This window comes from Thamnophis sirtalis, unplaced genomic scaffold (genome assembly GCF_051295495.1).
Source record: "Thamnophis sirtalis isolate CommonGarterSnake01/CBP01778 unplaced genomic scaffold, rThaSir2_p1.2 scaffold_15, whole genome shotgun sequence".
NCBI classification, from domain to species: domain Eukaryota; kingdom Metazoa; phylum Chordata; class Lepidosauria; order Squamata; family Natricidae; genus Thamnophis; species Thamnophis sirtalis.
This window is the reverse complement of record NW_028261395.1, coordinates 1,248,732-1,320,820: the sequence shown is the minus strand read 5'-3', so window position 1 is coordinate 1,320,820 and position 72,089 is coordinate 1,248,732.

Below are 72,089 nucleotides of genomic sequence, written 5' to 3'. Positions count from 1 at the left end.
GAAGATTCTGGTTGGGATTTTCTAGATAATGCCATTTGGATGATACATTGCAACAATCTTCTATCTCGGCCACTGTTCTGATAGCGTATAGTATTAGGATAATAAATCATCACTGTAGCATCCCTTAGAATGGCATATGTGCAAATTAATTGGAGGCTTGATTTTAGATTACAGTGGATCAACTTTACTGAAGGGATGGGAGATTTCAATAGTCTTAAATAATTTGGCACAATCTTCATAAACTTTTACAGAAACTTTTTCCAAAATAAATCTTCAGCATAAAACTGAGAACTGTATGTGACAAGATTTCCTTCTTTCACCTCAAGCAGAAAATATTTTTTAAATATTTTATACCTTTCATTTATTTATATGGACAACGAATATTCTACTTGCTTATTTGAAGCCGCATGCATGGGCTTAATTTCTTGACCCTGGTCACTAAAGGGGTATGTAGAAGACAGAACATCATCAGAGTTGGAAGGGACCTTGGAGGTCTTCTAGTCCAACTGCCTGGACAAGCAGGAGACCTGATGCCATTTCAGACAAGTAACTGTCTTGTGTGCTTGTTCCTTTACTGGTTGATCTTAGAAAGCAGAAGCTAGCTAACACTTCAATATCTTCATTGTCAATTCTAAAGCTGTATGATGTTCTACTGATTATCATTACTTTGGTCTCCTTTATATTTAGTTTTGCTGCCAATTTTTCACAGTAATCTTTGACATTTAGTACTAGAGTTTACAGATCATTTGCATTTTCAGCTATCAGGGGAACTAGAGAAAGTTGCCAAACTTCAGCTGAAATACGGAAAATGACAACAATCAGTCAAAAAGACAATACTGGTTTTTTTTTCCCTTTCATCATTTTCCAGAATGACTTTTTCGTTCAAACTTCAGGCCATCTGTGTCTTACTGCGACATCTTTACTGCACACTTATTGTAAATAACACCATAGATTTGTTTATAGTGAAGTTGAATATTATTATCATTGTTGATTCTTTAAAACATCATAAATGTTCTCAACAATAAAAAATGGATTTATGTCCCAAGTTTACATATGTTCACAATCGGGTTGTAAAAGTTTGCTTTTCATCTCCCATCTTAAAAAAGTTTATGTTAAAAAAAGGTTTAGAATTGCAAGATGTCATGCTCATTGCCTTGCAAACTGGTATATACTGGTATATATATTACCAGCATGAGTGGTGCAGTGGCTTAGAGGTGGAGCTCTCACCTCACCATCAGGAGGCTGTGAATTTGATCCTAGGTAGTGGCAGGTATTTCTGGGCACACTGAGAATATATCAGCTGTGAGGTCATCTGTCCAGTAATCACTCAGTTCCATTCAATTGTCCAACTCCACCCCAATGCAAGGGATTACGGGGTCATTAAAATAAATATATACCCTGCATGTTCATGGCTGAGAATTCTGGGAGTTGTGCTACCAAGGTTGCATCACATTTATCGAAGGAGAAAAATGGATTTGATTTCATAATATTAACAAACTAGATTAGTCTTCATTCTGCTACAAGGAAGTGGAGAATCAAGAACAAAGCAGAGAGTCTGAATTGGAGGAGTTTTACACAATTCTAAATATCACTGTAGGTTTTAATCTCACGGGTTTATATTATAAATCAAGGATGCTATTAAGAGCATTAAAAAAAAACACTGAGCTCCATTTCTGGGATTCAAAGGCGACAGCTAGAATGGGCTTAACCTAAGTAGAGTCACTGTCTCTTCCTGGGAAGAATAGAATTTTGTTCAAATGTGGTGATAATTGAATCAGTGCAAGCTTGAACAAGGATGGCGTCGCTAAGGATTAAAAAGAGTTGTCCTTGTACCTCTGGAGAGCACAATCACATGCATTGGAAATGAGATGTGATAATGAATTTCAAGATCTCTTTTGGGGTAAACAACACACAATGCCCATCAGAGAAGGATGGGTGTTCATCGTTCAGCTACAATCAACCATTTGAACAGGACGAATGTTGCGAATCAGAAACAAATCTAAAGCTTTGGAAAAGGCAATGAAGTTTTACAATCCATTCATTGCCCTGAGGTTTTCTTTTGGGAGACAGCTTTGCCATCATTGAAAGAGACTTTGAAACTTTGGATCTTGTAACCTGCTTGAGCCTTTAAAGTCGCGTTGACATATTCCTCAAGAAAGTTAAGGATGGGGGTCTGTAACCGGCTGTTTGTAATTAATAGTTAATTGAAAAGTGAAGGACTATTCTGATTAACATGAAGGACATCATTCATAAAATCCTAAATTTCTGCAGCTAGATGAGCATAATTGTCATCTTCTACAATAGTTAGTACTGAGACAGAAGAGGAATGGGTTGTCTGTTATTACTATAACAGAGAATACCATGGACTGTACAATTTCAATGTTACAGTTTGGTGTTGAACAAGTCTAGCATGAACAGCAAGAAAACCAGACAACGTATGATGGAACAAGTCAACCTGGAGTTCTCACTCAAGGCACAAATGGCCAGGTTCAAATTATCCTATTTTGGACACATTATGTGAAGGTGCAGCTTTCTAGAAAAATGCTTGGACAGGTGGAAGGAAATAGAAGTGGACAAGGTAGATTTGGTTACAGGAGTGATGTTGGGAGACTTTAAAGGACATGCTAGGGATAGATCACCATGGAGAAAATCTACTTATGTGGTTTCTAGAATCAAAAACAACTTAATGGCACATAATCAATCAGTTGATCAAACTTTTTCTAACCTGCATCCTACAATTTGTGTTGCAACTGCAACCTCTGGAATGCCCATCTAGGATCCAGGGAACCACAAAAATCCCTATATATATTGTCTCTCTGTTGTGGCTCTGAATTTATTTATATTGTAATTTGCCCAGCGAAGTGGTGAATTTAACTCCTCCTAAAACCACGACTCTAGAAGGCAGTGTAAACTTCTTTATCAAAGGAAGCATATTCTTGTCTGTGAATAGTCTTTTTATAATAACTATGGTAGTTTTTAAGGTCTCATTAAATTCTTAATTTTTGGTTATTAGCAGAAGAGCACAAATATTCTTTCTGAAGATGTGGCCTTTTAAAGAATAGATTTGTTAGAAATATCAACTCATTATAAAATGCCATGATTTCTAATATGTCACTTGGTCTGGTTTTATTTCAAATAACGCCTGGCCTTATTTCAAGCAGTGTCAAACATCTTGCTATGGAATGCACCTCGGCTGAAATTATGTGACGTTATTATGCTTTTCAGAACATTTTTTTCTCTCCAGAACCTAGAGTAGGTGGTAACATGGACTCAACTGAAGTGTAGGCACACAACTCATTGGAAACATTTTATTTACAAGCTTATTATAATGAAGCAAATGTCTGTGGTGGTAGGTTTATTTATTTATTTAGCTTACGACATAGAGTACATGGATAACAGTGGTAAAAATGTACAAAAGGAGCATATAATACTATGGTACATGTATGATGGAAATACAGTATGTAATTGGTTTTGTCAGGCATGAGGAATTCAAGAAATTATATATTAGTTGTAGGTTACATTTTGAAATGTTGGTTTATTAGAATGGAATAAGTGTTCTATATATTAATATCTAGAGCTGTGACGGTGCAGTGGTTAGAATGCAGTACTGCAAGTTATTTCTGCTGACTGCTGGCTACCAGAGGTTTGGCAGTTCGAATCTCACCGGCTCAAGGTTGACTCAGCCTTCCATCCTTCTGAGGTCAGTAAAAGGAGGATCCAGATTGTTGGGGGCAATTGGCTGACTCTGTAAACTGCTTAGAGAGGGCTATAAAGCACTGTGAAGCGGTATATAAGTGCTATTGCTATTTTTATCTAGGCCATTTATCCAATTAAGTGGAATATCTGCTTTTCCTCTTGTATAGGCTCTCAAATGGAAGCTAGTCACTACATGATCCAGTATCTGATGTGGAGCACTACCAGGGATGGGTTCCTACCAGTTCTAGCCTCTTCTATAGAAGAGGTTCCACAAATCTACATGGCTGTTTAGAACCGGTTCCAGCTCCCTCCCCCCCACCCAGCCGCACATCATCAAGATGAAGAGCAAGAGGAGGAATTCTGGGAATTGAAGTCCACAAGTCTTAAAGCTGTCAACATCCCTGGGGTTTTTTTTTCTAAAGGGTTAGGGGTGCAAGGGTCTTGTAACTTGACAGCTTTAAGACTTGCGTGCTTCAAATGCCAGAGTTTCTGAGCCAACATTTTGGTTGCTAAGGAAGAGCGTTGTTAAGTGAGTTTCATCACATTTTACAAGTTGGCCATGCCCACCCAGTCACATGGCTTCCAAGCCACTCCCACCCGGTCACATGGCTGGCAAGCCACTCCCACCCAGTCACATGGCTGGCAAGCCACTCCCACTAGGGTCACAAGGCCGGCAAGCCACTCCCACAAAGCAGGCCACACCTACAGAAGAGGTTCTAAAAAATTTTGAAACCCACCACTGAGTACTCTCATGGGAGAGTATTCTATCCTACTTAAGGTGCCCATACAAGGTGCAAATCCTATTCAGAGTTTTCCAGCACTTGACAGGTGGAATCGAAATTTGCTAATTTTTGTGTCGGGTCATTATTTCCTCCTAGAATCTGAATGTTCAATAATCCAGTTTACTTTGCACTGGGATTTTACATCAAAGTTAGTGTTATGCGCAAGCATCATTGTGGGGTTTCTGGAGCTAAGTCTTTCTATTGATAAGTATGGTATAATGGGGTGCATTAGCAGTCTGTGGTTGGTATTCGGCAGTTTATCTTGACCAGGATAAAGATCTACAGTAAATGAAGATATTCTAAAACACCCTACAATTTTGCTTGCAGCTAAATTTCAAAGTGAGAGCAAATCTTTTTTCTCTCTCTCTCTCTACTGAAACCTCCAAGGAATTTCAAGAGAGTAAGCAGCAATAATAATTAGAGCAATAAAACAATTCTCGCATGGTTCATGTGCGTGAATAAATGGCAATCCAGTTTTATGTACACTAATATTACAAATCAAAGTTTGGGAAAGTACGTACAGCAAAAACATCCAGGGAATTTGGAGTACTCCAAAATAGAACAGAAGTTCACAAGGTTAACATGGCGTAAGAATCTCAAATTCCAATTTTTTCAAGAATTGTATTTTCTTTCTTGCAATGTGACTGTCCCACTCACTACGACTGATTCTTGGCCCTGAATTTTAATCTTACTACTGCATGTTATCATCACCTAATTTCTGCTAAATATGTCACGTATCAGTTATTTGCTGAAGTTAACAAATACAACTCTGTTCTGACCCCCCCTCTTCACACACCAAAGCATGCCAAGACAGAGATACATCAAGGATTTATTAATACACAAACCAGGCCTTGGCAGCAATCCAGCACAGACTGACCTTGGTAGCAATCCAGCACAGACTAACCTTGGCAGCAATTCAGCCTGCCAAGCTAGCCACGAGAGTTCTCCAGCTCTAGTAAATATGTTGACTCCTGCAACGAGCGTGTGGACAATCATTCCTTTTATAGTCTTGAGAGGAGCCTAATTACCACCAGCTGAGTGCAATTATCTCCTGTAACTGCGTAACTGTTCTTTACGCCTATTAGCTCTCCATTGCCAGGCATCCAGGAATAACTCCCTTGGCTCCTCCCCACTGCTCCAATGCATGATGTCAGGATCACACTCCCTTGTCTCCTCCCTGTTATCTGCAGTTCAGCGGTTCTAATCTCACCGGCTCAGGGTTGACTCAGCCTTCCATCCTTCCGCGGTGGGTGAAATGAATACCCGGATTGTTGTTGGGGGCGATATGCTGACTCTGTAAACCGCTTAGAGAGGGCTGAAAGCCCTATGAAGCGGTATATAAGTCTAACTGCTATTGCTATTGCTATTGCTAGTCACATAGTACCACAACAAAGATATAGAAGGCAAAGACTTAACAAACTACTGATTTCGACTAGGTATTTGCTCCTTATTGATTATGGTGCTGGATGCAATTACAGTTCAATTAAATCTACTCTAGGATAGAACTGTGAATCTGTATGTCGACCCTGAAGATGGCATAAGTGTAGCCGTATTTTATTGTAGCCTTTGTATGCTTTTTTTTAAAAATTAGCTTTTAAGTTTGTAAATAAGTGAATTTAAGAATGCATCAGGCTCACCACTTTCTAACTGTTGAAAGGGGGGTTGTAAAGATAAAGGAATATTGTGGTGTAGGCAATGTTCCTTTCCCATGAAAACAGAGAAGGTGCCTGCAGCTGGACCGAGTTGGAGTTTGGAGTCACTGGAGTGTTGGCCTGAGGATTGATTGGAGATTGTGATACGGGGGGGGGGGGAAGGGGGAAGTTTCATACTTTTGCTTTTATTGGGTGTAATTATGGATCCTGTCCAGAGTTGGACTTACACTAAGCCCTTGCCAATTTAATGAATACCTAATAAATACACTTTGGACAGAAGATGGATTCCTTGGGCCTTATTTAGAATAGAGTAGAGTAGAGTAGAGTAGAGTAGAGTAGAGTAGAGTAGAGTAGAGTAGAGTAGAGTAGAGTAGAGTAGAGTAGAGTAGAGTAAGGTTTATTATTATTAAACTTGTATGCCACCCTATTCCCGGAGAGACTCAGAGTAGAGTAGAGTAGAGTAGAGTAGAGTAGAGTAGAGTAGAGTAGAGTAGAGTAGAGTAGAGTAGTGTAGAGTAGAGTAAGGTTTATTATTATTAAACTTGTATGCCACCCTATTCCCGGAGAGACTCAGAGTAGAGTAGAGTAGAGTAGAGTAGAGTAGAGTAGAGTAGAGTAGAGTAGAGTAGAGTAGAGTAGAGTAAGGTTTATTATTATTAAACTTGTATGCCACCCTATTCCCGGAGAGACTCAGAGTAGAGTAGAGTAGAGTAGAGTAGAGTAGAGTAGAGTAGAGTAGAGTAGAGTAGAGTAGAGTAGAGTAAGGTTTATTATTATTAAACTTGTATGCCACCCTATTCCTGGAGATACTCAGAGTAGAGTAGAGTAGAGTAGAGTAGAGTAGAGTAGAGTAGAGTAGAGTAGAGTAGAGTAGAATAGAATAACAGAGTTGAAAGGGACCTTAGAGGTCTTCTAGTCCAACCCCCTGCTTAGGCAGAAAACCCTACACCACTACAGACATTCCAGTGTTAGAGCAGTCACAACTTCCACTGATTAATTTATTGGGACATGTTACTTGGAGGATTGACACCATATATTACTGCCATTTTCTCTTGCACTGATCATGTCCTGGACTTTAGATACGCTAGAAGGAGCAGTGACAAACTATCACTCTGTAGGAAAAATAGATGAGCATATCAGTCCATTCCAGGGTTTATGAAATATCATGAATTTGAGAAATTGGCGCTTTCAGTAGTGCTTCCTATGATAGGGGTAAGTACGTATTTGCAAATATATAGAAATAAAAAAAAAAACAAGAAAGCCCAACAAGAAAGATGACCAACTTCTCAACAGCGTGCGTTTTTCTTTCAAATTTATGGGCAACCTAACACACATTCGTTTTTGCACAATAATTCAGCATCTTCACCAGCTTTGCATCTCGCAAACTCAAATCTGTAGAATTGTTTTGCAGGTGCTTCGGCTGCATCTAAAAATATTGCCATGGAAGTGAATGTCAAATTATAATGTTAAAGAGTAGCGTTTGTTATGAAGGGGTGAGGATTTCACTCCAAAGCGAAAATATCATTTGCCTCTTTTTAGCTTGCTATTTAGCTCAAGCTGCAGAAAATGGGTTTTTGTATATTTATCACAGATCAGCATGGTAAGCACTGGAAAATGTAAGCTGCATTAATAAGGTTCCACATATCGGCTGTGTTAACCACTGAAATGAGCCTAGTGCAGTGTTTCTCAACCTTGGCGACTTTAAGTCCTGTGGACTTCAACTCCCAGAATCCCCCAGCCAGCTCTCGCTGGCTGGGGGATTCTGGGAGTTGAAGTCCACAGGACTTAAAGTCGCCAAGGTTGAGAAACACTGGCCTAGTGGGTTGACTACTCTCAGTCCTCACAATGAGTTCATGTTCACTGTATTGTGTGAACCCCACATGATGCACCTATGCAGAAGCCCTTCTAGTTATATCTGATAGGTGCTCTTCAGCATAGTTCTTCCATTAGGACCTGTAAATTTGGAGAACTTCCAAATTGCATTGAATTTCTGAGCAGGGGAGCCCAAACCCATTCAGAACCAGAGATGGGGTTTCCTTAGAATCATTTGGGACACAAACCTGTTCTGTCCCCCCTTCTTCGCTCGTTAACAGACGACAGGCAGACAGACTTAAAAGGAAATAACTTTATCAGCCTCGGCTCACGCTGGCTGCGAGCCCAAAAATAAACATAAATAAAGTCTCTAGCAAGAAGATAACGGAATGCAGAACAAAGTTCTCTTACAAAGGAAATCACTTCTCCAAGTGTCTCCTTGAATCAGGGTTACAGAAAGCAAGTCACTTATCCAAGTGCCTCTCACAAACAAACCACGACCGATGAACGATGAACGTTGACTCCTGCAACCAGGGCGTGGGACCATCAGTCCTTTTATCTCCAGAAGACGACACCAACGAGCCCCAGCTGCATTGTTATTCCTGCATCCCGACTCAACTCACAGCAAACTTCTGCTGAGTCACAACACAAACCCAAAGCCACTCCTTCTTGGAGTGACTCAAGAAGTGTCCCCCGTCCAAACCCCAACAGGGTTTGGATGGGGGACAAGGTGGCGCAGTGGTTAAATGCAGCACTGCAGGCTACTTCAGCTGACTGCAGTTCTGCAGTTCGGCTGTTCAAATCTCACCGGCTCAAGGTTGACTCAGCCTTCCATCCTTCCGAGGTGGGTAAAATGAGGACCCGGATTGTTGTTGGGGGCAATATGCTGACTCTGTAAATCACTTAGAGAGGGCTGAAAGCCCTAGGAAGCGGTATATAAGTCTAACTGCTATTGCTATTGCTATGCTATATAATTGAAACTGAAACCGCTATATTGCATTAATATTGCACTTACATGGTAGAATACAAAATAGTTACTGCCTTGGGATAGAAGCTGTTTTTCAGCCTATTTGTTTTTATTATCCTATACCGTCTGCCAAATGGTAATAGTTCCAAAAAAGGATGCCCAGGATGAGTAGTTTGGAGAACCGGTAAATACCACCTCTGACTGGCACTGCCCCCCCATCTATTCTCTGCTTCCTGAGTCCCAGCTGATCGGGAGAAAATGGGGATTTTGTAGTAACCTTCCCCTGGAGTGGGGAGGGAATGGAGATTATATAGTATCCTTCCCCTGCCACACCCACCAAGCCATGCCACGCCCAACAAGTCACGCCCACAGAACCGGCAATAAAAGAATTTGAATCCCGCCACTGGGCCACACCACAATTTGTGTAAAGAACAATTTGAAAGCATCTATTCTCGATCAACAAAGTATAAAAAAGACCCCTCCCTCCCTTCTAAAATCTGCTAGAAATAAGCGGGTTTTCAAGACTTGCTGAAAAACAAGGATTGACCGAGCCAAAGGTATGTCCCTCAAGGAATGATTTCATTCATCTAATTACCATAGATGAAAATCCATGAATGGCAAGTGGAGTCTTTATGGGCACAATTCCAGGGAACTTGGGGACTTAAGATGTACTGCAAACACATTATTCACGAAGTAAACTCAGACTGTGGGGCATGCTTTCAAGTCGCTATGCATAGATTTGCATTGTGATTTGATTGGTGTTTGTCTGAATTTTATTTTTTAAGTATGCAATTCTTAAAGTTCAAAGAAAACAGCAATTAGACAACGTTTGGCGCCATAGAGAAGCGAGTAACAATTGCATCATTTGTTTTCTTCCCTGCGTTAAATCTTCACCCCAGCATTTCTTTTAAAGGGCAAATGGCTTCCTACATTATACATTTAACATTCTGGGCATGTTATAATTGACTCGACGGAAACAAACACTTTTGTTCTGAAGTATCAGTTGCTCAACAATTTCACTGTAGTTCTCCCCTACTCCTACCCTCTGTCTTCTCCTTCCTACCCTCTCTCCTTCTCTTTTTCTCTCTTCCTCCCTCCTCTCCTTCTCTTTCTCTCACTCCCACCCACCCACCTCTCCTTACCTCTTTCTTCTTCCTCTACCTCTCCTACACATCTCACCTTATTTTCTCTTTCTTTTCTTTTCTCCCTCCCTTCCTTCTCTACTTCCTTCCTTCCTCCTCTCCTTCTCCTTCCTCCTTCCCTTTCTTCTCCTCTACTTCTGCCCTCTTTCTTCTCCTTCCTATCGGGTTTATTTTACTTAATCGTAAGGTATACTCCAAGGAAAACCACGATTCACCCCTCATCAAACACAGGGCTCAATTTACAACCCTCACAACACAAATGTCTTGATCAGGAGCAATTCTCTTGTAGTTAAAAACAGCCCAAACAATGAAGGGTGGGGATCAGGAGACAACCACATTTTAAGCACTTGAACATACTGTGTAGTTTAGCTATCTCTTGTCATTCATTACATTACATCAGTGCTTAACAAGGGAGGGTTTGTTGACAATATTTTCAATAGTTTAAACTTGAAATGGAAAAGCTGGAAGGCAGGAAACCTACAACAAATTTAAACTGCCAAAGCACACATCACTGTTGATGTCAGAGGCCTGCGATGAAATAACTTGGCAGCTTTTATTTTTATCCAATGACCATGATTCCAACTGGGCCAAGGATTTAGTACTGACCAAGGGTGGGGTTCATCCTTTCCTTGACATTTTATTCTGCAATGATCGTCATTCTTATGCAGCTGTTATTATCATGGGTTGAGAATAGTTATTATCAGCAGTGGGGAAAAAGGACGATTTAAGCAAGGAAATGATGTAGAGAAAAAAGTATTAACTTCCCACTAGACTATCCAGTCCAGAGGTGGGTTCCTACCAGTTCGTACCTATTCGGTAGAACCAGTTCGTCAAATCTACCAAACCAGTTAGAAGAGGTTCCACCAGTGGACCCGGAAAGCAGGCCACACCTACAGAAGAGGTTCCAAAAATTTTTGAAACCCACCACTGACAGACACACACAGAGAAAGACTCACACAGAGAGAGAAAGAGAAAGAGAAAGGAAGGAAGAAAGGAAGAAAGAAAGAAAAAGTGAGAGAGAGATGAAAGAAAAAAGGAAAAAGGGACAGAGAGACAAAAGGAAGGAAAGAGAGAGAGAGAGAGAGAGAGAGAGAGAAAGAAAGAAAGAAAGAAAGAAAGAAAGAAAGAAAGAAAGAAAACACATGGCCAGCAAGCCACTCCCACCAGGTCACATGGCCACCAAGCCACTCCCACAAAGGAGTAGGTTTGAAAAGTTTTTGAAACCCACCACTGATCCAGTCCTATTCACCTCCACCACTAGCTGATTTCAATAAAAATCAAGGATGCTCAACCCATGAAAACCTGAGTCTCTCCCATTGATTTAAACCTTGTATCAAGGAGTTACTCTCCTATTATATAAATCATACTATTTTAGTGTTCCGCGGTAGACTAAAGCGCGCTCGACGAAATCGCGTACGTGACGTCATTACAGCGCGACGAAAACGGCACGCTGTGAGCGGTAAATTTAAAATTAACGCGAAAACCTTACCCTAACCCCCCCAAAACCTAACCCTAAACCTAACCCTAAGCCTAACCCTTAACCTAACCCTAAACCTAACCCTAAACCTAACCCTTAACCTAACGCTAAACCTAACGCTAACCCTTAACCTAACCCTAAACCTAACCCTAACGCTTAACGTAACCCTAAACCTAAACCTAACCCTAACCCTTAACCTAACCCTAACCCTAACCCTAACCCTTACCTTTATGTGAATCGGCTTGCTTTAATTTTATTTTAATTTTAATTTAATTTATTTTTAATTTTATTTGTCGCGCTGCTGATGACGTCACGTACGTGCTTTGATCGGGCGCGCTTTAGTGGACCGCGGTTTTGACGGGTCACGGTTAAAAACCTATGCTGGAGAAGGAGAGTGTGTGGTCAAGAATATTCAAGATGAGGTTTGCTATCTATATATTTTTCTTTTGAGCCTATCAGTCTTTCTGTTGATATCAGTAAGAATTTAGCACTGACTCGCATTTTCACATTACTGAAAAGGCCTGTGATTTGGATGCTGGGTGACAGTGTATTTGATGGGATCAGCAGCTCAGAATCTGATCCATGTAATGAACTGAGACCTGCATAAAATGCAGTATATATTACTCACGGCAGAGACTTGTTCTGCCAAGCAAGACAGTTCGGCTATTGGCATAAAGGATTCTTTATGGAACGCTCTTATCAACAGACACATTTACACTTCAGCGGTAAAGCAAAATTGGATAATGCACCTCTGCTTTCAAATACCCTTACTTAGAAGAAGAAGAAGAAAAAGAGGAAAGCTATTTACTCGAAGGCTGCAGTTTCCACTTTATAAATTATCCATTTGAGTTTTTAACATTATTTTTAAAGAGCCGGTTGTCACGTTTCCTAATTTTTTTCCCCCTTTTGTCTTTTATTTTCATTTTGACAGGATTGTATCTCATGCAAAATAAGATTATGGCAAAGATTGGAAGCAACCATCACAGATCTAAAGAGCAGAAAAATGGTAAGGATGGGTTTTGCTGATCAATGGCCTAGCTAATTTTTTTTCCCAACTAAATGAGATATAAATAGTCCCTGACTTACAAGCACAACTGAACCCCAAATTGTTCTTACTGAGACATTGGCTAAGTGAGTTTTGCCCCAATTTATGACGCTTCTTCCCACAGTTGTTAAGTGAATCACTGCAGTTTTTAAGTTAATAACACGGTTTTGTATCTGGCCTTCCCATTGACGTTGCTCATCAGAAGGTCACAAAACGTGATCACATAACCCTGGGACATTGCATCTATCATAAATATGAGTCAGTTCCTAAGTGTTTGAATTTTGATCACGTGACCATGGGGGTGACCGGAGGAAATTTGATTCCTGGGGAAATTTAGGCTTAGAAAAGTAGAACTTCCAAGGTCAGAGCCAGCACCTTGAACCCAACTTAAATATGAATATGTATATAAGATTGATAGATGTACTTTCCATTGAGGAGTTGGCAACATTTTCTGTTAGACCAGAATCCTCAAGGATGATTCCGCACGCACAACGAAATAGCAATAGCAATAGCAGTATGAAGGTGCTGGCCTAGAAAGCAGGAGACTGTGAGTTCTAGTCCCGCCTTAGTTATGAAAGCTAGCTGGATGACTTTTGGCCAATCTCTCTCTCTCTCTCAGCCCTACTCACCTCACAGAGTTGTTGTGGAGAAAATAGAAGATTAAGGAGAATTAAACATATGTTCACTTCGTTGAGTTACTTATCAAGTAAAATATGGCGCTCTCTCTCCCTCTCTCCCTCCCTCCCTCTTTTCTGTGTGCGTGTGTGTGTTCCAGCATAATTCTGGAATGCCTCGAGCAATTTCAACCAAACTTGGTACACAGATGACTTATACTCTGGAAACAAATACTGTGGGGATAAGACATGTTCTGTTAAGATACAGCCTGTTGTGCCTTAAAATGGCTTCTACTGTACAGTAGAGTTGCCATGGCAACAGCTTCACAGTACTCCACAAGAGGAGTAAGGGTGGGGGAAATCCAACAATAGAAATTAGGTTTGATCCGGACATTTCTCCCCCCCCCCCCCGATAAATAAATACCTGGACAACACCAGGTTATCAGCTAGTAAATAAGTGAAAAGTAAAAGAGGAAGGGAGAAGAAAGTGTCCATGAGAAAACTGAAATATCTGTGCTTAAAAAAAACAACACCACAGATTTATCTGTACTATCAAGCTGAACTGTCACAAATACAAATCATCACCAAATCATTCTCGAAAGAGCGGAATGGATGTTGTCGGTTTCTAGTTTCACCTCCAGCTCAGTATAAATGAAATTTGGGCCTCTGTATTCTTGATATCTGTTGAAAGCACGATTGTCTTGCTTTGTGCTAGCTCAATCATTGCTCTGCTGTTTGTCTGCTGGGGAAGATTTTTTTTTGAATCCCCCCCCCCCTCACTATTGGTCTTTCTTTCTTTTTTTGAGATACTTATTTTTCCTCTGCTTTTTCTTCCTCCATAGGTACATTGGGGCACTGTTTCATCAATGAAATGGCGCATTCGTTCGGGGGAATAAAAGCCCGTGGGAAAAGTAGATAGCTTAGGGAAAGAAAAAATTGTATTTTTTAAAAAATATATTTTTTTTCCTTGGGCTGCAAGGGAATTTTTATTTTAAAACTGTTGCTCTATCTGGACATTTTGTTCCTTAAACTACGCATACACGAATTTAATTTAATTGTATGTGTGCGTACGGGTAGATAACAGGGATATATTCTTGGTCACACTATGCTTTTTCTGCCCTAGTCAGACACAAGATAATTCACTAGAATATGTCATTTTCTACAGTTCATACTATATTTATATTCCTGGTATAAAGCACCTGATTATATTAGGGGAGATGCTGTTATTGCAAAAATTGCAAAAATTATAATGCAGTCAGACGCTTTAGGAGACACTTCTCATCAATCCAAGAGACCCTTGTCATTTGCAAACCAAATATGGCAACTCTGACTGTTTTACTCCATATTTTAATTCAGGACTCTAAAGGAAGTTGACATGGTTGTTCTTTCTTTAAAAAAAAAATGAAGCGGCTCCTGTTCTGCTGAATTTCAGAAAGTCCAGCAGATCTTATAGCAAAACGTTCGCAGTACATTTATTTACATGAACTTACAATTAAGTCGTAAGGTCCCGCTCTATGGTGGATGGCGCCGGGACTTTAAAGTCCTGCCGCCGGGGTCCTGCCGCCACTTTAGACCCCTGCCGCTGCGTCCCAGCGCCGTCCGCCATAGAGTGGGTCCCAGTCCTGCTCTATGGCGGACACGGCGCCAGGGCTTCGGCAGGGATTTTGCACTTGCCTCACCGGCCATGAAGCTCACCGTGCATCACTGCATTTAACCCATGCTGTCTGGTGTTATGTGTGCTAATCCAGAATCATTTCTAAGCATGTGCTATTACTGTGAATTCTTCGAGCCTCCGGGAGGGTGAAAATGGCCTCCCCAGGCTCCAGAGGCCTTCCGGAGGCTGGAAATGGGCCTGTTTCTGGCCTTCAAAAACTTTTGGTAGCCCATTTTTCACCCTCCTCGAGCCTCCGCGCCCCAACAAAACGGGCTGCATGGGGACTCCTGGGATGGGTGGGGTGGGCAGGGCCAGCCAGGAGTGGGATTTGGGGGTTCTCTGAACTGCACAGAATCTTAGCTAGAGATTCTCCTGAACCCCTGCGAACCCCCAGCGGCCCATCCCTAGGTCATCATTCCTCTCCTCTCCTGAGGTTAAACTAGTTCCAAGCCTGCTGGTTTTCCGGAATGTTCTTAAGACATGGTTGTATCATCAATGCCCAGAGGTATCTGGTGGTGTTACAGACCCTGCTGATTGGCTGCATTGATAGTAATTTGTTGTATTCTCCTTAAATTAGTTTTAGTGTTTTAATTGCCCGTTTCAAAGGGTTTTTAACGGTTTTTATTTTGGTTTTATGTTAAAGTGATATTGCTTTTTAATTATGTAAGTTGCTTGGAGTCCCTTGTTTGAGATAGGCAGTGATATAAACAAACAAACAAACAAACAAACGAAAAACGAAAAAAAAAACAAGTAACGGCTCTTGAAGCACTTCTGATTTGTTTCTCTTGTAATTTTAGCTGCCCTAATTTCTAATAAGGCGATTACTGTTCAATACATACAGAACTGAATCATTGAATGCCCTTATTAGCAATAGCAGTAGCAATAGCAGTTAGACTTATATACCGATTCATAGGGCTTTCAGCCCTCTCTAAGCGGTTTACAGAGTCAGCATATCGCCCCCAACAACAATCCGGGTCCTCATTTCACCCACCTTTGGAAGGATGGAAGGCTGAGTCAACCCTGAGCCGGTGAGATTAGAACTGCTGAACTGCAGATAGCAGTCAGCTGAAGTGGCCTGCAGTACTGCACCCTAACCACTGCGCCACCTCGGCTCTTTTAAAAAAGATAATTAGTATTTCAATCCACCAGCCAGTTGAGTAGCCAGACATCAAAGACATGCCAAGAAAAAAACATATGTTTGTCTCTTAGTGGAAGGATAATAGAGAGGGAATCATGTGATTCCAGTTTGGTCCAGTGGTTATAAGGCATAAGGCTAGAAAGCAGGAGATGTGAGTTCAAGTCCCTCCTTAGCTATGATCGTGGGACAGTCACCCTCTCTCAGCCCAACCCAGGTGGGAAAAGGATTGGTGTTGGAGAATCGGTAGTGGAAATTTTGAATAGTTCGGAGAATGGGCAAATAGGCTGGCCACGCCCCCACTGCCTCCAAGCCTCCCAGTGGATCTTCTTTTGTTTCCTTGAACAGGAGAAAGCAAGTTATTGGGGTAGGGGATTTTGCAGTAACCTTCCCCTGCCACGACCACAAATCCATGCCCACAGAACTGGCAATTAAAAAAAAAATTGAATTCCACCACTGGTTTGCTTCCTTGAGTTATTTACAAAAACAATAAAGGCAGGATACAAATAAATGAATACAATTTTCCTTGGAGAAAAATTGCAAAGTTTGGGAGCATTTGTCAAAATAGTGTGATCTCATACTCCCACCAAATGTATCTCCAACAGCAGAAGAAGAGAAGGTAAGATAGAATTACTAGTTGTTTTAGTTTGTGCTAGCAAACATGCCCAGAATCTTATAGCTATTTACAGTATCTTATCTCACTAGAAATAAATCCTATATTTATCCTAAGAATCCACGCGGCAGTCCTGTCAAAATTCTCCACTATTCTTTCTGCAACACAGAGGAAAGTAACAACCTAAGGTCTCAGATGACAGAGATTTATTTTGAAAAAATAATAAAAAAGGATGTGTTGTCATCATTATAAAAGGAACGTCTTTAGAATCAATGTTTTTAAAAATACAAAATAACCACCATAATTAATTGCATTTCTCTATGGACCTCAATGCACGAACCAGCTTACAGCACAATTGCAAAAATCTTCATCAATGCATGAAACAATAAAGTAGATCATAAGAAGAAGACAGTTTATTAGTTTTCATAGATAGTGCATTTTTTAAAAGAAATTGGCAAGGTGGAGTGTGATGAACACATTTCACTAGGAATGCGCAAAACATTCCAATCACAACAACTTTTTGTGTGTGTCCTATGCCTAAACTGAAGGCTGTGCTTCAGAATTTTTAGTCATATATAGAATAAAATAAGACTATTTTCTCCTTGGATTTTTTAATCATAGTAATGATTTAAAAAAAGCTTCCCCTTGCACGTATGTGCTAGTCATTCCCAACTCTAGGGGGCGGTGCTCATCTCCGTTTCAAAGCCGAAGAGCCAGCACTGTTTAAAGACGTCTCCGTGGTCATGTGGCTGGCATGACTAAATGCCGAAGGCGCATGGAATGCTGTTCCCTTCTTCCCACCAAAGGTGGTCCCTATTTTTCTACTTGCATTTTTTACATGCTTTTGAACTGCTAGGTTGGCAGAAGCTGGGACAAGTAACAGGAGCTCACTAGATTTGAACCACCGAACTGCTGACCTTTCTGATCGACAGCCTCAGCATCTTAGCCCCCTGAGCCACAAGTAATGATTAGAGAAGACCAAGAAAGTGTACTTTATATCAAAAGCGACTTCTTTCTAACTTTTTTTTTCTTACCATTCTACTTTTAACTTTTTTTCATTTCTTGCAATTTCTGCCCGCTTATCGATTTCTTTCTTCTTACTTTATATTAGTTCGTGCAGGGTTCATTTTTATTTACTTTTTTAAATGTTTCAATAAAATATGTATTTTGAAAAGAGAGATGGAGAAGACTAGGCCAGGGAAAAGCTAAGTCGGGGGGCGGGAGGGGGTTTGCCAGTGGTGCATATGGACATTAGGGTTGGCAGTTATAACTGAGGAAGAAAGGAAAATAAAAGTATTCGAAGACTTCATTGTAGGGGGGAAAAATGGAGATGAGATTCAATAGCAATAGCAGTTAGACTTATATACCGCTTCATAGGGCTTTCAGCCCTCTCTAAGCCCTCTACAGAGTCAGCATATCGCCCCCAACAACAATCCGGGTCCTCATTTCACCCACCTTGGAAGGATGGAAGGCTGAGTCAATCTTGAGCCGGTGAGATTTGAACCGCCAAACTGCAGATAACAGTCAGCTGAAGTGGCCTGCAGTACTGCACCCTAACCACTGCACCACCTCGGCTCTTCAGCCTTTCTCTTTTCACTCAAATATCTTTCTGGGATCCCTCTGAATATTTTTTTCAGCCACGTTTAAAACCACCAAAAATTCTGGGTTTAATGTCTCCTAAATTGTGGCCAAACCAAAATGGTTCAGCATGTTTTGTTCCGAAACAAGACATATTTTCCATTTTCTGCATACCCTCATTTTTAATTAAGATTGAGGATCCATCTTAGTTTGTAATATTTTATTACAGTTATTATTGCATTATTTCTTCCATTGGCAGACACCAATAGAAGAAAATAGGTGTAGCTAAGGATTCCTCGGTGCTTCTATCAGCTTCGTTGCTTCATTGCAGACGTTTCATAACCCAACAAGGTAACATCATCAGTGCTGGGGCATCAGCCACAGAATAACTGATTTCGGATACAGGATTCCATTTCTTTTTGACATGGGTAGTCCTCAACTAACGACCATGATTGAGCCCAACATTTCTGTTGCTAAGCAAAACATTTCTGAAGAGGAATTTTGCCCCATTTTATCACCTTTCTCGCCATGGGGGATCACTGCAGTTGTTGAGTGAGTAACATAGTTGTTAAGTGAATCTGGTTTCCCCCTTTGGTTTAGTTTGTCGTAAGGTGACAAAAGGTGATCACATGACCACAGAACACTGCAACCGTCATAAATATGAGTCAGTTGCCAAGCATTTTGAATTTTGATTGCGGGACCCCATATGGGGGATGCTGCAATGGTCGTAAGGGTGAAAAATGGTCATAAGTCACTTTTTCCCAGTGCCATTGTAACTTTGCACAGTCACTGGATGGACTGTTGTATGTTGAGCACCATCTTTTCAGCCCCTAATAGCAATAGCAATAGCAGTTAGACTTATATACCGCTTCCTAGGGCTTTTAGCCCTCTCTAAGCGGTTTACAGAGTCCGCATATTACCCCATAACAATCCGGGTCCTCATTTCACCCACCTCGGAAGGACGGAAGGCTGAGTCAACCTTGAGCCGGTGAGATTTGAACCACCAAAGTGCAGAACTGCAGTCAGCTGAAGTAGCCTGCAGTGCTGCATTTAACCACTGCGCCACCTCGGCTCTGAGCAATAGCAGTTAGACTTATATACCGCTTCATAGGGCTTTCAGCTCTCTCTAAGCGGTTTACAGAGTCAGCCTATTGCCTCCAAAGTCTGGGTCCTCATTTCACCCACCTCGGAAGGATGGAAGGCTGAGTCAACCCTGAGCCGGTGAGATTAGAACTGCTGAACTGCAGATAACAGTCAGCTGAAGTGGCCTGCAGTACTGCACCCTAACCACTGCGCCAGCCCCTCCAATAGCCAAATCAGAGGAGGAGGAATAGGAGGCCTGGGACTCAGGGTCAGCATCAAGGCTCCGATGTGGGAATGGAGTTGGCAGAGAGAGAGGGGGGGGAGAGGGAGGGAGGGAGAGAGAAAGGGAGAGAGAGAGAGAAGTGGCTGATGAGGAAGAGGAGGAACAGCTGCACGCAGTGCCTGTCATGTGGATGCCCAGAAAGCAGAGGAGAGGAAAGCAGTGGAAATCCAGGGATAATCCTTGGGAAGGAAGAGCCACCACTGATAGCAAAGCCCCATCCTAGCTCTAGGGATGAAAGGCAGGGGCTGGAGATGATCTTGCGGCCAGACAGACTTGTTAGCCTGTGAGAGAAACTTTTTGCTGGCGCTGCCAGCATTCCTAATAAAGGAATCTCTGTAGTTCACAGATGGTTTGTTGTTTTTTGGGGAGCTGGGTCACAGCAATGATGCATAGCTAGGGATCATGACTATCTCCCTGTTGCTTGTCACTTTCTTGCCACTTTCTCCCAGCAATGGACCAATTGTTTCCTTAACCTTTTTCTTGTTTTTAACGTGTTGGAAGAAGCTTTTTTTTTTGTTATTTTTTTACTTTTGTGGCAAGCCCTTCTTCATTGTGAGCCTTAACTTTCCCCACTTCATCTTTATATGCTCAGGCTATTTGCTGATATTCTGCCTTAGTTATGCCCCCCTCTTTCCACTTTTTATATTTATCCTTTTTGTCTTTCAACTTGTCAGAGAGTTCTTTATGCAGCCATGCTGGTTTCTTTTGGGAGCTGTAATTTTTCTTCTTCATTGGCATTGTGCTAGACTGGGCTTTTGTAATCTCATTTTTCAAGATCTCCCAAGCTTCTTGAGTTGTTTTCCCCTTGAGGATCCTCATCCATGGAATTCTTCCCAAGTTTATTGAAATTAACTCTCTTAAAGTCCTAGACTCTAGTTTGACTTTGTTCTACTACTTGTGTTTGCATAATGTTGGATTCCAATATTTCATGGTCACTTGCCCCCAGGGTTCCTGTGGCTTCAACACCTTCTATCATTTCCTCTCTGTTAGTGAGAATTAAGTCCAATATGGCCGATCCCCTTGTTCCCTTCTCTACTTTTTGGGAAACAAAGTTGTCTGCTAGCTTCGTTAGGAACCTGTTGGATCTTCCACTTGGTGCAGAGTTTGTTTCCCCAGTTGATGTCAGGGTAGTTAAAATCCCCCATTACTATTGAGGTGTGCTTCCTACATACCTTAGTTAGCTGACTAGCAAAAAGTTCATCTACTTGGTTGAGTGGCTTGTAGTATAGACCTATAGCAATGTCATTTCCCCCCAACCTTTAATATTGACCCAAATGCATTCAAGCTAGTTCTCATCATTGTTGTGCTATTTCTGTAGAGATGTAGTTATTTCTTATATATAGTGCAACTCCACCTCCTCTTTTATTTGGTCTATTTCTTTTAAATAATTTAAATACTTCTAGCTATATGTTCCATTTGTGGGTTTCATCCCACCACGTTTCTGTAATGGCAACAATATCGCATACTACTTAGTTATGATGTTATTTCTCATCCAGGAGTCTGACATCCCACGGATGAAAGCTTCTAGAGAATTCCGTTGCACAACAGAATTCCAAACCAATAAAGTTTTTACTCCAACTCGGCCAATAAAACATTCGACGAAAATGTGATCATATCCTAGACAAAATAAGTTACAGCCAGCTGAATCTTATTTCCAGTGTAAGTATAAAAGTCAGAGTGTAGCAGATGAATGATTTCTCTGTGCCCAAAGGTGCATTGGATTCCTAACATGATATAAGATGTATAATTAATTTGAAATATGATTAAGATGTTTGTAGGGCCATAAACCTAAGCATTTGCAGTATGTCATAATACCGTTAACTTTTGAAAAATTTATAGCTCAAGGAGCATATTTAAAGCAGGTATTTCTTCAAAAGTGATGTAGGTATTTTTTTTTAAACGGTGCTCTGCCAATATGTTAGAACTTTATGGGGGCAGAAGGAACTTACTCAACTAAAATGTCTTAAATAATAAAACTTGCCATATTTTAGCGGTGACAAAAGTAATTTACAATTATTTGGTTTTCTTTCACAGCCACTCCTAAGGGGTCAACTCCATTATAGTAGCAACCCTATATCCTTAATATGTACTTCTCTGACTTCTCCGACAATATTCAATTTTTCTACCGCCTCAGCAAATTATTCCTTGCGTTCTACTGCTGATGCTGTTAGTTTGGATAAGCACAGAAATAACTCACAAATATTCCATGCTTTTAGCCAAATTAGTCTTTACACTATCAACAAAGCAGGCACCACTTGCGAAAAAAGAAGGAAAGGAAGAAAGAAAGAAAGAAAGAAAGAAAGAAAGAAAGAAAGAAAGAAAGAAAGAAAGAAAGAAAGTTCTTTCTGGGAAAGATTAAACAAATTGGCTATGATGTATGTTGATAGATTCTACGGAAATCTTAATGACCTAAAAGGAAATGAGTAAGAATTCATTTTTTTACCACCCTTCCCTTCCCTTTTCTTTCTTTTTGATTTTGAGGAGTGGATAGGGTGAGTGGGAAGAAGAATTACAGAACACTGCCTGAAATTTCTCAACAGCAAAGCCCTCGTTTTGAGTGCCTTTATAGTCCAGATACATCATAAAGCCCACTGCAATAGCAGAGGAAGTTTCTACGACCATTTCATTGCATTTTATATTTCATTTTATTTTTATTTTCTTCTTTTCTTTTTATTTTATCATTTGGTTTTCATCCCAAGAACAATCCTGCTGCAGTTGCCATCTTTATCTATCTCATGGGGAAGGGGCATAAGGGTGAACCTTTTCCTCCCCCCCACCCCCACCCCGGTTCTGATTAAAATACCCTTTACCTCCGTTGGCAACTTGGCATCAGTGCGGTTGGGGTGAGGAAATTTGTCAGGATCACAAAATTTCACTCCTACTCGGGGAGTCTTGCTTCTGCTACTCATCAACACAACAAAAATGTATTTATAAGAGGTTGGGACTCTACCTCAGTTTTTGGCGCCTGTAAAATCAAATATGCATCTTTAATCTAAAGGAAGACAACTTGGCTGACACCACAATATCTATGGTTGATATATCTATTCTGAAATTAGCATAATGACTTGCATATATATTCCTCCTCCTGTCACTCTGGGGCTGCATGGACATACTGATAATTTAAGAAAGATATCTATCTATCTATCTATCTATCTATCTATCTATCTATCTATCTATCTATTTATCTACCTACCTACCTACCTACCTACCTACCTACCTACCTACCTACCTATAATCTGTCATCTATCATCTGTCTGTCTGTCTGTCTGTCTATCTATCTATCATCTATCATCTATCAATCATCTATCATCCATCATCCATCATCCATCATCCATCATCCATCATCCATCATCTATCTGTCTGTCTGTCTGTCTATCATCCATCATCCATCATCCATCATCCATCATCCATCATCCATCATCCATCATCCATCATCCATCATCCATCATCTATCTGTCTGTCTGTCTATCTATCATCTATCATCTATCATCCATCATCCATCATCCATCATCCATCATCCATCATCTATCTGTCTGTCTGTCTATCTATCATCTATCATCCGTCATCCATCATCCATCATCCATCATCCATCATCCATCATCCATCATCCATCATCCATCATCCATCATCTATCTGTCTGTCTGTCTGTCTGTCTATCTATCATCTATCATCTATCATCTATCATCTATCATCTATCATCTATCATCTATCATCTATCATCTATCAATCATCTATCATGAATTGTCTATCATGAATTGTTTGGAAATTTCTCTTCTATTCCTTAGCTCAGATATAGGTAAATTAATAGATTTAGAAAAACTTGACACTGACTTTAAAAAATATATCCCACCGAGACATAAAAACACTGCAATTGTGATGATGCTTCCTCTCCATCTCCACATGTTCCTCTGTTTTGCTTTTCACAAAATCAAGCTTTATAGGTCTTCTTTAAAAAGACTGTGATGTTGACTTTACAATATCAGAGCCTGTGCTGTATTTATCTTTGCTGGCAGAGAAATCCTGTACCTTATTTATGAATCTGCTGCTGTCTTCTAGGATTAGAAAAAAAAATCCTCTTTATTTCTATAGCATAGATATTTATTTGTTCTCGAGTCGAGCTCAAGGCATCAGATATCCATTAGCTTCTTTGCAATTAATGGTGAATTCACTAAGAGCATTCACTTTGCCTTATTAATAATAAGACTTGAGATTTTTCTCTTTCCCTTTCAGTAATCATTCTGATCCTGCTCGTTTTTGTTTCCATTCCAAATAACAGGATGGGACCAAACAGGCAAACATGGGTCTAGCGCTATGGGGGGAAATCCTACATCAATTATAGAATTAAAAATATAATATCACGCCCTTTGAGTTTGTGTAGTTACGTATCGTTTAGAAATGTATGAATCAAGCGTGTTTGTCTGCAATGACCAAAGTTGTAGACAAGAGTAGGTGAGATTGAGTCTAAGGTTAGACAACATGGTAGCCATGGAAACACAGCCAGATATGCTAATTCTATATTTTTTTGTAAATTTACATTAACAGAATCTTGCAAGCCTGAAAGTACAAATCTCCCGCTGTCTACTGTATAGCCTTAGAAATTAGGGAGGGTCCCTTCAGAGCTTCTTGCCCCACCCAATATCCAACTGCAGGCAATGTTGTCTCTTATCTGACTGTTCCCTAGGCACAATATCTTCCCCCCCCCCCAATCTCTCATGGTCTTTCCCACATATCATTAGATTATTGCCTTTTTTATTGATAATGATAACAACAACAACAATAGAGTTGAAAGGGTCCCTTGAGGTCTTCTAGTCCAACCCCCTGCTTAGGCAGGAAACCTCAGATAAATGGTTGTCCAATCTGTTCTTAAAAATTCCCAGTGTTGGAGTACCAATTTCTGGAAGCAAGTTGTTCAACTGATTGATTGTTTCTAACTGGCAGGAAATTTCTCCTTAGTTCTAGGTTGATTAGTTTCCACCCATTGCTTCTTTTTCAACCTTCAGGTGCTTTGGAGAATAGCTTGACTCCCTCTTTTCAGGTAGGAGCCTGGAAGATGATGATCATTCATTGGCTTAAAATGCACTTCTCTCCAGAGGGGACTGTCCCCACTAGTGTTGACTGACAACTTCCCCTCCCTCTGGAAACAGGCAATTGATCACAAGCTGGGCTCTCACCATTATTCTCAATGTCCCTCGGCTTTGAGCAAGCAAAGCAAGTAGTAATTAATAGAATGAGGGACATGGAGTTCCAAGAAGAACTAAATAGGTTGCCTCTCCACAGTAGGGACGGAACCAAACAGGGTGTGTGGGAATCGGCAAGATCTCTAAATGACCTGATCTTCCCAAAACAAAGAATAGCTTCCTTCAGAGCCAGATTTAACCTTCTTCCTTCAGCACTCCTCCAGGGCAGGTATAAGAGAAGACCTATAGGCAGAACACGTTTGTATATGTGGTAAAGGAGAAGTGGAAGATAATTCACATGTTCTATTACACTGCCAGCTATACAGAGCTTGTAGGTCTCCATATATTCTCCCCTTATTAGAGAGATTGCCAGGGAGGGCAGACAATTTTTATCTAGGCTTCCTCCTCCAGGACACTAACCCGGTTACCACGTCTGCAGTGGCTGCTGCAATGTTCATAAGAAAAAAATTGGCTACAGAAATATAGCTGTCATCTTGTTCCAATTATTTGGACATATCTCTAACAATTTCTGGACCATTGCATTTACTCCTATACTTATCGGCTTTTCACCCATGGACACCAGGGAGCAACCCAAACAATTTGCCAGCGTGTATGTTATGATCCACTTTTAACGTCAATACTTTTTAAATATATTTTAATGTCAGTTCCTTTTAATATATTGTAAAATGTAATGTGTACTGCTGGTCTTTGACTGTAATAAAGACTTATACTATACTTATACTGACTCCCTCTTCTTTGGGGCGGCCCCTGAGATGTTGGAACTCTGCTATCATGTCACCCCTAGTCTTTCTTTTAATTAAACTCAACATACCCATTTCCAGCAACCGTTCTTTTTTATGTTTGAGCCTCCAGTCCCCTGATCGTCTTTGTTGCTCTCCCCTGCACTCTTTCTAGAGTCTCAACATCATTTTTACATCGTGCACTTTCTTGTATTTACCCCTTGTTGAGGTAAAAGAGTCAAAAGGAAGTACGGAACAACAGATTAAATAATAAAAGATAACAAAATACCAGTTGTTTCTACCTGCCCCATCTAGTCTGATAGGAGGGTCATGCTCCAGGAACTGTCCATTAAGGCAGTGGTTCCCAAACTTGGCAACTTTAAGACTTGTGGACTTCAACTCCCAGAATTCTCCAGCTGGAGAATTCTGGGAGTTGAAGTCCACAAGTCTTAAAGTTGCCAAGTTTGGGAACCACTGCGCTAAGGAATGTTGGCTGGTGAGGCCGTCGGGGGCCTTCTCCGCCATGGTTGTGAAACATTATCTTGCTTGAGATTAAGTCATCCCCAATCCTGCTGGCCTTTCACAAGACCCTGAATCTCACTTTTGTCCCTGGGCTAAGAATAATAGAGCCATCATCTCTTGGCTTTGTCAACAGTAATTTATTTGATGTTATGTATTTTATTGTTTTTGTCTACTGTATCGTAATGCCGCTTATATGAAATCTGTGATAATATAAAGAAATAAATAATATTAGCAATAGTAGCAATAGCAGTTAGACTTATATACCGCTTCATAGGGCTTTCAGCCCTCTCTAAGCGGTTTACAGACTCAGCATATCGCCCCCAACAAACAATCCGGGTCCTCATTTTACCCACCTCGGAAGGATGGAAGGCTGAGTCAACCTTGAGCCGGTGAGATTTGAACAGCCGAACTGCAGAACTGCAGTCAGCTGAAGTAGCCTGCAGTGCTGCATTTAACCACTGTGCCACCTCGGCTCAATATTGATGGTTGGACTTGGAGAACATCATTGAAATTTGGAACTTTCAACTGTAGTCTTTGATTCTTATCTGGAGGTGGTATTCAGCAGGTTCTGACCAGTTCCGGAGAACCGATAGCAGAAATTTTGAGTAGTTCGAAAAACCAGTAAATGTTACCTCTGATTGGCCCCACCCCTTTCAATAAGATTTGCCTCCTCTCCTTATTTTCCAAACTCACCCTCACTGCTCACTCCAGGAGTTTGAATTCTGAGTGGCTCAAAGTTGACTCAGCCTTCCATCCTTCCGAGCAGAGGTGGGTATTCAGCAGGTTCTGACCAATTCTGGAGAACCGGTAGTGGAAATTTTGAGTAGTTCAGAGAACCAGTAAATACCACTTCTGGCTGGCCCCGCCCCCATCTATTCTCTGCCTCTGGAGTCCCAGCTGATCGGGAGGGAATGAGGATTTTGCAGTAACCTTCCCCTGGAGTGGAGAGGAGATTTTACAGTATCCTTTGCCTGCCACGCCCACCAAGCCACACCCACAGAACCGGTAGTTTAAAAAAAAATTGAATCTTACCACTGTTCTGATCACTGTTCTTGGCTACCAACTATAGTATTACTAACGGATGTTATTGGAGCCTAAGTTAGCCCTTTGGAAAACCTTTCCAAATTATTTGGCTATTCATAGAGAATATATTTGGATGGAGGTGGAAGGATGTCTTTAAGTTATTGTTGACTTATAGAGGTTGCCAGGGAAAGCAAGATTTCAGAAGTGGCTTGCCACCGCCTGTTTCCAGGACTAAGAGGCCCAAGATCACCCAGCTGGGCGGACTTGAACTCACAATCTCCTGGTTTCTAGCCTGGTGCTTTAACCACTACACCAGGGATTTCCAGCCTTGGCAACTTGTGAGAATGCTCAGGAAGATAAATCTATCTCAGCATCTTCTTCTGTCCTACAATCGCAGCACTATTGAGAGTGTCCTGACATACGACATTCATCCATGGTATGGGAGCAGCTCTGCAGCAGAGAAAAACGCTCTACGGAGAATCATTAAAACTGCCCAGAATATCACCGGAGTCCAGCTATCATCCCCGGACGACATCTTCGCATCTCGCTGTTTGAGGAAGTTGCACAACATTCTCAGAGACTCCTCCCATCCTGCTTACAATCTTTTTTAGATTGTTGCCTTCTGGCAGAAGATACAGAACAATTAAAACTGGGACCACACGTCTTCTGAATAGCTTTTATCCCAGAGATATCATTGCACTCAACAATGAATTAAAGGGCCACCGTCAGTGAGGTGTTGGATAGCATTACTTGGTCTGTTGTGTGGATGCTTCGGTGGTTTAGGGGCAGGGAATTTTTGGGTGGGTGGGAGTGTGTTTGGGTATTGTCGTGTGTGTTGGGCCTGGTCTCTGGGTGTTATGTGAATTTCGTTGTATGTGTAAAGAATGGACATCGAAAGTCACAAACTTAGCCGAGATGGCTAAAATATTGGCATATCTTAAAGATCACTCAAATGAGAGATATAAACGAGACTTGAAAAAATGACTATATACAAAATAATAGCAGTAGCAATAGCAGTTAGACTTATATACCGCTTCATAGGGCTTTCAGCCCTCTCTAAGCGGTTTACAGAGTCAGCATATTGCCCCCAACAACAATCCGGGTCCTCATACGGGACTAATAAATACGGGACTAAGAAATTCCAGTTAGCCTATGCTTAAGATGAGAAATGATTTAAATTGTTTGAAGTTAGCTCGGCAAGAAGAAGCTAAGATCAATGTAGAGATGTCATTAATTTCTTTATTTCTTTTTTCTCAATAGACTTTAGACTGTGTTTGTTAGAAATCCATACCGTGTACGGGTTCTGGGAAGTCGGGGGGGGGAAGGAGGAGGGGGGTTGGGGGGGAGGGTGGAGGGAGGGAGGGGTATACATTAGGCTAGACAAGAATTTGGTGGTAAACTAGAACTATTTTGACACACACAAAAAAATTGTATTCCAATGTCTTACTGATTGAGGAATGATGAAATGTTTGTTTTAAAAGAAAATAAAACTTTTGAACCATAAAAAAAAAAGACAATAAAGTAAAGTTTAAGCAAAGCTGGCTGAGGAATTCTGGGAGTTGAAGCCCACAAGTCTTAAAGTTGCCAAGGTTGGAGGACTACACTCCAATGGCTATCAATAAGCATGTATTACACGCACAAACACACACATGTTATCTCCATGAAATGTCTATAAATTCGACCACTATTTATTTGATTTGTATTCGTCTCTGCCAGATCAATGAGTAAAAAGAAAGCAAATTTGTTCTGAAAAAGTATTGGGGAAAAATATTTTAACATGTGTCATAAATGATTTGACAAATATTACCAGCCAGTGTCAGGCTGTGATTAATATACACATTGCCAGGATATCTCTGTGGAATTATTTCAGAATGTCTCAGTGGCAGAGGTCGATACTGGGGGGAAAATCAATGTTATTTCAGTTGTCGGCACACAAAGCATTGTATTTCCTAAGTACATTGGCATGAACGGAAGGAAAATGTCAGTCACTCCCAAACTGTGAATGTGTTTGGTCATTTATCTTTGTAAGGAAAAGGGGCAGAAGAACTGGATATAGTTGAATACGCTCAGGGCTCCCCCCACCCACCCAAGAAATACAGTATACCCTTTCTCTCCTCTGCTGCAGGATGATCCTAAGGATTTTCCCTTTTAAAGGGATTTCTCGTGTACAGACTTATTTATCCGTGAAAATGCGATTGCTATTTCGTCGACTTTTAATTCAATTTCATGCATCTGCTGAAGTCATATAAAAGCCGGGACTGAAGCAAACAGCCAAAAATAGTATCTTCTCTCTGCTATCACTGCTTCACTTTCCCATTTCTTTCCAATGTCTCTTGTTCTTCTTTTCTCCAAACTGAGTAGAAGGAACAAATATTTCTTAACCAGAGGCTTAAATCTGTGATAAAGGGTTTTTGAGAACATACCGATGGCAGCTACATTGTGAAGAAACTGTCTCTAGCTGAGGGCCTTCAAGTGAAATCAAGAATGTCAGTCAGCAAAATCGAGCAGGTTTAGTTTTCTTAACTCATCACTACAAATATTCTCATTGGCAGTTTTCACTCTCTAGAGAAATCCACAAATCCTTTGGGAGCACACAATTTGGAGAAGTCAAGAAACTTGTACTTTCACTGTGCTTTTCAGAATGAGACCTGGGCAGACAGAGAAGAGAAGTATCCTTCAAAAGGAAAAACTGGTAGCAAGAAAGAAAAAGCCTTCATGTAATTTATGAAATGATTTCTGAAATATATATATATATATATATATATATATATATATATATGTATATGTATATGTATATGTATATGTATATGTATATGTATATGTATATGTATATGTATATGTATATGTATATGTATATGTATATGTATATGTATATGTATATGTATATGTATATGTATATGTATATGTATATGTATATGTATATGTATATGTATATGTATATGTATATGTATATGTATATGTATATGTATATTAGCTAAATAGCTTGAAATAGATCTATACTAGTCTCCCTTTATTTATTTATCAGCATAAATATAACAAATGTAACAAAAAGGCAACAGTAAAAAATATTGGGTTTCTGTCTGGATGGTCTCTTGTGACGAGCCGAAGGACAGAGAATGGAAGTGTGACCTTCCTCCCATACTTGGGCATACCAGGGGTTGTGACTTTAAGTATATATATATATATATATATATATATATATATATGTATGTATGTATGTATGTATGTATGTATGTATGTGTATATATATATATATATATATATATATATATATATATATATATGTATGTATGTATGTATGTATGTATGTATGTATGTATGTATGTATGTGTATATATATATATATATATATATATATATATATATATATATATATATATATATATATATATATATATATATATATATATATATATATATATATATATATATATATATATATATATATATATATACTTAAAGTCACAACCCCTGGTATGCCCAAGTGTGGGAGGAAGGTCACACTTCCACTCTCTGTCATTAGGCTCGTCACAAGAGTCCATCCAGACAGAAACCCAATATTTTTTTACTGTTGCCTTTGTTATATTTGTGTTTTTATTTGTGCTGATAAATAAATAAAGGGAGACTAGTATAGATCTATTTCAAGCTATTTAGCTCTCATCAGCTAGCCATACTCTTACTGGGATTTGAACCTGGACTATATGGCATACTAGGCAAACGTCTTAGCCATTATGCCACAGGTCTCCTCCTTATCAGCTGAAGCCTGGGAATAAAGTTTATATTTAGTGTCACAACCCCTGGTAAGCCCCAACTATGGGAGGAAGCTAACTGCTTCCATCATCTGTCAATCGGCTCGTCACAAGAGTCCATCACGACAGAAATATGTAAGTCTTATGTGTAAGTCTGAGTTTAACTATTTCATTCATGGTTTGTGAGCTACCGTAGCAAACATCATCTAGAACATGGGTGTCAAATTAGTGGCATCATGTTGTTGCCAGGTGATGTATTGCAACATTTTCCCCCTTCCTTCCTTAAAATCGGGTTGGGCGTGGCCAGCCTGTGAAGCATCTGGCCCACGAGCTGTGAGTTTGACAGCTGACTGTGAGCTAACTCAGCCTCTACGTACTCACTATGCTTAGAATCATTTGCTCTCCTTGTTGTCAACCCTTCAAGGCCCATCACAGCCATCCAATGCTGAGATGCATTGTTTACAATTCACACCGGTCAACCAGTGGTGGGTTGCAGGTGGTATGCCCTGGGACGGGCGTACCGGTGCCTGCAGGGAGCACCAGGTACCGTTCCGGTATGGTGCTCCAGAGGACCCACCCACCCGCTGAGCTCCTTATCTGTATTTGAACTCTTTGGTGCTTCTCTGCACACGCACAGAGCATTCGGTGCCTGCGCAACGCTCCACCGAGCAGATGGGGCATTGCGGAGGTGTCATGGAGGTAAGGACGTATGCACACACTATACACGTCTGCGCACGTTATGCACGTGTGATGCACGCTTGCATGTGGGGGACGCCGGGCCCCATTGGACTGTATCGGTGGCAATGGAATCTGGAACCCGCCACTGCGGTCAACTATATAATTATTCAGCCAAGGATGGGACATTTTCAGAGTGTTATGGATCCAAGGCAGAGTTGTTGGCCATTAGCATAATGTATTCCTTCACAGGTAAAACAGCACTAGGATAAGTTTGAATCTGCAGTGTCTTTCGTACTCAATGCCCTGAGGGAGGTTATAGTAACAAACCTGAAATCTGACTTTATTTTCCATTTCCTCCCTCTTTTTCACCCCAGGGAGTCAAGTCAGAATTGCGATGTTTTCTTCATTTCTCAGGCCAAAAACATCTTCTGGTAACTGTCACTGAAATAGTTTCTCCAAGGGCACATCTGTGACTCTCTACACTACTAATAATTAGAAAGGAATTACAACAGCCGTAAGTTCTCGCTCACAATAACGAGAAATTTCCAGAAACTTTTGGCACTAGCTGACCATGGAAACTAGATTTATAACATCATGGCCACATGTTAATCTGAGCCAGTCTTCCAAAAAAACGTTATTAATGTTTTAAGCTAGAATTTCAGGTTTCGGAGGAAGATGAGCAAAAGTTCAGCCAGAAGCCAATGTGGAATGGTTCACAATCAATTCACTTGTTTTGTGCAATCCTTGAGCTGCAAGTAGTCAAACCTGATTATTTTTTCAATTAGATTTTTTTAATCTCATCTCATTGTTTTGGTGAACTCAAGGAGACGCGCATATTTAATGCTTCTACCTCGTATTTTCCCCATAACAACACTTCTCTGGGAGGGGTTAATGAGAATGACTGGCTCAAAGACCCTCCGCTAGCTTTTATGTCTAACCATGGATGGGGGGGGGGGACAGATAGACTAGAACTCACAGTGTCCTGCTTTCTAGTCCAGCACCTTAAATGCCAGACCAAATGCCACAAATCCATGAGTGGGGGGGAAGGCCAGGTTTAAACAGACCTACACAATAAACACCCACAAAACATGCCTACTTGAAGTCCACACATCTTGAGTTTGACAAGGTTGAACAAAACTGATTTAGAAAGCTACCATAAATTCCTGGAAATGAAATAGCTGATAAATAAATGGCTTTATAAGATAGCTTCTAAGTCCCGGAGTAATTCTATTTCTATTTCTCCTGGGAGTTCTGAAAATTTTAACACTGTATTTTATTTTATGGGAGGAAGGAAGGAAGGAAGGAAGGAAGGAAGGAAGGAAGGAAGGAAGGAAGGAAGGAAGGAAGGAAGGAAGGAAGGAAGGAAGGAAGGGTTACCAGATATCTGGACAGGCAAAGGAGGACATGGGAAATTGGAAAGGAGGCCCATTGGGGAGAAGGTAGGCACTAACTGTTTTACTTTCTTGGCATCTGCAACAAAAATTGCAAAATAAGATGCACTCAGGTCCACATGTTTATGAAATTTCTTTTCCAGCATTAGAAAGACTGGTCTTTAAATTATAAGAATGTGCTAAAAGTGGTTAGGAGATTAAAAACTCTCAGTAGGCAACTAAGACACACTGAAATTTACTGGTTCTTGTCAATTTCAGGCAGCAGCACAAGCTGGGGGATGGCTACTAATCAACTAATTAAGAAGCTTGTTAACTTGTGTGTGAGATATTTATTAGGGAAGCACTGCACCATAGAGAGAAGGTGCTCAGGAAGGGAAAGCTTGTTAGATACTCAAAAGGCTGGACAATATTTGATGTGAAAGTTATGCCTGCTAGAGGGAGAACATGAAGACAGAAGGAAGAACATGTCTCCCTTTCCCCCCCCAGAAGTTTGGTAATCCTAAATAGGGTTTGTGTTTTGGACGACGTCTGTGTTTCTGGCTCTTCCTTCTAAGCTTTCCATTTGCAAGACCATTGTTCTCCTTTGTGACTTCCACAAACAGCATGTCCTTTTCCCCCCCGATTTTCAGCCATTTCCAGGTGTTACAAAAACACCAGTCAAACATATTCACCCAAGACTGTTAATTCCCCCTGCTCTCTGAAATTCATCTCAAGGTTACTTCACGTCGGTCAAGGATGCGTTATTTTGCTCTTCGGAATTGCAATCACAAATTGAGTCAAACGACTTTAAATGATATTTCAAATGCTTGGCTATAAATATTTTACTTCTTATATTCATACTGTACCTCCGATGCCCAGGAGCTATTCATAACTCTTTTTTTAGTGCTAAAAAGTCACTCTTTCTATTACAAGCATCAAACCTGTAACCATAAGTTTCTAGTTCATGAGTTCCCCTCCCCTCTCGACTTGTATGGCTGTGTGACTCTTGTGTATTTTAATTACGTGTATTGTGTTTGTATCCCCTTTTCCCCCTTTTGAGTTGTTCGCTGCCCTGAGTCCCTCCCGGAGAAGGGCGGCATACAAATAAACTAAATCTTAATCTTAATCTAGTTGGGTCATAAAGACAGAGAGTTAGAAATACAGAACTAGACATTCCATAAATTATAACAAAGCGATCCCAAGCATATCCATTTTGTAAACTCTATGAACAAGCATTTTCTGCAAAGAAAAAAATAATTTTATGACAGATAACCAAAGTAACTCATATACCCGGGTAGTCCTTGTTTAACAAGCATTCATTCAGGGATTGTTACGAGGGTGCTGAACGCATTGTATTTACAGCCAGCCCTCAAAGTTATGGCCATTGCAGTAACACTGTGGCCAAGTGATCAAAATTTGATGGCTTGGCAGCCTGACTGCGTTTACAACCACAGCTTGTGTTTTAACTGCCCACAACTGTACCCCGTCACTGTAGGTGACGCAGTGGTTAGGGTGCAGTACTGCAGGCCACGTCAGCTGACTGTTATCTGCAGTTCGGCGGTTCTAATCTCACCGGCTCAAGGTTGACTCAGCCTTCCATCCTTCCGAGGTGGGTGAAATGAGGACCCGGATTGTTGTTGGGGGCAATATGCTGACTCTGTAAACCGCTTAGAGGGGGCTGAAAGCCCTATGAAGTGGTATATAAGTCTAACTGCTGTTGCTATTGCTAGATAGATACATAGATAGATAGATAGATAGATAGATAGATAGATAGATAGATAGATAGATAGATAGATAGATGATAAACAGATATAATGCATGGATGGATGATAGACAGACAGACAGACAGACAGACAGATAGATAGATAGATAGATAGATAAGAGCCGAGGTGGCGCAGTGGTTAGGGTGCAGTACTGCAGGCCACTTCAGCTGACTGTTATCTGCAGTTCAGCGGTTCTAATCTCACCGGCTCAAGGTTGACTCAGCCTTCCATCCTTCCGAGGTGGGTAAAATGAGGACCTGGATTGTTGTTGGGGGCGATATGCTGACTCTGTAAACCGCTTAGAGAGGGCTGGAAGCCCTATGAAGCGCTATATAAGTCTAACTGCTATTGCTATTGCTATTCTCCCTCCATTTTTGTCAATAGGTGGTTGATAGGTGGGTGGGAGAGTTGAAGAGGGGGGGCGCAGGAGAAACATGACGTTCTCACCTAATGACTCCTACTCTAAGGAACACAACTGGGGCCACTAGAAGTGCCGTTGCTATGTGGCATGTTTCGTTTAGCAACTGCTTGACTTGTGAAGCAGTGAAAATCCTGGCCCCAACTAGGAGCGAAACCTGAAGATTATTTGTCTTCCCACATTCTTAAGAACCATCTGGGACGAATCTGCTTCTATAATGTTAGCTTGCAGTCCTGGGGTGAGCACCTACACTTCCATATTAACTTGCAGATTGATCTCAGCAGCCCCCAAATCCCTGACTGACGTCACTGCAGGAGTCCAGTTTTCATCCGGAATTTAGTAACGGCGTGTCGAATTCTGAGTCACAAATTTAAGATTAAAATGAATTTTAAGCTCACATTTTACTGTGGCCGTGACAGGGACTGAAATTAATTCATCCTATAGCAATAGCAGTTAGACTTATATACCGCTTCATAGGGCTTTCAGCCCTCTCTAAGCGGTTTAAAGAGTCAGCATATCGCCCCCAACAACAATCTGGGTCCTCATTTTACCCACCTCGGAAGGATGGAAGGCTGAGTCAACCCTGAGCCGGTGAGATTTGAACTGCCGAACTGCAGAACTGCAGTCAGCTGAAGTAGCCTGCAGTGCTGCATCTAACCACTGCGCCACCTCGGCTCCTATGGTGCAGAGGAGAGTTCCTACCGGTTTGGACCAGCCTGTTACACCCCGGAACCGGTTCTATTGTCGGCTGCACCATCTTGATTTTTGTTTCTGTACACGCACAAAACAATCTTCATTGCGAAAATGTAATTTTTCCCCTTTATTGACGTTATGTGCAAGCACAGACATTTTTTAGGTGGAAATGCGCATCCATTTGCATGTGTGACGAACTGGCAACCCACCCCTGCTATGGTGTCAGATGAACTTATTCCCCCCCACCCCACCCCCAGACCGTTCCTTCAGGACCTTTCGGAGTTAATTATGTTTATCGTGGTGGTTTTTAAATTAATTTTATATTTTACTTCATTTGCTTTCAGAATGTTTCTATATATATATACCTGCAACAGTGTGGCTGAGCTATAAATATGTTAAATAAATAAATAAAACGTCCATCACTGAGATGTAGCCTTGGACAAGATGTCAAGTGTAAACTACTAGTTGGAGGCCCACCTGCCTTCTTCTCTGTAGACATCTACAAGAAGCATTACAACTTTGGCAGATTTTCAGATTTTTCTTTATTAAAGAAAAATCTGAAATAAGCCAAAACTTCTTGTACTTATTTCAAGTTGATAATTTGAATATATTGTATATATTTTATAATAAGAGTTAAGCCTCTAGGGCTACATACCACAACTTACCACACAGTTCTCAATGAGACCGTGGGGGTCTCTTTTCCTGGCTTGGGGAATTTTTTAATTCAGTATGGCTACAACCCCTTGGGCAGCAACTATATTTGTTATGCTCAGTGGGAACGTGGCAAAATTAGAGAAAGTTCATGCCATATTCGGAAAGGGAAAGGGAATTGATATGGAGATATAGTTACGAAAGACCTTAATAAAGGAAAAGGGATGAAGATGCCACAATGACGGTTTTGATTGTTCACTTATTTTATTTATTTGTTTTGGAAGATTTATATAGCCATCTACTTGTTCAAGGTGACTCTAGGCAGCTTATAGAAAATAAAAACACAATGTGGAAGGAATAAAAATAATAATAAAAAGTAAAAAATATAACACACACACCCCCACTAACCCCTCAACAACAGAATAGAACAGAATTCTTTATTGGCCAAGTGTGATGGACACCCAAGGAATTTGTCTTTGGTGCAAATGCTCAGAAGAGCCGAGTTGGTGCAGTGGTTAAATGCAGCACTGCAGGCCACTTTAGCTGACTGCAGTTCTGCAGTTCAGCTGTTCAAATCTCACCGGCTCAGGGTTGACTCAGCCTTCCATCCTTCCGAGGTGGGTGAAATGAGGACCCGGATTGTTGTTGGGGGCGATATGCTGACTCTGTAAACCGCTTAGAGAGGGCTGAAAGCCCTATGAAGCGGTATATAAGTCTAACTGCTATTGCTATTGCTCTCAGTGTACATAAGAAAAATAAAAGAGAATACATTCATCAAGAATCATAAGATACAACACTTAGTGAAAATCATAGGTTGCTAATAAGCTATCAAATTATACTAGGAAATAAATAAAACAATACAAATTTTAAAAATAGAAGCAACATGGTTATAGTCATAAGTGGAAAGAGATAGGAAGGAAGAAAAGAATTATAATAATAGTTTTAGTAGATAATTTGACAGTGTCGTGGGAATTACTTGTTTATCAAAGGGATGGCATTCAGGAAAAAAATCTCTCCTTGTGTCTAGTTGTTCTGGTGTGCAGTGCCCTATAGTGTCGTTTTGAGGGTAGAAGTTGAAACTGTTTTTGTCCAGGATGTCCCTTTTTCCATTTTTTATTTCTTTTTTCTTTCTTTCTTCCTTCCTTCCTTTCTCTTTCTCTCTCTGTGTGAGTCTCTCTGTATGTGTGTGTGTGTCAGTGGTGGGTTTCAAAAATTTGTTGGAACCTCTTCTGTAGGTGTGGCCTGCTTTCTGGGTCCACTGGTGGAACCTCTTCTAACCGGTCCGGTAGATTTGACGAACCGGTTCTACCGAATAGGTGCGAACTGGTAGGAACCCACCTCTGCACAAGAGACCCAATTCCCACCCCTCACCCTGAATTCTGTCGACCCTTATCTAACACCAACTTAGTGTGAGTTGTTTGTTCACCAGATTGTTGGTTCAGGAATCAGAGGATTCTGATGATTGGCCAAAAGGAACATATGTTGAAATGGCAGAATTAAAGTCCAGGCCTCAGCAGGAAACTCCTAGCCTATGACCAAACCCACAGAAAGCGTGCTCGACTATTTTTATGATTTCTATATTTTCTATATCTTTTCTGGAATGCGCCAGCCGCATATTATGTAATTAAATGAAAGCAGAGAAATGTATAAATATCTGTTTGGCACTATGCTCGGAGTTCCTTCCTTCTTTGGAGGGAACCTGTCTTTATTTAGCTGAATAAATGTTATGGCTTTATCATCACCCCCCACCTGGTCTTTTATTTTGCAAGCCATACCTGTTTAATCTGCACGAGATCTTCAAAAAAACCATTCATGCTGCCATGTACACAATGGTCCTCATTCTTAGTGCCTGACAAACGGTGATTAAATGAATGGTTGTAAGTCAAGGAGTGCCTATATTTGCAGACCAAGTTTGCAGCCTTGCAATCTAGATAGGGCGCATTATTTGGAAAGGTCCATCTATGTCTCTATCTTCCTCGGAGACTGGAATTCATGTTGTTTTTGTTTTCAGATTTGTTAGCAAGAGAACAGCTTGAAGAGCGCAGAAAGGCAGCATTCGTATTGCAGTCCGTTCATCTAGAGCTGTGAAGAGATATTATCATATTAGAGCCAAGGTGGCGCAGTGGTTAGGGTGCAGCACTGCAGGCCACTTCAGCTGACTGCTATCTGCAGTTCAGCGGTTCAAATCTCACCGGCTCAGGGTTGACTCAGCCTTCCATCCTTCCGAGGTGGGTAAAATGAGGACCCAGACTGTGGGGGCGATATGCTGACTCTGTAAACCGCTTAGAGAGGGCTGAAAGCCCTATGAAGCGGTAGATAAGTCTAACTGCTATTGCTATTGCTATAAATATGAATCAGTTGCCAAGCACCTGAATGTTGATCGTATGACCATGGTAAAAACAGGCCCTTTTTTCATTGGCTGTTGCAAATGGTCACTAAATGAATTGTTGTAAGTCGAGGACTACCCGTGTCTGGTCTTCACAGCAGAGAACTTCCTTTAAACCAAGGTCCAAGTTCCAGATTGGGAAATACAGTCCTGACTTTATGCCAAATACAGTCCTGACTGCAGTGCCAGGATGAATCCTAAGGGGCACCAAAAAAAAAGAGGCAATATTCTTTTTCATTTCAGGAAACCAGGTCAAGCCTGCAAACTAATTAACCAGCATCGAGAGCATTAGAGACTAAAACTGGAATGTCTTGTTCTTGGTTCATTTCACCTTTGTGGGAAGTTACCTGAAGCTGGAAGAGTTTGCAGAGAAGTAGCCGTGTTTTGGAAGAGTTTTGAGATGGCGGATGCATTGGTGGTGACAGTTCATACGAACAAGTCTTCACATGTGGAAATTAACATGGCATGGTACTCTATGAACGGCGCTCTACACGGGGCTACCCTTGAAAAGCGTTCGGAGACTGCAGCTAGTCCAGAATGCGGCCGCGCGAGCGATATTGGGTGTACCGAGGTACACCCATGTTACACCTGTCCTCCGCGAGCTGCACTGGCTACCAATTGGTCTCCAGACACAATTCAAGGTGTTGGTTATCACCTTTAAAGCCCTACATGGCTTAGGGCCAGGATACCTCCGAGAACACCTGCTGACACATACCTCCCAGCGGCCAGTAAGACCCCACAGATTGGGCCTCCTTCAGATGCCGTCAGCCAGACAGTGTCGGTTGGGGCCCCCCCGGAGGAGAGCCTTCTCTGTGGCTGCTCCGACCCTTTGGAATCAGCTACCCCCAGAGATCCGGACCTTACCCACTCTCATGGCCTTCAGGAAAGCCGTTAAAACCTGGCTATTCCGGCAGGCCTGGGGCTGTTGACCTCACTGTTGAGGTCCAGTCCTGATTAGAATGAATGCATGTGGATTTCTGATTTTAATTTGTCTTTTTTCTTATTTTTTTCTCTTTCTTTTTTTTCTTCTTTTGTAAGCCGCCCGGAGTCCTTCGGGATTGGGCGTCATATAAATTTTAATAAATAAATAAATAAATAAATAAATAAAATATTCATTCTGGCCTTTGACATCTCCAGATGGTTCTACACTACATGGCCACTCTCTAATCGGTTTACAGAGTCAGCATATCGCCCCCACAGTCTGGGTCCTCATTTCACCCACCTCGGAAGGATGGAAGGCTGAGTCAACCTTGAGCCGGTGAGATTAGAACCACCGAACTGCAGAATTGCAGTCAGCTGAAGTAGCCTGCAGTGCTGCATTTAAACCACCGCGCCACCTCGGTTACCGGGTTATAATATACAGTTTGGGTTGCTTTATTTACCATCCCTTCCTCCTGTTGTAACATCACCTTATTTCCCCTTTCTTTTCTCCCTCCCTCCCTTCTCTACTTCCTTCCTTCCTCCTCTCCTTCCCCTTCCTTCTTCCCTTCCCTTTCTCCTATTTCCTACTCTTCCTCTTCCCCTTCCTAACATCTCTCCTTCTCTTTATCTTCCGTCCTCCTCTCCTTACCTCTTTCTTCTTTCCCCTGCCTTCCTTTCATTCTCTCCTCCTCCTCCTCTCTCCCTTTCTTTTTCCGTTGTTGCTGGTGTCTATTTCAAAACCCAGTTTATGTTTCCTTGGGATGGTATTTCCGCAAAACCCAGATATAATTTATATCTCAATCTTGAATATATACTTAAATATATTTAACATTTTCTTTTCCGTTTTCCCCTCCTTCTCCTTTTCCATTTAATAGTGCATCGTTCGGATTCTTTCTTTGATTTCCTTTTTTCTAGCCAATCATAAAATCTTCCCCGTGTCTTGAAGTACTCCGGTTCCTCTTTATCCTTTATTATCCTATCTTGTTATTGATGGGGTGTAGATTCACCTGAATGACTCAAGAGCAGGCAAGTAGCAATACAAAATGCTGAATCAATCAATCAATCAATCAATCAATCTATCTATCATCTATCCATCCATCCATCCATCATCTATCTATCTATCTATCTATCTATCTATCTATCTATCTATCTATCTATCTATCTATCTATCTATCATCTATCATCTATCATCTATCTATCTTTCTATCTTTCTATCTTTCTATCTATCTATCTATCTATCATCTATCTATCTATCATCTATCTATCTATCTATCTATCATCTATCTATCTATCATCTATCTATCTATCTATCTATCATCTATCTATCTATCTATCTATCTATCTATCTATCTATCTATCTATCATCTATCTATCATCTATCTTTATCTATCTATCTATCTATCTATCTATCTATCTATCTATCTATCTATCTATCTATCTATCTATCTATCATCTATCTATCTATCATCTATCTACCTATCTACCTATCTACCTATCTACCTATCTATCTATCTATCTATCTATCTATCATCTATCTATCTATCTATCTATCATCTACCTACCTACCTACCTACCTATCTATCTATCTATCTATCTATCTATCTATCATCTACCTACCTATCTATCTATCTATCTATCTATCTATCTATCTATCTATCATCTATCTATCTATCTATCATCTACCTATCTATCTACCTATCTATCTATCTATCTATCTATCTATCTATCATCTATCTATCTATCTATCTATCTATCTATCTATCTATCTATCTATCTATCTATCTATCTATCATCTATCTATCCTTGCTATCATCTATCTAGCCTTGCTCTTCTCCTATGTTCATTCTGCTACCTTGAGTTGGTGAGACAGTAAATAGCAAACATTTCTAGCAAGGGAAGAATGCAAACTAATTTGGTGCCTGACACAGTACACAAGAAAAGCGGGTGAAGAATCAATGAGTAGATAGCCACAGGATAACATATACTGTTCTGTGTAAATGTACTCTACTCTCTAATCCCTTTTCTTCTCCTTCCCTTTCTCCCACTGCTGGTTCTCCCTTTGATTGGCACATATCTAAACATCTGTCTAAGAGCAAGGTGTGCAGCTGTGATCAACTAAGAAAGCTGTTTGCTTTTGGTCTGATGCAATGCTCTCTCCTCTTTCGAAATCATGATGGATGGATTGATTTCAAAACTCCGGCATCAGCAGCTGTCATTCCTTCTGCAATCCATGCTACTTTGATTTCCCAAATATTTCCCAAAGACACAGTAGATGGAGTTTTCTTTTTTTAAAGCACCACAGAAGGAGCTTATTTGCGCTTGATATATTGCTAGGAACCGGAGCAATTTAATGAAATATCATCCACAATTTTCTGAAGGAAGCAAATCCTGGCTGCGAAATATCAGCTATCTCCTCATGCATTTTATAGATCCGAACTTCCTCAAAAAAGAGAGAGAGAGAGAGAACCCTTTTCCTTTTCTTAACACTGCTTTCGGTTCTTCGTCCTTTCAATAAGATTTGCCTCCTCTCCTTATTTTCCAAACTCACCCTCACTGCTCACTCCAGGAGTTTGAATTCTGAGTGGCTCAAAGTTGACTCAGCCTTCCATCCTTCCGAGCAGAGGTGGGTATTCAGCAGGTTCTGACCAATTCTGGAGAACCGGTAGCAGAAATTTTGAGTAGTTCGGAGAACCAGTAAAAACCACTTCTGGCTGGCCTCGCCCCCATCTATTCTCTGCCTCCCGAGTCCCAGCGGATGGGGAGGGAATGGGGATTTTGCAGTAACCTTCGCCTGCCACACCCACCGAGCCACGCCCACCAAGAAATCCCACGCCCACAAAACCAGTAGTAACAAATTTTGAATCCCACCACTGCTTCCGAGGTTGGTAAAATGAGGGTCTGGATTGTTGAGGGAAATTTGATGACTCTGGAAACCATCGAGGAAGATCTGTAAAGTGCTATGAAGCGACATATAAGTCAAAGTGCTATTGATATCATCCATTATGTTCCAGAGTTACTTTTGAGAAAACCATAATAGCTTGATCTGTTGCAGTGGTGGGTTTCAAAAATTGTTCGAACCTACTCTGTGGGTGTGGCCTCCTTTGTGGGAGTGGCTTGCTGCCCATGTGACCGGATGGGAGTGGCTTGCCGCCCATGTGACCGGATATGAAGATGCCGACGACACTTGTCAGAACCACCTTAAATGACCCCACACACAGCACTGGCATGCATAAGAATAGGATGTAAACTTGTTTTTCAAAAGGCATCTTTGGTTTGCGTTAAAACAACTTCAACACACGCAATGTTCCGATTGCACCAAAAACGCAATAGTCATCCTTACCTTTCACAGAGGCACTGAGTTGTATAAATAGGAGCATGATAGTGCTCATATTTATACTTGGGAGGGATACGTTTCAGGAATTTTAAGGGGCGAAATGATTATCTTAAGATGGCGCAGTGGTTAGAGTGTAGTACTGCAGGCTAGCTGCAGTTCAGCAGTTCAAATCTCACTGGCTCGTGGTTAATTCAGCCTTCCATCCTTCCGAGGTGGGTAAAATGAGGACCCTGATTGTTGGGGGCAATATGCTGACTCTGTAAAACACTTACAGAGGACTGTAGAAGCACAGGTATATAAGTCTAAGTGCTGTTGCTTAAGACCCACCAATAGTTAAGATTTCCTTTTGCCATTTTCACAAATAAAAAAAAACCCCAGACATGTATTAAAAAGAGGAAGCTGGCCTCACTCATTTAAGGTGGAGATGGGACCTCTGAAAGTTGCAAGCAGAAAATACCAGGTACTGGATATTTGGTAAAGGTACACATTTTTTTGCACCCTGATTCACAGCATTACACTTAAGATATGATTGCCTACGAGCTAGAAAGTGTCTCTTTGAGTCTAGGCCATTTATTATATCTATTCACAATTGATTTTCTTGTGAAGCTCCATTCCACTTGTTACCGTGTTCTTTATCCTCCAGCCTGCCTTAACAGGCCCTAGGAAGATTCAGCTGACATTCCTTCACACAATAAGATCCAACACATTAGCGCGAGACCTCAGCACAGTGCAATTTTCACATAATAGCTTTGTATATTATGCCTTCCTGTATGACTCTCCTCTTTCCAAAAGACTGTTATAGAAATCATCTCAGAAGCATTAAGTGGCAGAAGCTACTCACCCTCCAGCTCCAGCTCCTTACCCCCCCCCACCCAAAAAAAATTCTAGCCAAATTAACAACAATCATGTATTTGCAAACCCCATCATATCTATTCAAATTAACCCAATCATAGCTGTTCAAATAAAACCCACATAAAGGCATACAGGGAGATCTGTCAACAGTAAACAGTGGGATTTCACAACCTCCTTCAATCCTGCAGTCTATTTTCTCACTACTGTCAATTTAAAATGCAACATCTCAGAAGAGGATTCTCTAGCTGTCTGCTTAGATTGCATTCCTTCCAGAGGTGGGATTCAGCAGGTTCCGACCAGTTCTGGAGAACCGATAGCGGATATTTTGAGTAGTTCAGAGAACCGGTAAATACCACCTCTGGCTGGCCCCGCCCCCATCTATTCTCTGTCTCCCGAGTCCCAGCTGATGGGGAGGGAATGTGGATTTTGCAGTAACCTTCCCCTGCCACGCCCACCAAGCCACGCCCACTAAGGCATGCCATGCCCACCAAGCCACACCCACAGTAGTAAAAAAAATTTGAATCCCACCACTGGTTCCTTCCATAATAATTTAAACGTTGGTGTTAGATCTAGGATGGTACAACGATTAAGAATTTGGACTGGAGCAGAGACATCCAAGCTGAAGCCCACCATAAACTATAAGCAAAGGTCAGAGGGCATCAAACACCCCTCCATGTCAACCCTGAACGGCAAATGTTTTCCTTTATGGGTAACATCCCCATTCCTTCTCTGAACAGAGTGATGCCTTTTGTCTGATTGTTGTCTGGGCTGTGACTCTTCCTTCTCTCTCTCTCAAGGTTATTTTCACAGCCCATTACAGTCTGCTGCCATGGTGAATAACCTAGAAATTGTTTCATTACTTGGAATGGCCTGAAGTAACCCTGATTTCTTCTGGGTTTATTAAAAATATAGTTCCCAAAAAACTAGCAGGAGGCATTTGCATTCACATAATGCAACATAATGGCCCCGTCCCGTATCTTGTTTTGATCCCCAAGCCACCGAATGCGTCTGAGGGTTAGCAAGCCATCATTTCTCTCTCTCCAGAGCAACTTTCTTAAGCTATATGCCAAGTCATGCATTTCGGGTTTGATCATCGCCGTTTATCCCCGGAAAGTTTTCCATTCTCTCCTCTTGCCTGGTAATTAGAATTATTGGCAGCAATAATCAGTAATGCTATAGCTGCGCTTTTGCCAAACTCCACCGAGATTGCAGTTCCAATTCTTAAGTGACTGAAGGTGATTGAGTGAGTGTGCTTTCCTGTGGATGGCTCGTCAGCCAAGTTGCTATGCTGCTTCCTTTGTGTTTTGCCTTGTTTTAAATATGGTGCAGTGGTTAAATGCAGCACTGCAGGCTACTGCTAGATCAGCAGTTCAGCGGTTCAAATCCCACCGGCTCAGGGTTGACTCAGCCTTCCATCCTTCCAAGGTGGGTAAAATGAGGACCCAGATTGTTGGGGGCAATATGCTGACTCTCTGTAAACCGCTTAGAGAGGGCTGAAAGCCCTATGAAGCGGTATATAAGTCTACTGCTATTGCTATATATAGAGATCCTGAATAGACTTCCCCCCCCCCTCTGGGATTCAGCAGGTTGCTTTCACCGCAGGAAAGGAGGCATAGTGCCTTTTTTCCCCAAGTTGTGTGTTTTCATCTGTAGCTATTAAGGAACTCAGATCAACACAAAAGAAAGAAGGCTGAGGGAGGGCCCAAGTTTCATGTTTTAATTCAAACTGCTAGGTGGGCAGGAGTGAGGCAGGTAAGGGGTGCTCAACCCATCATATGGTTCTTGGGTCTTGAATCCGGGCTTCACGGCTTAGTAAATTTTTAGCGAAGCCAAGGAAAAACCCGGGAGGGTTACGGTTTTCTGCTGGATCTTGTGGGGAGAACCTGACACAGTTTTTTCCAGGCACTTTCTGACAACCATAATAAGTGGTGTTTCTTTTTACAGTGGGCCTTTAAGGTGGCACAAGCTAACTGCAGAGTTGAGGCAGGCCCTTTTTTTTTATAGTGCCCTTGACAACGTATTAGTTATTTATGTATTTATTTGGAGGCTGCTGAACTCAGAATGACTCTAGGTGACTTAGACTAAAAATGGAAAAACAGCACACGAAAATCAGTAAAAAACAAAACAAAATCCTGTGCATCTGGACAACCATGCTCCCTCAGGAAAATTGCCTCACCATAGGGTTTCAAGAACACCTTACACCCTTAGATTTATATGCCAGCTTTCATATATGATCTCAAGATTCCTTCCAATAAGAGTGGGAAGCAGAGGAGAGGAGAAAGATGGGAAGAGAGGGATAAGAGAGAGGGTAAGGGGGGAAGAGGAGGTGTATAAGGAGGAGTGGAATGAAGAGAGAGGAGAAGGAGAAAGGAAGGGGAAGTAGAGTAGGAAAGGATGATGGAGGGAAGAAAGGAGGTAGGAGAGAGGTAGAAGAAAGAGGTGTATGGACAGCAGAAGAGCTAATAATGGGTTTTTATCTTTCTGGGCGTTGATGACAAGAGGAACTGATGTAATTACTACTTAATACAATAGGATATTGGCTATGTAATAGTATGCGTGTGATTGTATGTTATGAAAATGGAAAATAAAAACTTTCTATGGATATGGAAGCATAAATACCATCAACATAGATTGGAGTTTGCTCAGAAGCTGAAATACACCAAGTGAATGAGAGGAAGAGTGGGAAACAGAGGAGAGAAGAAAGATAGGAAGAGAGGGATAGGAGAGAGGGTAAGGGGGGGGAAGAGGAGGTGTATAAGGAGGAGTGGAATGAGGAGAGAGGAGAAGGAGAAAGGAAGGGGATGTAGAGTAGAGAAGGATGATGGAGGGAAGAAAGGAGGTAGGAGAGAGGTAGAAGAAAGAGGTGTATGGAGAGCAGAAGAGCTAATAATGGGTTTTTATCTTTCTGGGCGTTGATGACAAGAGGAACTGATGTAATTATTACTTAATACAAGAGGATATTGGCTATGTAATAGTATACATGTGATTGTATGTTATGAAAATGGAAAATAAAAAAGTATATTTCAAAAAAAAATAAAAGATAATATAGAAGATTCCTTCCAATAGAAGAGTATATGTGTAAGTTCAGGGTTGAACAGTGGAGTCTTTGGTGCTCTCTAAAATGATTATTTCCTTGTAGACATTTGGTTACCCAACTAGGCAACTTTATCAGTTCTAATGAGTGTAGGGTTTTCCCCTCTGTTTATATACAGTAGTTTTGCCCTGCCAATGTTGATGAGGCTTGTCCTCTGGGTGCTGTAAATGGGTTGTATCTCCCAACCATATAAAAACAGCACCCACAAAGGCAACATTGCCACTATGTGTTGAAGGATCTTTGTGACGTAAGCTAAATGCAGGGATCTGCAAGCCAGGGGAGAAAAAAAACAAGATTTAAAACATGCTGAGACAATCCTGTAACTCAATTTATAATTTATTGAGATATGGGCGCATACTGCCAGGAAAGAGAAAGAGCTTATTTCAGTGGCATTCATTTGGCAAACTAATTGTCAGGCAATAACCTTTAAAGCTGCAGACGGGGTTCAAAGCAGGGCAGTTAAAAGCACTTTAAATATAGGTTAGGGAGGCTCAGAAATGCGGAATTTAGAGCTAAATTTCTACTTGGAGAAAAATCTCAACTTGAATAGAGGGAAAATTAGAAGACAGAAGAGACTGAAATTATACCTTTCTTGAATCTGGGCTCAGCAAGGTTTTGCAAAAGCTAAGTCTGGGCACAATGCCTAGGAAACAAGAAAGGGGATTGGTTGGAAGTGTGAGTAGCAACGCAAGCACAGCAGCAATCACGAGGAAGGAGCAGTGGGGTTTAGCATCTTATATTTATTTATATGATTTATCTAACCGCCCATCGTACCCGGTGACTCTGGGTGGCGTTGGAGGATTGAGAGCACAAGAACCACAAAATAGCAATAGCAGTTAGACTTATATGCCACTTCATAGGGCTTTCAGCCCTCTCTAAGCGGTTTACAGAGTCAGCATATCGCCCCCAACAATCCGGGTCCTCATTTCACCCACCTCGGAAGGATGGAAGGCTGAGTCAACCTTGAGCCGGTGAGATTAGAACCGCTGAACTGCAGATAGCAGTCAGCTGAAGTGGCCTGCAGTACTGCACCCTAACCACTGCGCCACCTCGGCTCTTGCATGGGAAGTTCACTAGCCAGCCTAGCCTAGTGAAAAACCAGCATCTGCAGTGAGATCTAAAAACTTATTCCATTAGAAGTCCCATTTGTTGATATCCCCAACAATTAATGATTGAGCAGAGCTCAGTTCTCATTGACTTCAGAAATGAATGCACATCATTAATCCATCTATTGTGTAACTCTTGAAGTCTATTCATCCATGCACAATGGAGAGAATGTAGCATGACATGCACAGAAAGATATATGAGCACGACGGTGTGAGAGAACAATACTTTCTGCTTAGCATAATTACATAGCAGAAAGATAAGGGTAGAACAGCAAGTTTCCTTCCATTGATGCATCTCTTCTAACTACCTGATACTCAATATTACTAGTCTCAGATGATCACTGCCACCGTCGCGCATATATTCGCTTTTGGTTGTCCTAAATCAGTGGCTTCTCAAACTTGGCAACTTTTAAGATGTGTGGACTTCAATTGCCATGTTTCCCAACCAGCATGGTCGGCTGAAGAATTCTGGGACTTGAAGTCCGCACATCTTAACGCTACAAGTTTGAGAAACTCTGCTCTAAATCGTGAGTGTCAAACTCGATCGTGTCATGCGACGTATTGTGATATTTTTTTTTAGCTTGGGTGGGCATGGCCAGAATGGGACTCATCTGCCCCATCAGGCCACCAGTTTGACAGGCCTGTTCTAAATGATAAAAAACATAAATGGAATAAAGTAAATGTTGATCTTTGAAAGCCCCCTAAAAATTTCACTCCATATTCATTTTGCTTTTTCAGTTCTTGTTCTTCATTCATCTTTTTCTTTCTTTCTTTTTTGGCTGACTATAGATTCTTCTGATTAGGTTTGTCATTAAAGGATATAAATAAAAATAATATATAAATACAATCTGACATTAAGGACTTTGTCATGAATGAATAGCCAAAAAAACAACAACATGGAAATTCTACCTGGAACCTGCCCATTTCTTTTAAATGTAGAATGAAATTATTTTCTCTGTGATGCTTTTCAAATGTTAACATTTCTTGGGAGCTGCAAATAAATTATTTGATTTGATGTATATGTTTTGTTTAATCTTAGTCTCCGGTCAAACCAGGGAAACAAGAAGCGGAAATCTAACTAAGCCCCTAAAATGTCACGCTGAGTGTTTGTTTCGTGACCCTGTAAGCAGAAACATTTGTAGAGTGACATTTAATCACTGAAATCAACTGAGGACAATTTCCCAAACAACTCACTTGAGAAAAATCGTTGAATGTTGTAGATTAAGGGGTGATCAGGATGTTGCAGAGCTTCTAGAAGTTGTACAGTTGAATCTATTACATCAATCATTAAGAAGCTTTATTTACAGAAACATTTGTAAATCTTTATGCCTGCCTATTTGACCTATACACTCCCCCTCCCCATTGGTTTGTGGGGGTTTTGCCGCTATAAACTGTGTAGAAGGAGGCACTCATATTCACTTGAGAAATAGAGAGATGATTAGATAGATAGATGATAGATAGATAGATAGATAGATAGATAGATAGATAGATAGATAGATAGATAGATGATAGATAGATGATAGATAGATGATAGATAGATGATAGATAGATAGATAGATAGGTGATAGATAGATAGATGACAGATAGATAGATAGATGATAGATAGATAGATAGATAGATAGATAGATAGATAGATAGATAGATAGATAAAGATAGATGATAGCTAGATAGCTAGATAGCTAGCTAGCTAGCTAGCTAGCTAGATAGATAGATGATAGATAGATAGATAGGAGAGATGGGCTAGATGATAGAGAGATGAAAGAGAGAGATTAGATAAATAGATAGGTGGGTAGGTAGGTAGGTAGGTAGGTAGGTAGGTAGGTAGATAGATAGATAGATAGATAGGTAGGTAGGTAGGTAGGTAGGTAGGTAGGTAGGTAGGTAGGTAGATAGATAGATAGATGATAGATAGATAGATAGATGATATAGAGATAGATATGATGATAGTCAGACAAGATAGATAGATAGATAGATAGATAGATAGATAGATAGATAGATAGATAGATAGATAGATAGATAAAGATAGATGATAGCTAGCTAGCTAGATAGCTAGCTAGCTAGCTAGCTAGCTAGATAGATAGATGATAGATAGATAGATAGGAGAGATGGGCTAGATGATAGAGAGATGAAAGAGAGAGATTAGATAAATAGATAGGTGGGTAGGTAGGTAGGTAGGTAGGTAGGTAGGTAGGTAGGTAGGTAGATAGATAGATAGATGATAGATAGATAGATAGATGATATAGAGATAGATATGATGATAGTCAGACAAGATAGATAGATAGATAGATAGATAGATAGATAGATAGATAGATAGATAGATAGATAGATAGATAGATAGGAGAGATGAGCTAGATGATAAAGAGATGAAAGAGAGAGATTAGATAAATAGATAGGTGGGTGGGTGGGTGGGTAGGTAGGTAGGTAGGTAGGTAGGTAGGTAGATAGATAGATAGATGATATAGAGATAGATATGATGATAGTCAGACAATATAGATAGATGATAGATAGATAGATAGATAGATAGATAGATAGATAGATAGATAGATGATAGATAGATGATAGATAGATAGATGATAGATAGATGATAGATAGATAAAGATAGATGATAGATGATAGATAGATAGATGATAGATGATGATAGATAGATAGATAGATAGATAGATAGATAGAGAAACTTTTGTTAAATTATCAGTATGTCCATGCATCTGCAAAGTGACAAAAGGAGGAATATATATGCCAGCCATTATACTGATTTCAGCATGCTTGAGACAGATAGACAGGTAGGCAGGCAGGCAGGCAGACAGATACGTATGTACTTATCTATCATGTATGTATATAGATATAGATAAGTATAAAAAAGAAATCCCTTCAGATTTTACTCCACTAGTTGTTGCTGAGTCTAGGGCTGGCGCTCATCAGCATTTCAAGACCATCGGGCCAGCACATTTCTCTGGTCATCTGGCCATCATGATATCATGGAGTGCTGTTACCACCCCACCAAATTGATACCTATTTATCTACTTGCATTTGCATGCTTTCAAATTGCCAGGAGCCGGGGAGCGAGGATGGGAGCTCCCCCTGCCCCATGGTGCTCAGGTCTTGAATTTGGGCTTCAGGATTTCCAGCTGACATGTTAGCTGCTGAGCCACCACAACACCCATAGATACTGCAAACATAGATTCTAAGAATTTGGAGAAAGAGCCGGGTGTAAATGAAGTTTCCAAATTAACTCTCCAATGTTAAAGTATATTCCCTCCCTCCCTTTTATCTTCAAGTAATTGTTGATTCTTGATGACTGCAAAATCCCTTCAGTTTTCTTGGCAAGATCTTTCAGAAACAGTTTGGTCTTGACTTCTTCCTTGGGCTGAGAGAGAGGGACTGGCCAAAGTTCACCCATCTGGCTTCGTTCTGAAGGCAGGACTAGAATTCACAGTTTCTAGCCGTGACCCGTCAAAACCGCGGAGGACAAAATCGCGCTCGACGAAAGCGCGCATGTGACATCATCACAGCGCGACGAAAAAAATTAAAAATTGAAATAAAATTAAAATTAAAGCAAGCCGATTCACATAAAGGTAAGGGTTAGGTTTAGGGTTAGGGTTAGGTTAAGGGTTAGGGTTAGGTTTAGAGCGTTAGGGTTACGTTTAGCGTTAGGTTAAGGGTTAGCGTTAGGTTTAGCGTTAGGTTAAGGGTTAGGGTTAGGGTTAGATTTAGGGTTAGGTTAAGGGTTAGGTTTAGGGTTAGGTTTAGGGTTAGGTTTGGGGGGGTTAGGGTAAGGTTTTCGCTTTATTTTTACATTTTTCGATCACAGCGCGATGTTTTCGTCGCGCTGTGATGACGTCAAATGCGCGCTTTCGTCGAGCGCGATTTTCTCCTCCGCGGTTTTGTGGTGGAACCGTTTCTAGCCTGATTACCTTGATCACTCCACCACCCTGTGTTGCAGAACTGAATTAGTCCAGGTTTAAATATCCAGTCAGTCATGAACTGTAGATGGCAAAACATTTGTTTGCCAATAGTAATTGTGTCTATAAGATTTGAAATGAGCCATAACCCATGATTTCTATATTTTAAGTTTGTGCATCCTTGAAAAAGAAGGAAAAAAATGTTTAATGATGACTTCAACAAACCTGCTAACCTTGAAGGGAAAGTTAACTGAAAAATATTTTAATTTGATTACCTTATCACTTCTTGAACACCAAAGAGTTCGATGGAAAGGAAGAGGGTTTTAAACGCACCAAGCTTTGTGTAATAAAGTAGTAGGAAAAAAGTAAAGAATATCTTTTCCAACCTTCTAGCTGTCAAAAATAGATCATGAGTCTAACATGAATTATGTAGTTTCAGTAAAACAGATCATCTGAAAAAGCCTTCAGCTCAAAAATATATTGGGCTAGTAATCTTAAAAGTTGTTCTAAATGATCAGGAGTAAAAAGCAATGTAATACTGGGCAACTTTATGGCAAGATTATTTTGGTGAATCCTCTGCCTGTGAAAAATTCTCTGAAATATTGCCATCTGATGTTATCTGCAGTTCAGCGGTTCTAATCTCACCGGCTCAGGGTTGACTCAGCCTTCCATCCTTCCGAGGTGGGTGAAATGAGGACCCGGATTGTTGTTGGGGGCAATATGCTGACTCTGTAAACCGCTTAGAGAGGGCTGAAAGCCCTATGAAGCGGTATATAAGTCGAACTGCTATTGCTATTGATATCTATCTATCTATCTATCTATCTATCTATCTATCTATCTATCTATCTATCTATTGGATTGTTGGGGGCAATATGCTGACTCTGTAAACCGCTTAGAGAGGGCTGAAAGCCCTATGAAGCGGTATATAAGTCTAACTGCTATTGCTATTGCTATAAACACCCACCTTACCTCCCTTGGAGACCTAATTGCCAAATGCAGAGCAAGGCCAAATTTAGTACAGAGTCAAATGGAACTTTTCAAAACTTGATCCAACTGGATCAGCGGTTCTCAACCTGTGGTCAGGACCCCTTTGGGGGTCGAATGACCCTTTCACAGGGGTCACCTAAGACTATCGGAAAAGACATATTTTTTTTAAAAAATGCGGAAAACATAAAATAATTTTATGATTGGGGGCCACCACAACATGAGGAACTGCATTAAAGGGACACGGCATTAGGAAGGTTGAGAACCACTGGACTAGATGAACTAATTGTTTCCTGCAAAAGCTCTTCTTTTATGGCAGGAGCCAATTATCTCCAAGCCTTACTCTGAACCCTGTTTTCTGAATTGTTCTTGCCTTCCGGCAGCTCTGCACATGCACACACACACACACACTGGGAATAGGCTCCAGCTGTTCTTCTGCCTCGCTGATGTCATACTCCAGAGGCTCCAAAGGCAGCAAATAACTACCAGATGGCCTTGGTCCCCTCTCTGCCTCTGACGCAGAGCCCTCATCCGAGCCTTCCCCAGACTCCAGGACTGGCCCATGTTCCTCCCCAACCCTCCTCACTGTCTGAATCTGCTCCCAGCTCTGCTGGTGGGCCACAATGACGAATGGAATCTGTGTTGGATGTAAATAAATGAGCACATGAAATCTCCTGTCTTGGATGTAAATAAAGGAGCACATTGTAACAAATCTACATGAGTTTCAATTTTAAAAAAATATCTAAATGATATAAGTAACACGCATGAATTTAATATTGGTACCGAGCAACCGCTTGTAGCACATCATTTATTTCTGGAAGTTGGAGAGGACCTCATCAGTCAGGAGTGATGGAGCAAAGCAGAACCGCAAATGAGTAATGAAAGGCCATCAAAAGAAATAAATAAGGGATCCAAAACCTAGCCTGGTGAATAGGCTCTCTTTATGCAACACCAGTTTTAGCCAGCATTGATTGCCTGTTAACATTTTACACTAAATGTTAAATTAATACAGGAGCTGCTTATGAGTTAGTTGTAGAAACTTTCCTAATATTTAGCTTACTGGCAATAGAAAAAAAAAATTAGTCATAGGGCTTAAATATCATCCTGAGGGGAAAATTTTTGGTTCTGGGCTAAGGTGGCCAGATTTTAACATTGGTAAAGTGGGACACCATTGACCGGGGTGGGGGGGTGTTTTCTTGATTAATTTTTTTTAAAAAAATCAGGACTTTTTAAAACGACGCGGGACACGGGACAAATTGTTGAAAAGCGGGACTGTCCCGCCAAAAGCGGGACGTCTGGTCACCTTATTCTGGGCCCAACCATCTTGTGGATGATCCCTTTTGATTAATTTAATTAATTAATTGGCTGCACATCTTACCATAGGGTAATTCTGGGCAGCTTACAGTTACATATAGAGTTAAAACAAAACAAAAAACCCATAAAAATGGCCCTTTATGGCTCTTTTAATGGCCATAAACTATATATTATTTTCTGCAGTGTAGCACACAATTCACATTTTTTAACTGAATGCTTTCCTGAGGTTGCAGTTATACAGGGCAAGAATGAATAATCAACTGGCAAGAAACTAAAAAATCAATATTTGTGATTGCAGAAGGGTTTATTTAGTTTTCCCTTTCCTTCTTCCTTTTTAATGAGGTCCTTTTTTATTGAAGGATAAGAAATTCTTGTTATTCTTTGTTCGGTAATGCTTCCCAAAACACCCTCCTGTGTAACACTGTGAAATGATAAATTTCTCTTATTCATCATCCTGTGGCCATTTGGGTGTATCCACAGGTGATAATTGTGGCAAGGAATACTTTTGAATGATTACGGCTATGGCACCACGGGTGACCCTTCCTGAATCAGGCAGACATGGTGTCAACACTGAAATGAACCTGGCTGAAGCCATCTTGTGCTGCCTCATAGTTGCCACAAACTCTGAGAGGGGGGAAGGGAGAGAGGAAAATAGATACGCTTGCTAATAGTCAAAACAAAAAGTTTTCTTGTGGGAACCAAGGTCATCCCAACAGGTGGCAGCTGAGGGAGGAGAGGAGTGACCAAGCAACCTGCCAGCTATTCAAATTGGACAATGTGACTGGTGACATCTGGGGGGGGGGAATATTTGCTCTTTTAACTGGGGAAAACCCGTGGGAACTTTTAGACTTGGTTTTCACTAGCTGTGCTGACATGATGTATCCAATAAGGGTTTTTTGCCTTGTATTTTGCCTTGTACAGGAGCCGAGGTGGCGCAGTGGTTAGGGTGCAGCACTGCAGGCCACTTCAGCTGACTGTTATCTGCAGTTCGGCGGTTCTAATCTCACTGGCTCAAGGTTGACTCAGCCTTCCATCCTTCCGAGGTGGGTGAAATGAGGACGCAGACTGTGGGGGCAGATATGCTGACTCTGTAAACCGCTCATTCGTCGGCACAATTTCAAACTTGCGGTTTTTCCCCAGCGGTTTTGTCAAGCGTGCATTTGTCAGTGAACCACGTAGCTCACATCAGGGGTGAAATCCACTTACCTTTGCTATCAGTTCCGTAGCAATGTGAGCGAGCGCGTTCTCCCGAACTGGTAGTTTAAAAAATTCTATAAAAAAAAACCTTTAAAAAGTTCTGACGATCAGCTGTGTGACAATCAGCTGATCTGTGCGATTGTCGGAACTTTAAAAAAAAACTTTTTAAAGCATTTTTTAACTACCAGTTAGCATTTCTACTACTGGTTCAGGTGAGCTGACCTGAACCAGTAGCATTTCGCCTCTGGCTTACATCTGTTGCAGTTTAGGCTGTGTAGATATCCAAGTGAGGAAGGCACTTGTGACAATAAGAGCCGAGGTGGCACAGTGGTTAGGGTGCAGTACTGCAGCCACTTCAGCTGACTGCTAGTTGGGCGGTTCAAATCTCACCGGCTCAAGGTTGACTCAGCCTTCCATCCTTCCGAGGTGGGTTAAATGGGGACCCGGATTATTGTTGGGGACGATATGCTGACTCTGTAAACCGCTTAGAGAGGGCTGAAAGCCCTATGAAGCGGTATATAAGTCTAAAAAAGAAAGAAAGAAGAGAAAAAAAAGAAGACTTCTAGCATACATACTAGGCACCTCTGTCCGTAGAACACTTCTCTGTGTTGAGAAACCGATTGAAAATATTTAGCATGTATTTATTACATTTTAATTTGCAGGGGTATGAGGTTCACCTACATATTCTGTGACAATAAATAAAGTTCTAGAAAGGTCAGATAAGTTTTGTGAATCTTCCTTTACAAGGCACGAAATATGCCATTACCTGCACAGTAGCCGCATTCTCTATTGTTCCAATGAAAACAAGACGTAGCTTAATTTTTATTTAAGATCTTAATATGCAGATTTGTAATCACTTAAGATAAATAATTTAAGTAATGTGCCTTTTCCCATTACAGACTGTAGTATTTTAGCCTCACGTTTGCAGTGTTTATGATTATAGCTCATTACACTAGTTTACGTTGCATTTTACTACGGAGACTTTCTGCTATGCTGGTATTTTCCCTTATTCATTTTGACCTGATTTGTTGCATTGCATATATTCTATATTTTTACTGTCCATTGACTGAATAAATTTACTGGTACTTGTGCATAAAAACCACTTTTTAAAATATTCTAGTCATACACATGTACACTTAAAACAATGCTTAATGTTGTAGTTGCGTGTGCATGCACGCTCACGAGGGACGTGCAGTCACTAGAGGCAGGGGAGGCGTGGCCTCACCAGTCGTGAGGAAAAGGAAAGAATTTTAAAGAATTTTTTAAAAATAATTAAAGCCAAGGTAGTTGCTACCAGATTCACAGTGACTTGGAACAGTGCTTTGTGTTAACCATAGGAGGAGGCCAGAGAACTAGGGGCCTCTTTTGCATAAAGAATTTTTCGCCTTTTAAGAGTTAACCAAGGGTTAAAATGCGAAGAATTCCTTATGCAAAGGAGGCACGTGGTTCTCTCGCCTCCTGTAGAGGGCATTTTTAGAGGCTTTTTAGAGTTCTCTGGGAGCAACTAGCTCAGTCTGACTCAGAGCTCTGGCCTTTCATGAGGGCAGTGAGAAGCAGAGTTGAAATCGCCTCTGAAACAGCTGGAAAAGGTCCGTGTGTGGGGAGGGGGGAGGAATTCAAAAAGTTTGACCAGAAGGCAGCAGGGGAAGGTGGGGGGTATGGCAGAGGAGCTGCTTTCAAGCCTTTGGAAAATATGTCCAATCCAACTTCTGTGTTTGTGTTTGTTTGAGAGAGAGTGAGAGAGAGAGGGATCCAATTTCTCTGTGTGCGTGTGAGAGAGGGGGGAGGGAGGGAGAGAGGGAGGAAGGAGGGGGAGGGAGAAGAAAAAAATAATGAAGGAAAACTTATTTTGCAAGGGGGAAAAATGCTGTCGCTTTAAATGGGAACTGAGCATGCCTGGCTGTGGAATTCTGGGAGTTGAAGTCCACAAGTCTAAAAAGCTGCCTCACCAGCCATAAAACTCACCGCACGTCATGCCGTTAAAAGCATTTTTTTAACCATGTTATTGGTAACCCTCTCTTGTGTAGCATCCTTGTGCAGTGCACAATTTGCACAGCAGCCCTGAAACCAAGGTTTGGATTTTTCAGACTTTTAATGTCCATGACAGTGAGATCTATATTTTGCACAGACTGTTGTTGGGGGCAATATGCTGACTCTGTAAACCGCTTAGAGAGGGCTGAAAGCCCTATGAAGCGGTATATAAATCTAACTGCTATTGCTATTGCTAACTGCTATTGCTAACCCACCACTGGACTGCTGGATCTACTTCTGATACCATATTTATATATTTATTAGATTTTTTTAAATCCCTCTTTTACTTCTTTATAAGTAGCTCAAGGAGAAGGTGAAGATACCCACGGGAATGCTCCTTCCTCCTCCTATTTCCCCCCACAAAAACCATGCCAGGTGAGTCAGGCTGAGAGAGAGTACCTGGCCCAAGGTTCACCCAGCCACCTTTCACATCCTAAGGCAGGACTAGAACACCCAGTCTCCTGGTTTCTAGGCTAGCACTTTAACCACTGAACCAAAAACTACCTGCCTCGTTTGCTGTTCTTTTCCTTCCCGAAACCCTGCTCTGCTGGGTTCCTGTCGCCGTGCCTTTTTCTACACAATCTCACCTCAGCAGCCATCTCAAAATGGAAGGGGATAACCTGATAATGATGTTCTTTTTTTTTCCCCCACATAATATTTTTTAATTTCCATTTCATTCTATACAATCACATGTTTACTGTGCATAACCGGGGCATGTAACATTGAGTAATAAACACGGCCCTCACTTATATAGAAAATGCCCCCTACAATACAAACCCAATATACCACCTTGGCCCACCATACACCCTCTTTCAACCCCCTCCAACTTTCATCCTTCCTTCTTACATACCCCTCTACTACCTACTTCCCCTCCCCCTCTATCACTCCCTCTCTTCATCCATTCCCTCCCTTCCTTCTCCTCCTCCTCTCTCTCACCCTCTCCACCCCTCCTTCTTCTTTCACTCAACTCCTCCCTCTTCGGTGTACTTCTATTGCCTTCCAATATATTCGGCTTGTTCTATTTTAACACTAACATTAAAAAGCCACAGTATACAAGTGCAATCATGTACTTTGGAATTTAACACATATTATATTTCCCCCCTCCCCCTAGAACCCCACCTCCCTTCCCTCCCCCCGACTTCCCCCCGACTTCCCAGAGCTAATGATGTTCTTAACACAGCGAGCCACAAGCCTCAAGATCGGGAAGAAACCGTGGTCATTTTCTAGAAAAACGCCACGCCAAACTCCCTCCCCACGAGGTGCTAATCTTTTCCCACTTGGCTGCCCTGCTGCTGCCACAAGAAGATGGTTGAAGAGACTCCGGGGGCAACTGAATATGTGGCTGAAGAAGAGGAAACAGCCCACTCTGGGCATCCCATGAATTTTGAGAACAGACCAGCTCCTCCAGAAGCCTGGAGTGATTTGCATAGGCTAGTAGTTACAAATCAATTTATCCTGGCTCAGCATTTTACACAGAGGTTTGCTCTCGGGTGCTTAAATTCGACTTTAACCCTGAAAACTCTGGTCTATCAGTGCAGGGATAATTGGATTTTTCACAGCAACACAGCGCAACACTTTCCAGCTTTGCAATCGCCTATTAGGATACACAACCCAGGGCCCATTTATACTCCCTAATTAATTTGAACAAAGTATGAGCTGTTTCTTCGTCTCTTCTGTTATCTCCCCATGTCTCAGAGATTGTCGATAATTAGTAAAGGGAGTTATAATTTCTTGCTGTGTTCCAGGTATACCTCTAACCCTCGATTTACAACAATAGCAACAGCAGTTAGACTTATATACCGCTTCATAGGGCTTTCAGCCCTCTCTAAGCGGTTTACAGAGTCAGCATATCGCCCCCAACAATCCGGGTCCTCATTTTACCCACCTCGGAAGGATGGAAGGCTGAGTCAACCCTGAGCCGGTGAGATTTGAACAGCCGAACTGCAGATAGCAGTCAGCTGAAGTAGCCTGCAGTGCTGCATTTAACCACCGCACCACCTCGGCTCTTATAACAGTTCATTTAGTGACAGTTCGAAGTTACGACAGCACTGGAAAAAAGTCACCGATGACCGTTTTTCACAATTACGACCATTGCAGTATCCCCCCCCCACGGCCACCAAAATCCCGATGTTGGCCAACTGACTCATATTTATGACGGCTGCAGTGGGTCACCTTTTGTGACCTTCTGGAGAGCAAAGCCAGATTCGCTCAACAACCGTGTTCCTAATTGAACAGCTGCAGTGATTCACTTAACGAATGGGGCAAGAAAATGGGGCCAAAATTCACTTAAGAAATGACTCGCTTAGCAACGGAAGCTCTGAGGTCAGCTGTGGTTGTAAATTGAGGAGTACCTGCCTTTCCTTTCCTTTCCTTCTATTCTTTGACTACAAAATTGATCTACAAAATTTGCCTCCACCATGGAGGAGAAGACGCCGAGGTGGCGCAGTGGTTAAATGCAGCACTGCAGGCTACTGCTAGATCAGCAGTTCAGCGGTTCAAATCTCACCGGCTCAGGGTTGACTCAGCCTTCCATCCTTCCGAGGTGGGTAAAATGAGGACCCAGATTGTTGGGGGCAATATGCTGACTCTCTGTAAACCGCTTAGAGAGGCCTGAAAGGCCTATGAAGCGGTATATAAGTCTAACTGCTATTGCTATCCTACCTTCCATAACCAGGTGATCTTCAAGGGTGATAAAGTCCCCAGCCAGAGGAAATATAGTTAGATACAGCAGGCATAATTTCTCATAGCTGTTCTCCAATTTTACGTTTTTTGGGGTGTTTTTTTAGCATTGCCTGGTAGCTTAATCCCAGGTTGACTCATTATCTTTTCTCAGAGGCTCACTATTATGTTTATTTCCCCTTGTGATAATTTATTTTATTTTTCTATCCCACACACGGACTTTCTTTTAAGGTCACTCCCCGCTCTCCCCTCCGTGATCAAAATATCCCGAAGCTCTTACATTCTGAATTAATAAGAATAATCTTCCATGGGAATAAATCACACTTCACTCTCATATTGATTAACAAGTCCCTCTGTGTTAAATATTACATCCGTGCGGTGGCCCTACCCTCCATGCTGAGTTGGAAGAAATTGCATAAAATTTTCATACGTCGGTTCCAGGAGAGGCCTGTTCAAGGCAGATTTCATTTCCATTTCCCAAGGGCAACGCTTGGCTCACTCTCCACAAAGCTTCTGCTAGATTTGGGCAGCTTTATTTTTTAAAAAACAATGTTTACCAGCTTCGATTTTTCACAAATCTATTCTGAATTCCGCACGCACACAAAAAGTTAGATAAGAAGATATTAAGGAGTGTAACAAGAGGAAGGCGTTGGATAATTGCTTGTTACCACAAATCTTTTTTTAAAATCTTATATTCCAATCTTAGCTCCCTCCATTTACACTGTCAGTAGCCCAGAGAGCAGCAGCTATGGTGTAAAAGAGACACCCGTTTCTCCAGGAACAGGAAAACTGTCTGGGAGGGGTTGTTTTTTGGAGCTCAAAGTATTTAAATTCACAATTCCATAGAATATGAGGTCAATTAGCACAAGTTGCCCTTTTGTTATTTAATTTCTTTGGGATCAGTGGCTCTGCTAAATGCAAAGGTGTCCTTGTGTGCAGGGTTTAAAATCATTGCCACTGTTGGGAGAAAAATCCGGTCCAGTTCTAAACTGGGAGAAAGACGCAGATAGGCAGAAACTTCAGGGACAGCAGCATGGCTCACAAAATGGGGTTTTTTTTTAATTTCCTTGGTTTTAATATATTTTCATTTCATTTCATTTCATTTTATTAGGGTTTATAGGCCGCCCTTTTCCCTGAGGGGACTCAGGGCGGCTTACAATCACCAGGGAGGGGGTGCAAATCAAAATAAACAATATACAAACAAATAAAGTTTGTATTTCAGACTGTGTTTGATAAAAAGCTATACCGTGTACGGGCTCTGGGAAGTCGGGGGGGGAAGGCAGGTGGGGTCCTAGGGGGGAGGGGGGAGGGGGGAAATATAGTATGTGCTGGATTTTAAAGTAATATGATTGCACTTGTATACTGTTGCGTTTTTAATTCTAGTGTAAAAATAGGAAGCTGAATATATTAATAGATAGTAGAAATACACCGAAGGAAGGAGCAGAGGGATAGAAGAAAGAGGGGTAGAGAGGGCGGGAGAGAGGATCGGAGGGAGGGTGAGATGGAAGGGAGGGAGTGTATTGGGAGAGAGGAGTGGTAGAGGGGGAGGGGAAGTAGGGTAGAGGGGAATGTTGGAGGGGAGAAAGGAAAGTTGGAGGGGGGCGAAAGAAAGGGTGTATGGAGGGTTGAAGTGGTATATTGGGTTTGTATTTTGGGGGGTATTGTTGACAAGAGGAATGGATGTGTTTATTGCTCAATGTTATATGGCCCCCGGTTATGCACAGTATATATGTGATCGTATGAAATGAAAATGAAAATAAAACATATATTTACAGCAAAATGCAACATTGTCCAAAAATGCTAACATGATGACTACAGTATGTTCTACATTTTGCACCCATGATGTCTGTATTTCAAAGCCCGTATGAAATAAACTGTGAATGGTTACATAAAAAAAAAATGGGGGTTGAGAGTAGGTGGGCTTTTATGCATTCCTTGGGATTAGAGAGTAGGTGGGCTTTCTGACTGAGATGCTTGCTCCTGTGCAAAGAATATGACCTTCCATATTTTAATGGCTGTTGCCAGGTTCTTATGGGGTCATATGAGTCAGGGATGGTGTACACTTATCTTCCCTACCGGTTCACAAATATGAACACATGTGCCACCCCCGTGCATGCGCAGTTCCTCCCGCGCGTGCTCTTTTGGCATAAACAAAAAAATTGGCCTAAATGGGATGCCATAGAGCCGGGTGCGAGTGTGCGGAGACACCCACAATTTTGGTTACTGGTTCGGGCGATCCAGTCCAAACCGGTAGAATACCACCTCTGGATCATGAAGGGCTGGTTCTACAAGCAAGAGGGGAAATGCAAATCCTAGGTGTTTTGTTTGAGCTAAGTCTGTCAGTTTGGACTCATTAGCAATAGCAATAGCAGTTAGACTTATATACCGCTTCATAGGGCTTTCAGCCCTCTCTAAGCGGTTTACAGAGTCAGCATATCACCCCCACAGTCTGGGTCCTCATTTCACCCACCTCGGAAGGATGGAAGGCTGAGTCAACCTTGAGCCGGTGAGATTTGAACCGCTGAACTACAGATAACAGTCAGCTGAAGTGGCTGCAGTACTGCACCCTAGCCACTGCGCCACCTCGGCTCTTCTTTTTACTATGGGTTCGGGCGTGCTCCCGCGCACGTGATGCTTTTGCGCATGTGCAGAAGCGTCCGGGTGGATGGGCGGGGCCTCCCGCCACTGCTGCTACAGGTTCGCCTGATCCACGCCGAACCGGGAGCAACCCACCTCTGGAGGACATGAGAGTTCAGTCCTTGTTGCTTCCAAACTCTCCCCTCAAGTTCAGTGATTGGGAGGTGGCACATCATCTCCCTTGCCATATCTATTCTCGCTGTGCTGTCAGGCCGTGTGTGCCTTGCTGTGCAAGCCAAGGATTCTGTGTTCCGATCTCTTTTTTGGAACAGGATTTGTTCTTGTGCCTGTTCCAGCAATATGGTCTTCGGTTCTCTTTTCCAGGGCTTGTAACCTCCCACTGTTTCCTGTCAGTCAGCCCTCCTCCTGCTTTTTTCTGGGGAGGCTCCATGTGCGTGTCTGCCTCTTTGCGAAGCCACAAAAGGTATCTTTAACTCCATATTACTAAAGCCATTAAACACACTGCATGCATAAGTAACCTACTTTTACGGCCGAGGGAGGCTTTGATGGTCTCTTCAGTTTGAGGCAACAGCCACAGTTTTATTTCCATAAAAGGTGTGCAGGAATTCCTGTAAACCTTTGTCGTGCATCTATTGCTTGTAATCAGTAGGGAATTGCACTGTGTATTGTGTGTGTGTGTGTGTGTGCATATAATCCCTAACAATATGTATCTTGTTGCTGTTCTGAACAGATCACAGATAGGAGTGATTTTCATATCATCTACTATCATTTAGTGGATCAAAATTAACTGAAAGTATATGAAATGGCGGGTGGACAGGGATTTTAAAATTAAGTTTGGATTCGCATAGCAATAGCACTTAGACTTATATACCACTTCACAGTGCTTCTGGAGCCGAGGTGGCACAGTGGTTAGAGTGCTGTACTGCTAGTTCTGCAGTTCGACTGTTCAAATCTCACTGGCTCAAGGTTGACTCAGCCTTCCATCCTTCCGAGGTGGGTGAAATGAGGACCCGGATTGTTGTTGGGGGCGATATGCTGACTCTGTAAACCGCTTAGAGGGGGCTGAAAGCCCTAGGAAGCGGTATATAAGTCTAACTGCTATTGCTATTCGCAGCCCTTTCTAAGCAGTTTACAGAGTCAGCCTATTGCCCAAACAATTGGAGTCCTCATTTTACCCACTTGGGAAGGATGGAAGGCTGAGTCAACCCTTGAGCCTGGTGAGATTCAATCTGCCAAATTTCAGGCAGCCGGCAGGCATCAGAAGTAGCCTGCAATACTGCATTCTAACCACTGTGCCACCGTGGCGCAGTGGAGTAAGCAGGGAAGCAGAGATGCTCAATCTTGACCACTTTAAGACTTGCGGACTTCAACTCCCAGATTTCTGGGAGTTGAAGTCCACAAGAGTTAAAGAGGGCAAGATTGAACATCCCGGACCAAAGCAAGAATATATGTTATTCCCTTAATTAGAGCCGAGGTTGCGCAGTGGTTAGAGTGCAGTACTGCAGGCCACTTCAGCTGACTGCTAGCTGCAGTTCGGCAGTTCAAATCCCACCAGGCTCAGGGTTGACTCAGCCTTCCATCCTTCCGAGGTGGGTGAAATGAGGACCCGGATTGTTGTTGGGGGCAATATGCTGACTCTGTAAACCGCTTAGAGAGGGCTGAAAGCCCTCTGAAGCGGTATATAAGTCTAACTGCTATTGCTATTGCTAGATTAAATAGCAAGACATTTTAGAAGAGGATTGAACAGCTCTTTCTTTCAGAGTATATGAGAATCAACGGAACACCTGAGTCAGCTGCATCTTTGGTGTACGTGTTTGTGTGTGTGTGTGTGTGTGTGTGTGTGTGTGTGTGTGAGAGAGAGAGAGAGAGAGAGAGAGAGAGAGAGAGAGAGAGAGAGAGAGAGAGAGAGAGAGAGAGAGAGATTGCATGGCAGCTACACACAGCAGCTGTGCAATCCCTGGAAAAGATGCAGTTGTTTTTAAGAACCTAGGTTTGCACTCTGGGCATTTTACACCACTGAAATACTGAAATTTTCAGTTTTCCACAGGAAACTGAGGTGGCAAATTTTGTGTCAGTCACTCTTCTTTTCCCAGCATTAAATCAAAAATGTGTCTGCATGTGTAGAAACGGGGTAGCATAGATGTGTGAGAAGTCCTGGCTAAATAAAGACTAAGAAAGAACTGGTGTTAAGCTAACAAACAATCATTTCTGAGTTTCTCAAGTCTAATCAAGCTTTTACACTCCCCCCCCCTTTCCTTTATAGTTAACATTAGAGCACTGTACAGTAACTATTATCGATAATAAATGCAAGATTACCTGTTTCTTTAGATACTTGGGAGGATTAATTAAGTTTGGTTTGCAGAATCATTTGAAAACGAAAACGAACAGTCAGAAATCTAAGCGTTATTGAGCATACGGGCTCATATTTCCCAGTGCAGCTGATTTTTCCCATATTAACTTGGCTTGTAACATCTTAAGGATTCAACTCGTGACTTTGTGAATTATAGAGTGGTTTAGAGCAACATCGATCTTGAGTGCAGCCTTCTCAAAGGACCTCTGTCTTTCCTTGTCAAAATCAATGGCAAGAACCACCCAGAGCTTTTCCATAATTGTTGTTTTATGCAGAATTCTCTCTGTGCATGATGATAAATTCGTAAGTACGATCAACATATTTCAAACACGGGAGTGACTTCGCTTACACCAACCTATCCCAAGTCTCTTATGCCTAATTCTGGGATGAAATGTCACCTGACAGAATGCGTTCCAGAAAAAGAGAAGGAAAAAATGAACTGTTTGAGAAATAGTTTTAATAGTTCGCTGACCTATGAAATAATTTGCTAGCTTCTGTGTGTATAAGGAGAATTTTTGTTTTACTTGCTCATTTACTGGAGATTTATATTTATTCTCTCTTGCAATATATAACACCTGGACAGAAAATCCTCAATGCAAATCATCAGACGCTTTGATTGGCAAAGATTCTGATAATGCATGTTCCGTGGAATAAGGGTTATCTTTAAAAAGATAGTCTGGATACTTTTTCTTAGCCTTTTATCTTGCTCCTCTGCAAAGCCTTGTTTTTAATATCTTAATGTCAAACTGTTCTATTAATTGCAGGCTAGCTGGGAAGTTCACACACTTCCCATTTATCTTTCTTTAGAAATTTCCATATCATAAACTGTAACCTTCTTCATGTCCTACTGCTAAAGTAAAGGAATCTTAAAATATGACTATTTTAAAGTTCAGGAACTGGATGGATTCCTTAACTGCAGTGGCTTATGAAACAAATCTGTTCTTATCAAGATGTAGCTCCGGATGATTGATGGAGAAAAAGATAGAAACTGACTGATGGAGGTCTTTCTATTTTTAGCTATCACAATAAACTGTCAGATTCTCTTTGGAAAATGTGGAAACGGCTAGAAAGAGACCCAAAACTGGAAATATCTTCAGGTGAGATTTTATCCACATGCTTTCTCTTACCCAAACTAATTCCACTCCAAGCTTGCTCCTTTCTTTTTGTACAACCCACGACCCCCATTCTATTTTCGGAAATAGAAGGGGTAAAACCTGGCTGTTCCGACAGGCCTGGGGCTAAAGAGCTTTTGCCCCCCTCCTCGAATGGTATGATTGTTGTGTGTTTTAAATTGTGTATTGTTATGTTCGTCTTTTTATCCCCTGTCTGTACCCCCTTCCCTGACTGAATTGTGAGCCGCCCTGAGTCCCCTTCGGGGAAAAGGGCGGCATATAAATGTAATAAATCCAATCCAATCCAATCCAAAACATTGAAATTCACTGTATTCTGAGCTCATGTCACAGATGAGAATATCTAACTAAATGGGACCACTAATATGAGCCGTGGTGGCGCAGTGGTTAAATGCAGCACTGCAGGCTACTTCAGCTGACTGCAGTTCTGCAGTTCGGCTGTTCAAATCCCACCGCGTATATGTATATAGAACCAGGTTCTTAGTCCAAACAGAATCTAATCTTCGCTATCACAGCAGCTGCTTGTGTCTGTAGTAAGATATCTATTCAAGCCTATCCTTGACTTCCCATGAGAGTAAAAGAGAATTTGACAACTAGACAGATTATTTGGGTATTAAAAGCTTCTTTACCATGTGGAATGGGGGAAAAGGAATGATTACCCTTAAGATTAGTTGTTCTGTTTGCTTCACCTAAGTAAAACAAATATTTGTACCAATACGCCCTGTGGGGAGGTATGTTGAATGTTGAATGTTTATTTTATTTATATGCCACCCTTTTCCCCCGAAGGGGACTCAGGGCGGCTCACAACTCAACCAAGGGAGGGGGATACAGACAAAAATTAAAACGACACGCAACAATACATAATTTAAAACACACAACAATGAGTAATGAATGTCATGTCTCTGTTTTGGGAGATTGTGTACGAGGCCTAAGTGACACAGGAAGGCCAGGTACTTTGGGATGATCGATAAGTTGGCTAAGAGTATAAAAGACTGTAAACAACTGCCCTTCGGGGTTCAGACTTTGCTTGATCAATCATTACTGAACCTTTGCGCAAATAAACCTCTCCCTCTGACAAAGAGCTGGTCTTGTCTCATTTCCTGCTACAAGAGCATCTACTTACTTATAAAGGAAGAATTATAACAATGGCCTTGGGCATCCTCGGACATCAACTACATGGTATACTTGTGGGTTAGGGGTCATTTTCCCAAATGCCCTAGACCAGGAGGGTCAAACTGGCAGCCTGAGGACCGGATGTGTTACATGCAGGCCAGGTTTCAGGTTTCAGGTTTCGTTTTATTTATATGCCGCCCTATTCCCAGCGGGACTCAGGGCGGCTCACAAACCCAAGAGGGGAAGGGAAACACAAGAACTACAAATACAGGCATTTAAAATAACCAACAGACACACGATTCGAGAGGGGAAGGGAACTCATCGACCCCAGGCCTGCCGACACAGCCAGGTTTTAATGGCTTTCCGGAAGGCCTGGAGAGAGGTGAGGGTACGAATCTCGGCGGGGAGCTCGTTCCAAAGGGCCAGAGCCACCACAGAGAAGGCCCTCCCCTGCTCACCTCAGCTCTGCGAATGAGAGAAATGTCACAAAACAGCAACATGATGCAGCAAGTTGGACACCCATGCCTTTGATGCTCCAAATCTGGCTTGTTGAGAAAAGAGATGCCCAAGACCCTTGATGCTCCAAATTTGGCTTGTTGATGCCCAAGACCCCAAGAATTTAAAGACTGCAAACCAGACCTGCAACCAGCCATGGGTCTCACCATTCCATCATTTCTTTTACCCTGTAGAGTCAGCCTGGACTTGAAATACAATCACAAACTCAAACAGATTCTGACAACTTTAGTGAATCCTCTGTTGAAGAGATATAAGATCTGTTTACTCTACTGTCAACCTCTTATGAGACTGATGATGGTTAGCTTGCATCACAGAGCGCACTGAACGGCTTATAACTCACACTGGCAATCATCAGAAATCCCTGTAACTTTATTTAATCTTCTCATTACATTTTCCTATAGTCTTGAGAATAGTCTCTGGCTGTGTAGACTCTCGGTATGCACATCCAGTAGGATTCATAGCTGGTTTCTAGAAGTTCTGTGGACTGCACTAAGAGTCCATTGATCGGTCCTGGATCAAATGAAGACTAAATTAACGCTCTATTAAAATGAGGACCAGGAATCAGAAATTTAGGTATGTATAGATAACGAGAGGCAAAAAATTATTATCCTTGGGTAGATCATGGATAAAATGGATGTATGAGATTAAAGGGATCATTGCAATGTTCTTAGAAGCGCTCTGAGTTATTATTAAAGAAAGATCAAGATGATGAGAATTTGTTCATACAATCACCAAGTATGGAAGACGACCTTCAGAGAAATATGCCAGGACTGTTGTCCAAGTAAAGAGGACTGAAGCATTCTTTAAATCCTGGGAAGAAACATAATATTTTGATGTGACCCAGTCAGGTGCCACTCAGATTCACTGGGCGGGACAAGTACTTAGATCCTATTGTTAAACCTTGTCTCAAAGTGTAGTTTTAGTCTGCCCGTTGAGTTGGTTTCCTGGTCTGATCTATCTTGTGGACAGATCAGGAGTCAAAGTTATTTTGAAAGCATCTAGATATATGTGTGTGTGTGTGTGTGTGTGTGTGTGTGTAATGGTTGTTTGTTCAAAATCGCTAATCTCCGAAAGTTCTTCACCGATTGCTTTGAAATTTTGACACAACGTCAAATTGCTGTGTGTGTATGTGTATGTTCCAGCATAACTCTGGAATGCCTTGAGCTATTTCAATCAAACCTGATACACAGATGGGAGAAAAAAATATACAAGACATTCCTAACACTCCTCTGGGTGTATGTTCTGTTAAGATACAGCCTGTTGTGTCTTAAAATGGATTCTACTGTACAGCGCAGTGGAGTTTCCATGGTAACAGCTTCACAGTACTCCACAAGGGGGCTCCCTCTGGTAAGGGGGGAAAATCCAACATTAGAAATTACATTTGGTCCAGGCATTTCCCCCCCTATAAATAAATCCCCGGGCAATGCCAGGTTATCAGCTAGTTAATATATTCTTCGGTGGTGAGTTGCCAATTTTTTTACTACTGGTTCGGGCGCATACGCGATGTTTCTGGCTGGGCAGAGCCTCCCACCGTCGCTACTACTGGTTCGCCAAATCTGGGCTGAACTTGGAACAACCCACCTCTGATATTCCTAACACTCCTTTGGGTGTGTGTTCTGTTAAGATGCAGCCTGTTGTGTCTTAAAATGGATTCTACTGTATGGGAAAAAATGTTGGGGAAAGCACCATCAAACTTGCCCATTTCTATGTACAGTGTTAGGAATCTAGATGAGACTTTCTGCAAAATATATCCACATCTTAGCAAAAACCTCTGTCTATATTTTCCCAATGATTTGGGGTGAAAATGGGGGTCCTCTCCAAAGGTAGACCCTTGACGGTCTTGTTCACACTACTCAATTGTTCTGTTTTTTCCCTTTAAGTTTGACATTTATGTGGAGAATGAAGACATTTCTTTAAAGAAAGAAAAAAGAAAGGTTGTCCTGTTTTAACCTTCATCCTCCTTCTCTTTTTTGTGCTGCTATTTTATTGAATTGTGTTCTGGATTAATTTCATTGTTATTTCAGCCTGGCGGTAAGGTGGCTGATCAAACATTCAGGGAAAGGTTTGCTGCAAAATAATGAAATAAACTGCATAGATAAAGGGGTTTCCAAATCTTTTCAATGGGGCACTTCAGAACAAGAAGTGGTCGTACCTGCACATGCATGCAGATTTAGATGGGTGCCATTTCCCTGGCTACAGCCATAATTTGAAAGCATTTCGTGTTTAAAGACTTGCTCAGCTTTACAGATAACTACAGTATATTTTAATACATACAGCATACAAGTCAATGTTACTCAACCTTAACGAGTTTGTGAAGACTTCAACTCCCAGAATTCCCCCAACCTGGCAGGATGTGGGCCTTTTTTAAAAAAAATCTGAAATACTTTCCTGAGTGAAAACATTTTGTTCTCCAATTAAAAAGGCTTCAATTGTGGTTTACATATACAAATAGTCCTTCACTCACCACAGTTCTTCAGTGATCATTCAAAGTTACAAGGACTGAAAAAAGTGACTTGTGACTGTTTTTCACAGTAATAGCAATAGCAATAGCAGTTAGACTTATATACCGCTTCATAGGGCTTTCAGCCCTCTCTAAGCGGTTTACAGAGTCAGCATATTGCCCCCAACAATCTGGGTCCTCATTTTACCCACCTCGGAAAGATGGAAGGCTGAGTCAACCTTGAGCCGGTGAGATTTGAACCGCTGAACTCCAGATGACAGTCAGCTGAAGTGGCCTGCAGTACTGCATTTAACCACTGCGCCACCTCGGCTCTATAATGCAGTAATGATTATTGCATCTTCTCCAGCATCTGGTTCTGGTGACCCTTGGCCAGCAAACCACTATTGGTTTGGCCAAAATGATCTGAACCAGTAGGAACCCTTAGTCCTTCTTTTAATGAAACTAGACATCCCCAGTTCCTGCAACTGTTCTTCATGTGTTTTAGCCTCCAGTCCCCTAATCATCTTTGTTGCTCTTCTCTGCACTCTTTCCAGAGTCTCCACATCTTTTTTACATCGTGGCGACCAAAACTGGATGCCTTGTTCCAAATGTGGCCTTACCAAGGCCTTAGAAAGTGGTATTAACCCTTCACGTGATCTTGATTCTCTCCCTCTGTTTATGCAGCCTAGAACTGTGTTGGCTTTTTTGGCAGCTGCTGCCCACGGCTGGCTCCTATTTAAATGGTCGTCCACTAGGACTCCAAGATCCCTCTCACGGTTACTACTATTGAGCAAGGTACCACCTATACTGTGCATTTTGTTTTTCTTACCTACGTAAATGTAGACCACATTATCTAAATTTTAGATAGAGGAGCATCATTTCAAGGCAGAAAACCGCAATGGTATCCCGAGTGGAGTGCAATTGTCGGTGTGGCAGTTTTGGACAGCAGTCGTGGAAGCCTCTGTTCAATTTTCTAATGAACTCTTAAACGGGGTTCTAACTTTCAATCGTTGGATGAGTAAGACTAATCAATTAAAATCCTTTTTGCTGATTAAAAACGCTTATCTAATTAATTAGGCAAGTCGGTTCTTTAAAACGTTGACTGCTTCAGATGACATCTCTGACGAAGCGAAGTTGACTGCATGAATGCTTACGGACTTAACCCATTTCTCAGGTTTTTAGGTCAACAGCAAGATATTTTGCTTTGAAACTTACGTTTTACTGACTAAAATTAAGAGGAGCCCATGTCTTTTCCAAATGAATTCCCCAGTGCTAAAGAAACGTTTTCATGTCTGCCTAATAAACTGGTTGACTAATCGGTTAAAAAAAACAACACACAATTTGATCAGTTGTCTAAGATGATTTAAATTGGGCTACAGACGCATTTTAAAGCTTAGGATGTGCTAGGTAAAAGCACCATTAGTCTTCACTTTCATGGAAAGTAGCATCCTTATGGTGCTCTTGTTTGAATCCCACACCTCCTTCTTATAAAGCTGCCCTATCCTCTCGCCACAGGTGGTGGGTTCCGGACTCCATTCCAACTGGTACGGTTGGAACGACGTCACCCACATGAATGCACGCAGTGCACGCACACATGCGCACCGGGCACACATGTGTTGTAGCTGCAAACAACGCTTCTGCAAGCCTCCGGGATGCTCCAGCTGCTCGGTGGAACATCTAAACATTTAAAACACAGTAAGAAGCACAGGCGGGCAGGTGGGCCCTCCAGAGCACCGTACCGGAATGGTACTCAGTGCTCCACGCAGGCTCCGGTACGCCTGTACCGGGGCGTACTGCCTGCAACGCACCACTGCTCACCACCATTTTT